The following is a 72,089-nucleotide window of genomic DNA, read 5'->3' on the forward strand; positions in this document are numbered from 1 at the left end:
GGCTGAGATGGGGGGGAGGAGATGCATACTTCACCTGGCTGAGATGGGGGGGGGAGATGCATACTTCACCTGGCTGAGATGGGGGGGGGGAGATGCATACTTCACCTGGCTGAGATGGGGGGGAGATGCATACTTCACCTGGCTGAGATGGGGGGGAGATGCATACTTCACCTGGCTGAGGGGGTGGGGGAGATGCATACTTCACCTGGCTGCGAGTTCCTGAGAGAATGGACCATGCTCATACCCCAAAGCAGGCCAAACCGGACCTGACACCTGACCAAATAATGCAAGAAGAAAGCTGCCCTACCATGTAAATGATGCAGTGTCATAACCATTCCATAGCCATCTACATGTGCACTGTACTCAATCAGACCGTATCCCCCTCAACGCAATGCAGCTACAAGCAATTACTATGGCCGATACACAGCACCAAATACCATCAACTGAAAGGACAGTCCCCCACTACTGCGTACAAAGGAGTCACATGAGGGCCAAATACATTAATACACCACTACACTGACTCAGAGGTCCAACAAAAGAGCATGTCACCATTTGTTGTGCATAGTGAGATCACCATGAGGCTGACATCAATGGTGCCAGGATGAAAGCATACAAATGACTGGACATCAGCCAGATCATGGAAACAACCGGCGTGGACTAACACAGTGCATGAGCACTCACAAGGAACTGGACCCCCCTGCGCCCACTAGTTGATGGCACGCACACCAGTCCATAAGAGGAATACACACATAGCAGTCACATCGTGTGTCTCCATTCATGCATGGGAATGTGGTTGCAATCAGGAAATCAATGCATGCTATGGTGTCATTGATACAGGTCCCATATGATGTGATGACTTACACATATACATTGTTGCCCACATGCAGGTGATGCAGGCTATCCCTTGAAGAGGTGGCTCCTTACCCCAGTCCGGAACCCACAGAATAGACACGAGGAGGACTACAATCGTGCACATACATGTACCCGTGTGGTGATTGAGCAGACATTTGGCCTCTTGAAGGCACGGTTTCGCTGCCTCAGCAGGTCTGGTGGGGCACTCCTGTACCGCCATGAGAAGGTGGCCAAGATCGTCATGGCATGTGTCATGCTACACAATATGTGCATCAGACGGAATGTGCCCCTGCCCCCTGACGCTGAACTGCAACCACCTGACGATGAGGATGAGGAGGGTGGGGATGGGGCAGCACCTCAGGGAGGCAGCGATGCACAGGAGGGATGTGCCATGTGTCAGACTCTGATCAACCAATGTTTCTAGCACACATGGACGGGGAGTGTGACATGGAGGTGGCACTCAGGGCACTCACTGGGTGTGTCAGGGACATGGACGCTGTAGACTGTTCACCAATAAAGCACACGTACGCAATAAGAAATGTCCACACATGTGAATCAAGATTTACCAAAAGGTGTATTAAAGAAATATAACAAAGTGCACAAGCCCTCCACCCCACACACCCTCTACCCCCTCCCCCCTCAACTCCCCCACACACCCTCTCCCCCCTCCCCCCTCAACTCCCCCACACACCCTCTCCCCTCTCCCCCTCAACTCCCCCACACACCCTCTCCCCCACCCCCTCAACTCCCCCACACACCCTCTCCACCCTCCCCCTTGACTTCCCCAAACATGGTGTGCACTGGCATGCGCAAAACAAAAGAGGTGATGGCTGGAAGGTTTAGAATTAATCTTAACCTCTGGCATCGCTCTGGGCAACCCTCCATACCATCGTTCTTTGCCTGCCAAGCCATTACAAAAGGTGAAAGACCATATGCAAATCAGGCTTGGTCCCACCCCCAAAGGGGTAGTCCAGCCCGAACTGCTAGGTCACATCCCTTCTGCACGAGACCGCAAGCATCCCCAGACATGTTTCAGCCTTGTTGGGCGTCATCAGTGAGGAGTAGCTTGGGTCTCTAGGCCCAGCAGGCACGGGACCCACGTCTGGGCATACCCGTCCCACTCGGGGTGACAATAGCAAAACAAAAGAGGTGATGGCTGGAAGGTTTAGAATGAATCTTATCCTCTGGCATCGCTCTGGGCAACCCTCCAGACCATCGTTCTTCGCCTGCCAAGCCATTACAAAAGGGGAAAGACCATATGCAAATCAGGCTTGATCCCACCCCCAAAGGGGTAGTCCAGCCCGAACTGCTAGGTCACATCCCTTCTGCACGAGACCACAAGCATCCCCAGACATGTTATGTTTCAGCCTTGTTGGGCGTCATCAGTGAGGAGTAGCTTGGGTCTCTAGGCCCAGCAGGCACGGGACCCACGTCTGGGCATACCCGTTCCTCTCGGGGTGACTATAGCAAAACAAAAGAGGTGATGGCTGGAAGGTTTAGAATGAATCTTAACCTCTGGCATTGCTCTGGGCAACCCTCCAGACCATCGTTCTTTGCCTGCTAAGCCATTACAAAAGGGGAAAGACCATATGCAAATCAGGCTTGGTCCCACCCCCAAGGGGTAGTCCAGCCCAAACTGCTAGGTCACATCCCTTCTGCACGAGACCACAAGCATCCCCAGATGTTTCAGCCTTGTTGGGCGTCTACAGTAAGGAGTAGCTTGGGTCTCTAGGCCCAGCAGGCACGGGACCCACGTCTGGGCATACCTGTCCCACTCGGGTGACAATAGCAAAACAAAAGAGGTGATGGCTGGAAGGTTTAGAATGAATCTTAACCTCTGGCATCGGTCTCGGCAACCCTCCTGACCATCGTTCTTCGGCTGCCAAGCCATTACAAAAGGGAAAAGACCATATGCAAATCAGGCTTGGTCCCACCCCCAAAGGGGTAGTCCAGCCAGAACTGCTAGGTCACATCCCTTCTGCACGAGACCACAAGCATCCCCAGACATGTTTCCGCCTTGTGCACAGGGGACCTGGCCTAGCAGTTTGGGCTGGGCTGCTACCTTCGGTGGCGGCAGCTGCTGACTGATTTGCACATGGCTGGTCCCCTTTTGCAATGGCGCAGACAGGCTAAACAACGGTGGTGTGGAAGGTTGCCCAGAGCAATTGCCAGTGGTTTAGATTCATTTGAAACCTTCCACCCATCACTTTTGTGGTCAGTGCACTGGCATGCACCATTAGTCCACATGGGACCAGTATGGCTGGCTGTACCTACAGCCCTCCCCCTCTGCCAGCACCAGGTGCGCCCCTGTCCAATCTGCGCAGGTTCCTGCCAGACCTATGCACGGGGCTGGTCCTAGTTGAGCTGGCATTAGATGATGTTCCAGATTGTCCTGGCAAATGTGGTGGATGCTGTCGTGATACACAAAAGTGACAATTTGCCAATCAGGGCTTTAGATGACAGCATTAGCCGCTGAAAGCCAATAGTTTATTCAAAGTATGTGCTAAATGCTGAAAGTAATGCTGACAGTAATCTGTTGTAGCATCTCCATTACGCAGTAGTGAGCTACAAGGAATATGCAGGCCTAGTAGGGGTGGCAGGTCACATTATGCATTGTAAATGAAAAGGCAGGGCGAAGGCCCCAGTTCTGTAGCTAATAGAGACATTATTGGAGTGTTTGGAGCATTATGGCACCTATATAGCGCTTAGATAGCCAATCTTAAGCGCTACGGACACTAAACTATGAGTGCAGGCCTGGTATAGCTTGCTTACATGGGGTTAATTCATCTTGGCTTCTGTTAGAATATTCTGCCTTTCTGTAGCTCTGCATGGCTATGTAAACAAATCCTCTTTCTCTGGGAAGGCACTGATAAGACATTCCTGAGCTTTCGCGCAGATTGGCTCCAAGCAGGGAGGGGCACAGAAAGGAGCACAGTGGAAATTCACAGAGTTGGGTTTTTCCATGGCAAGCCTATATTTTGCACAGGGAAAGTTCTGGAACTGTGCGTCATGGTGACTGACAGCACGAGATTACAAAAATGCATGCCCACATGGATCAGGTGGGAGATCGATCCGTGGACTTGGTTCGAGCAAGATCGAGTGTCCGGAACCTGATGCTCTGTCAGCACCCTGCAGCGCTGTCATCTGAGCGGGGCTGGCAACAGCTAGCTTATGAGGGCCAGGGTCTCCCAGTGCTGATTGAAGGGGCGTAAGACTGTGTTTCTCTATGTTTCTCGAAGTTCTATGTTTCTCTATATTTTGTATTTCTCTAAGTTTTGTGTTTTGTAATCTTCTCTAACTTGAATCCCAAAGTGCTGCTAAATTTTACTGTTTATGCTTTTTTCTAATAAATGGTAAACATTTTGAAGGTATCATTTGTCACTAGCTCAGCACGATAGAACCTGTATTTTGGGCTGAATTGGGTAATTTTTTGCTCTCAAGGGCTGGTCTCGAGGAAGATTTTCCCCTTTTCAAGACAGATGCATGGCCCGCATTGCTGCCACCATTTCCGAGAGGACATGCCGCACTACTGCCAATTCGGCGCAAATGTCCTTCGAGGTGGACTCGATGGCTGTTTTCAGGGATGCAGCACAATCCCTAATGTCATCCCTTGCCTGGGCACATTCCGTAATATGCTGCGTCAACAGCCCTGTGAGTTCCTCCTGGCACCTCTGAATAGCGCTGATCCCCTCTTGGCTGGTTGTCACTGGGGCGGATGTCTGAGGGGTTTCCACCATGCTTTGTTCATCAGGCACAATTGGCGTGGGGCTGAAACTTGCTGGCCATGAATCACCAGGTGACAACCCGTGCATGCTGCCATCCTGCACGCTGCATGGGGATAGTTGTGGTGAGTGCAGGGGGCCTGTGGCGGGTGTTGTGCATGCAGCTGTACGTCTGCCTCATCGTCCGATATGGCTGCTGTGGCAGCTGTCTCACCGACTGTGCTGCTGGCAGCCGATGCTGTGCCCTCTGCCAATGCCTTGTGGGTGATGGTGGCTGGTGTGGGTGCTGTTGTGGGGGCTGTGGTGCACATTGGTGCTGTGGCCTCTGTGGTTTTCTTGGCCTTCCGCAGTGGTGCAGGTTGGCCTCTGCCCCTTGAGGTTGAGGGTCGGTGTTCTCCCTCCTCGGCCCTGGCCTTCTTTTGTGGTGTGGCATCTTTCTCCCTGGTGACCTTGTCACCGCTGTTGGAATGTGTGCCTGTGGGGGACCAATAGAGGGAGAGGGTTAGTGATGGGTCTACAGGCATCGTGCATGCATTGGGGTGGCTGCATTAATGTGGAATGGTAGATGATTAACATTGGGGGAGTGGCATACGGGTTGCTTTACTTTTGGGTGGGTGATGCATGGTGGCATCTGGGTTGGATCACATATGGGGTGCATTATGCATGTGGACAAGATGATGCTGTGCACTGCCTGTTGGCAGTCTTGTACATATGTGTCTGGTGGACCCTGCTCTACATCATTGCACTGTCATTTCAGGTGGACATCATCATGGTGGTATTAGCATTGTTTCATTTGGGACACCTACCTGCATCGGCTGATGACGGGGCTCCTCGCTCCATGTCCCCCACTCCCTCAATGGCCTCCGTCCCTATGGTGCTGGCGCATATCTCCTCCCATGGTTGCAACTTGATGGGGAGTCCGCACCTCCGCCTGTCGCCATCCCCAGGTTGCAGTTGGTGGAGAGGATGCTCCGCACGCACAAACGCAGATCATCCCAGCGCTTACGGCTATCTTTGGGAGTGCGGGGTGTGGTGCCAACGGCAGTTACTTTCTGGGTGACCTCCGCCCATATTTGTTTCTTGCGCTGCACTGCAGGGCGGGACATGTCAGAGGAGAACATGACATCAGCGTGTTTCTGCAGCGTCTCTGCCAGCATTGTCAATTCCTCTCGGGAGAAGCGCTCCTTGCGCAGGCGATCAGTGGATTTTTAACAACTTTTGGCATGGTGAGATGCAGCAGGTGGTGTTGGAGGTGTGAGAGAGTTCTGGGGGTCAAATGGCTCCTTGTTGTGGTGGATAGCAATGGATTGTGTTTTTAAAGATGGCCGCAGTGCTCTTTCCCGTTCCTGTGCAATGACACTACTTCCGTTTGCACTTATTAGCGGTGACCGCTAATAGCGGTTACTGCTATTAGAGGTGACCGCTATTGGCGGTCACTGCTAATGCCGATGGCTTGGATGCCGGAGGAGCTATTTGCACTACGTACGGTGCCAGAAAGGGGTGTTGTTTGCACTTTTACGGCTTGGCGGTGGGGTCATTACCGGCATGGCGCAAAGCTTGTGCCTGCGTTCTCGTAATAGGCTGCTTTTAGTGGTCTATTGCCAGCGCGGACACGGTACTTGCGCCATGCCGGTAATGACCGGTACTTACCGCCTGGGTCGTAATGAGAGCCATAGTAACTTACGCTCTCTGATCATTTTATTTGCAAAATACACATCTCCTATTAAGCAACCTTGCAATATGTAAATTCTTAGACAAACAGGCTAATCATGCGATTATTGGTTTAGCTTTATTTTTCATTAATGAATGGAATATATTTTCTTTTTACACTACTTTATTTTATCAATTTTGAGAATTGCTAATGAAAAATGTGTAGTAAAGTAACTTGGATAAAGAATGGTTGCTACTGTGAAATACAAAACAATCCCTTTTGTGCATGTCAGTGTAACTGTATGGAGCACCTACTGGGGCCTTCCAGATGCGAATGTCCCATCATTGCCAAATGCCCAAGCATAGGTCCAGTGCTGCGGAATGAGGTGGCACCCCCATGGAGCTCAAGGGCAGCGTCTTAAACTTAGGGAGCCGCCCACAGGGTACAGTGGAGGGGAGGGTGGGGGGAAAGGCGACCATAAATCAGGCCATCCCCCATTTTTCCCCTGTCCTCTCCTGCTGAAGGACTCACAAAAAGAGCCTGACAGGGAGGGGACCCAGGACCCAACAAAAGGTGCTAATAGTTGGCTGGTGCCATCACTGAAAAAAACCCAGTGTCTCTCCACCTCTTGAAAGGGGGAGAAAACACTCTAACAATAGGAGAGGGGAGAGGCAGGAAGCCACACACATAGGTTCAAAGTGGATGTCGGCACAGGCCGGCCAGTTGTGTGGCCAGTAGCCATACGCATGGCATGGCCCCAGGGCATATTTGCCCTATATAGGCAGGACTGCTGGGGCAACCGTGCAGAAAGAACACTCCGCTCTGAGTGCACCTGGATTCTGCGCTCACAGATCCTTCTTTTCGTCTGCCAGGATCCCATACATCCCTCGAAAAGGTACATTTGGGCAAGCACAGGACAGCGCTTGTTGTCTGAGAGTCGTGGAACAGAAGAACAGGGAATACGGCATAGGCCTGGAAGGAAACTGCCATCAGGCACAAGAGTGCTCACCAGCCAATTTAAAGGTCTCAAACACACAGGCCTGGGAGCTCACGTTGGGGGCACCCTGTGAAAAGAAAAGGACAACTTCCAGTTCCTGGCCAAAGTGCCCAAAAGTACAGAACTAAGAAAACACTGCACACCTTGTTTGTTGGGGAATACGCAGAATACACAATTATGTTGTATTAGTATTATGTTTAATAAAAAGTTTCAGCTTTTTTTATTGCCAAAACAAAACAAGTTTCTGCATATTGATTTTTTTTCGATGTATAGAGTGTATGTCCCATAGGGTAGCGTTTCCACAGCTTAGGCAAAAGGATGGAGCACCCTGGAGCAAGACCAAAGTAGTCAATTGCAGGTCATAGAGGGCTGCGAGCAGCCTAGTGCAGGACACTTGGTGGAGCCACGTGTAATCGGCTAAGCTCCAATGTAAACAAGCCCAATGTCACATGCACATATGGCATATGATGTGACAACCAATCTCCAAATATTGTAAGCAACTTTGGGCAAAAACAAGCCCAGAGTCCCTTAAAAGAAGCAGACTTGGCAAAACTGCCTCACCAGCCTTCGCAGCAGAGGCCCCTGTAGATATGCTCATTCACCTGGCCAATTACAGGGGGGGGTGGCAAACAGTCCAGGAGGCAATTTCCCCCTCCAGGTTGGCCCACCCCCCAAACACCCAAAAATGGCACCCTTTTTCTTGCAAATCAAGAAAGCACATGTCCTCGATTGCAAGTGAAACAAGCATCGTCAGTGCCAATAGTTTGGGAATTTACTGAAGTTATTCGCATTTTGCATTTATAGGTACGAGGGCGCAAGGAGGAGAGTGCAAAGTTTTAAAGGAGGATGCGATAAGGGGTGTGAGAGTGCAAGAGAATAGAGCAGGGGGGGAAATGATCAAGAGATGGGGCTAACGACGATGAGCAAGATAAAATACGAGCGGGAAAGCTTCAGTGAGAGGCTGAGAAATAAAGCAAGTGTGTGAGTGGAAGGATGAGAGGGGTTAGAGAGTGGGGGGTGAGGGGGTTGTAGAGAGTTTGGTGGGTGTTGGTAGTGTGGGTGGGTGTGGAGAGAGTGGGGGTAGTGTGGGTGGGTGTAGAGAGTGGAGGACGTTGGGTGGGGTACAGAGAGTGGAGGTGGTTTAGTATTGTTAGAGAGAGTGGGGGTGGGTTTAGTGGGGGTAGAGTGGGGTACACACCAGTATAAAACCGGGATTAATCCTCTGCCAACATAAATACTTACTATTTGCGCCACCCACTAAGTATGTTCCGGTACCCACCTGGCACACAGCAATTATCACCCCCCCCCCACCCCTATTAGCCTTCCATTGTCATGTCAGTCCTCCCCATTACCCTATAAATGCCAACCTCCTGGTGCACTGCAGTGTTTTGGAGCAACTGCCATGCCAACCATTATCTTCATTTCTGTATGTAATTTTCAGAGTGTAACACCCCAGTCCCACCCCCCTTTTTGAGACACCAACATTTCTCAAAGGCCCTGGCTGCCCTCCTGCGAATGTTCTAGAAGCAAATGCTTGCATAGGTCGCTTCCACAAACCCTGGGATTATTGAACCGCCCTCCCCCCCTTGACTTTAAACGACCTCGTCCTATGTGAGGCGTGCTCACCTGAATTAGTAGCCGTCGTCCCTTTTGCATGGAGGACTGTGCGCTCTCCCTAATGACGGACCACACCCTGCTTACTTTCCCGCGGCAGCTGAGAGCGGCGAGCCTTTCCCGGCAGTGTGGCCGCTCGCCAATACACCCTGTAGACTGTAGTCACCCTCACATCGTTCCTTAGTTATCCACTGCAGACGTGTGTTTTGTTAGACCCCTTTTTGGGAAGCAAAGCATTCTCCACCCATACTTTAGGGGAGTCTAATGATACAGCCACCAGCTGCCTCGTGCCTGCAACTCACGCCTTATTTTCCCCATGATTCTAAGTATGCACGTAATGGGTAATTGTCCCAATAGCTCACTGGGAACCTACCCGTATCAATAACGAGCTTCAGTAATTAATGTGTAGCCCACAGTCACTTTCCTCGCCCCGGATAACATCGCCTTCATTCTTAAATGCTGCACTGAACTGGCACGCTTTCACGAAAACGCTGCGTAAGGAAACGTTTGCTTGCCACGTACAATTTAATCCCATTACCCGCCAACTCTCACCTACTCCAAGCCTTTTACTGCCCCCATAGCATGGACGTCCTCACCCCGAAACCGAACTGTTCCCCCTGTCCGTGCATTTCAGTTACACACCCAGGAGATGTTCCCAAATAACCACGCAGGCACCTTCAGGAAATTCCACATGTATCAATACGACCCTTTCACTGCACTTTCCCTTACCCAGACCCATCCGCCGCGTCACACTTGTTTTCCCCAGTGCCCTCCTCTTGCCCCTTCCAGCGCAGCCTTTGAATGCCCAGTGGGGTGACGCCAGCGCGTCCTAAGTGGATTACGTGCAGAGTTTACACGGTGTCCCCTGGTGCACCGGCTCACCAAGCGAACCCCCCAGCCCAGATACCTGCAATGGACGAAACTGCTTCAAAGCATAACTTGGGCACCTTGCCCGGATGCCGTGGTCATGTGCAAATCGCAGGATCTAAGCAACAGGTTGCCACGCTGCATGAGGTGCTAACTGCACTATGCTGAGGACAAGCCAGCAGCATTTTACATAAGCTGGACAATGCAATGGTAACAGGCACATTTGGACTAGCCAGAGCAGGAAACACCCGCACTATAGCCAAACAAAGGTAGCGCTTTCCCCAGGTGTGCTTCGAACTTTAGGTCCATCGTGTTTGAATAGATTGCATTAAACCAACTGGCCGCGGCGCCCTGAAATGGCTCTGCTCCGACCATCGGGTGTTTAGTACAGTGGCGCTTCATACGGCGCTTTTATGTAAGCGCACGTAAAGAAACACGACCGAGTTCCAAAACGTGCTTTCGAGTTTAAAAGCAGGCACTGCTACAGACGATTACCGCTGTATTCCTTGCCTCTCAAACGCGAACACATCTATGAAAAACTAAATGGAGGCCGCACGAGTTACCTTTCGATTTCACCTGGATGCCGCTTCTCCAGATAAGGCACCCATACCCCAGACACCACCGCGGCCAGCAGTGCACTGCCTACGATGGTTCTACTGGGTGCCTCGGGTCTGGTATTCCGCCCGTCCAGTCATTGCCCAGCACTGTCTGCAGCGGAACCTCGGACGCAGTGAGCGGCCGCGTCCCACGGGAGTTCAACTGGAATAAAAAGCACTGGAGCATACACATGGACATCTAGTTACGGTCAGTCACTTTGCTCCTACTTCGGTAGCGCACAGCTCCCCAGCGACAGCAGCAAGGCCAGCAGACGTGAGCCAGAGGGTCTTGGCCATTTCATCCCCACGCACTGCAACTTGGCGCGCCAATGACATACACTGCTCCCGAACTCCTGTTTCTCCTTTTTTTTTTACATTTACACTACAATATTTTAGCGATTAAGTGGCTTATGTCGCCCAAGCGTCAAAACCCAAAAGCACCCTTTTCCTCGTTTTTGGCGGGGAGGATGCTTACCATAAAACTGTGTGAGTGAGAACTAACCCTTCACCCTCAACCGCACTGCCACGCACCAGATACTGTTTACCTCACTTTCCTACCACTCAGCACTGCGTGATGCTCTGCCGCTCCACCTGCTTCCCATGAAGCATGCGTGGCGACCAGAAACAGCCCCACTCGCATCTCATGGGCGCAGCCTCCCTTCGGCCAACCGGCTTCACCCTCCGTGGAATCGCTTAGCTGGGCACGTGCATGTTGCGCCACCACCGCACATTCCGTGATCGGCATCGTGGCACACACAGCTCCCTCAAGGGGAGCCAGAAACAGACCCACTCTAATGTCATGAGCACCTCGGCTCAGCATCCCTTCAGCTTTATGTCGCCACGGCCCCCTCCCCCGCTCAGCCTCACTTACCGAGCCGTGCACACGTCCCCTCACCACGCCGCACTCCAGTGTCGGCATCGTGGCAGTGGCAATCGCCGATGGAGCGCTCCCAGGGCCAGCTGAAGGCGAGTGGGCGCTCATTTCAAAGGTCTTCTTGCCAACCCGGAGTTTCAAAGTGTTCTCTTGTCACCTTGATACAAGTAAACCTATTAATTACGGATGAGAAATCTAATGACTTTGGAATATTTGTTTCTATTGAGATCAATGCCGAATGACACAGCCTCTCTTCTCTTCTGACAGTGGGCTCTGGGGTCCTTCCTCACGTGGCGGAGTTTTCTGAAGGATGGCCCACACAGGAATGGTTAGCACACTTTGGAGTCAAGTACCGAGATTTAGAAATATAGAAAAGTGGCGGAGACCGAGTCAAATGGAGGGTTAATGTTAAAAACTGAAATGTAAATTCGTGCAGCCCAGTTCAGCAGTATACAATTTAAAAAGCAGCGAAAAACACAAGTTCCTTTGTTTCCGGAGCAAAATGCAACCCATGCTGTGAAAGGAAATAACTTGATAATAATTTTTAAAAAATGAAATAGAAACAGGTTCCAATGACGAATCCCTTCTGAAAAGAAGAAAGGGGCACAGTTGGATGCACGAGGATTCAAAAAGGAACAGTGCCCAGCGGTCTCCACTACCCTGGCATTTCTTACCCATCTATGCACAGCACATGGTGCGGTCCCACCACACATTCCACGGTCCACACCGTGGCACCCACGACTGCACTGAGGGGAGCAGGAAACAGAGCCACTCTAATCTCATGGGCACCTGAGCCCAGCATCCCCTCGTGTCTCCACTGCCCTGACGCGTTTTACCCAGCCATACAGGAACATCGCCACGCTCATCTCATGCGCCTGTCAGCTCAGCAGCCGCCCAGCTCCATGGCTCGGCTGTCTCTCCTGCCCTGCCATGCCTGCCCAGCCATGCACACGTTCCGTCACACCCCCACATTCCACAGTCGGCATCGTGCCACACACATGGCTCAACTGAGGGGCACCGAAACAGCCTCACTAATCCCACGAGCACCTGCTGACCTTCCCCGGGGCTACATGGGGCAGGGGCAGCTGTCTTCCCTTCCGTTGTACCACTTTCCCAGGAATCCACATGTTCACACATTCCAGGGTCAGCAGCATCGTAGCACACACTACGCCACGCAAGGGGGCCAGTAACTCCGGCTTCACCCCGCCTCCCGGAGTGCCCACCTTCTCTCCACCACCCCCCCCCCCCCCATGCCTTGGGCTGTCGGTATGGCCTGTGCGATGGGGTGAGGGAGGGCTCGGTGACGGGCTACCAGAGCTAGCCTGATCGATCCAGATCAGAACGGTGTGAAGATGCGCCCTGGGGCGGGCCCGGGAGGCGGGCAGGTGTATATAAGTCCTGGCAGCGCTGAGCCAGGCATCACCTGTCCCGAGCAGCTGCCGGAAGCACTACTGGACTGCGCTGCCTGGCGAACATCCTCCCGTCCTCCAATCTCCAGCCCGTGTCTCCTGGGGGACATGGCCCTGCAGGTAAGGAGCCCCTACACCGGAATCCCTTGTCCAGCCGCCTATACTTGCCATCTTTTCTGGGCACACTGCGCACGGCTTTCCAGCCAAACCTGGCCACTAACACATCAACGCCTCCATTCACCTAAGTCTCGGGAGGCTAGCTCAGCAACAAAGACGACACCGAGCACCAGGGTTCGATCCCCGGGTCCGCGCTTAGAAACCTCTAGATATTAAGCACGTTATAAATAACCTATCAAAGTACTAATAGGCGCCGAGTACACGGGTGGGGGAAAAAGGGGCCGGTGCACCCATTCTCATGGAACACCGGGGGCAGGAGTGTCATGTTGCCCCTGTGGAGATTATTCAAGTATTTGCAAAGCAGGTCAGTGCGAGAATAACACATCTGTACTGAGCGAAGGCAGTCTTTAACGGCAAGCGACCTCTGACTGTAGACTCTACACCCTCGCTGGGCATTGCAGGGCTTCTAGCCCCCCTCCTGCAGGCTTAGGTTTGGTGAAGTGTTCGCATGCATCTTGCAAACTTAGCAAAAGCTGCTCCCTTCAAATTGGCCGCCTCCTCATCACCTCAGCCTTGATTGTGGGAACAGTGGACACGCCATGCTTGTTGTTTTTGTTGCTATTTCTTAATTTTTACTCTTTCATTTGTTTTATTTTTCTAGCCTTTGACATCTTTCATTTCACTTTATTTCCATTCTCTTTACAGACTTTTTCATTCTGAATCTTTTTTCCAGCCATCTCACCTGTCAAACTTCAATGTGATGTCTCTTTCATCTTCCCCCACCACCCCACCCCCATGATCTTGCTGCTGTCTCTGTCTTCCTTTCTCTCTTAAGTGGTGAGTCAGACACAACCCTTTCCCAGATCACGTCCCTGGGTGTGTTAAACCAGAGGCCACTGATTAAATCTGCATTGAGGTAGCTTTGCATGTTAATGCACCTGTCGTTGAATGCTGTGTGTAACCAGAAGGTCCAGCTGCTTAAGACTGGCAGAGAGTGAAATAAAGAGAGAGGTAGAGGAAGAAATAAAAGACAGAAAGGTAGGTTAAGACATGGAGAGGAAGGGAGAGAAAGGCAGCGAGTGTGCTAGAGAGAGACATGTAGAGAGTAGAGGAGGGAGGGCAGGGTGGGAGAGCAAGCAACATAATGGGCACCTGGATTTGGGAAGGTGTAAGGAAGAAAGAGTGATAAAGGCATCAGGGAGTTATGTATGTATGTCCTTTATGTAGCGCCTTTATCCCATTAGTTTGGCCTCAATGCTTTTGGGGGGGAACACCTTTGGGGGACCGAAGTCCAAGGTATGGGAAAATTGTCAGAAGGATTATAATGCGTCTGTGCATTAGGCCATATAGGAAATTGGGCGGGATGGCCGAGCCTCAGTAAGCTACCCCTGATGGTCAGGGGTGTGGATGGGTGCTGAGAGGTGATCAGGAGAGTGCACAACACCACATTTTGTTGTTGTTGGACACAGCTGAATTCCGATGGCAAGGATGTTGTGCTTTGTGTTTTATTTTGGAGTATGGAGGCACACAGCCACGCAAAATCTCATCCAACCACAAGCTAACCCATCCACTTAGACAAAAACACGACACAACCGTGAACAGGTGGATGTCCATTGCAAACAACATTCAGGAAGAAATGGACACTGCATCTGGTTGCCTATCTTTAAGTCCGACCCGTGTCAAGAAAGCGGCAATAGATTTCTCGAAGCCTTGCACACTCGTTCGTCATACCCCTCTCCCACTCAATGTAGGCTTTGCGTACTTCATCAAACTCCCGAATGGAAAGGATGGACTCATTTTTTACGATTAAGGTTGAATTTTCATCCCACTTGGGAGGAATTCGGCGCCTGCCAGCGCGCATGTGCAGGTTTCGTGAGGTCCAGAACAGCCTGGAATGTTTAGAACATCTATCCACGACGTGCCCTTACACTCCATTCGCAGTGTATACTTTTCCCATTTTGTATGTAATACATCTGAGATTTTATGAAAAAGACTTCTGGTTTCGCATACTAAGTAGTAGACATACTCCACTATTGCAGCTCTAAGATATATTCACAGCATTTTAGGAATTTGGAAGATACATTTTCTGGGCTTAGTGTTATTATCTGTATGTTCTTGATCTTGTTTAATGTTGAATGTTATTTTGTTTTATTGTTTAGTTTTCTGCTGGTATTCTTTTTTAATATATACTGATTTGAAAACTGAATGTTTTGTATATTATTAAAGGTTTAATTGTTTAAACCATAACATCATTTTTTTAAAAAAAAGCACAACACCCATCGCAAAGCAGGCCAGCACTTTCACCCATGCAGTAGTCGGGCCTATTGATTTGGCCGGAGATTGCTTTTTACATTCTGTTCTTGTAGTGTTACTTGTATTAAAAATGCAGGCCTGGAAGTCGAGTTTGCAATTTAAAAACGGGATACGATGAGCTACTCCGTCTGATATGGGACGGCTTGAGAGGTCTAGGAGTGAGAGGGGCGTTTTTGAGGACATCTAGAATTCGGCCTCCTCCTGCAGCGCCACATGGGCCATCTCCCTGAAGTAGCAGGCATGGGTGTGATGGCGACCCACTATGCTTTGGAATTGTAAACCACATCGCAGAAGCCTCGGGGTGTCTTTAAGCATGATTGTGATCCCAAGTAGATGGAACCTTGATGAGTTCGGTTGTTTTTGGCACGGAGACCACCACTTCCGAGTGAATAATTCGCTCATACATTCCTCAGAGCCACCAAAGCCACCGTCAGTCCCAGCCTTTCAGCCCCAAAAAGTGCACATTTGTTGTCCCATTATAACTGCTCCTACAAGTCCCAGCATGCAAAGCACTGGAGTGTGAAAAAACAGGTCACCCATGACTTGGCAGCCGTGACCAATTATGTAGTGCTGCTTCATGGTGCTTGTGCTGTGGCTCATGTCTGGAGCACATCTCTGCTGCCTGTACCGGAAGCAAAAGGCAAGAGGCGAGATTATTAGAAACCTCCATTGCAGGGCTGGGAGAAGATGGGCAAAGGTGGGGGGAGGCGGGCATTTGAAAAGCATGTTTTTGGTCACCCTTTCCTATGGCTGGGGAAAGCTGCCTGCGTATGTTAACAGAATGCATTGATCTGGTATATATTAAGGTTTTTCATATGCAAACAGGCAGTGGGGAATGGTAAATATGTGGTTGGGGGCACGAGCAAGACAATAATGTACAGAATGGGAAGATTGCATTCCAATGCAATTTAGGTAAAGAACTTCCTTTGTGAAGGCAGCCGTATAGTGTATATATTATAATGCAGAATATGTTTGCCAAACGCAGATTCCCATGAGCGGTTTCCTGTTTTGGTTGCATAACATGACATCAACCCTGAACTTCACTCATCTCCAACCATATTCGCTGCCTCACACGAAAGAGCTGGAAGCAGGCTAAAACCTGTCTGTGATAGTTGGATGCCTTTTGGTGAGGTCTGCCTTCGGCCAGCAAACGCACATGTAAAGTGGCACAGTCATTAGTTGGTGAACTCTGATGCCTCTTTAGGGAATATATGCATGCCATCAAAGCCACCCTGGGCCTTCATTATGTGGCAAATTCCTGGGTAAAGCAATTCAGGGAGGGGGTGACTGGCTGCAGATAATCAGGCGCAGGTTAATTGGGAGCGGTGTAATGGAACCCTAAATGGCCACTTAAGAAAATGATTACCATGTCTTTGAGTCACAGCCTAACTCCCAAGGCGCGGAGGCCCATTTCAATTACACAAGTTAAAACGGCCCAGCTGCAGAGCCTCCCTCTCAGATGAGACATTATTGCGCGCACACGTTCAGTAGAATACGCGATGCTACCCCCCAAAGTCCCCCGCGGCAGTATACATACGTGCTCTCCTTGTGTTTTATTCCCACCTGCTAGTAAAGTAGCTCTGTTTAAAATATCGGTCGTGCACTTATGCTCCAGGGAGGAGTGGGCGTGCGTGATGCTACTTATGCGTCCCCGACGTGGTCCCACATGTCATCCCAGTCACCACTAATCACGTTCCGAGCAGACCTTAAACCGAGGGGAAAATCGCATTGCCTGCTCGCTCCCGACCCGGAGAGGGTAGGGATAAAAGGGCTGGGCGCGTCTTGGAACATTTTAGGCCTTGGCGGCATTCCTTTTGATCATTTGAAATGTACCCAATGTCAGTCTCTCGCAAGTGACGCTATGCCACAGGTGCCTGCTTTTTCCCAAGAACTCTTTGCACGCTGTAACTTGTTTCATTCAAATAATGGTGACGTATAAATCCCACAATGCAACGCTCTACTTAACTGGAGAAAAAGACAGGCCCGCGTGTTCTGAAGGAAGTGGGTCAGTCGGGTGCCAGGCAAGTTCACTTGAATTTAAATATAGTTATTCATCACAAAGTAAAACTCTTATCCAGTCATGCACACTGTCCATTCATAAAAAACAGGTTGTCGCCTGTCTTTCCAGGCCCATCGCCAGATAGTCTGCACGAATCCTTGCCCTTATCCCAGGTTACGCCCCCTGGCTTTATCGTCACTGATGGCGCCTCGAAACACATCCATCGTGTCTAGGCGCATTATACATACCCAATAAATAAAATCAATAAAATAATGAGAACTCTGTCGCAGAAGCTGCAAAGCGCCTTTAAACCGACTCTGCACTGTCGAGCAGCAAGAACTTCTACAAGCACAAGGTACATTGTGGCTCTGTCCCCCGGGTCCTTCTCTGAAGGCCGCTAGCGACATTTTACGACCCAGTGCTCCCTTTGCTGAAACCAGGTATCCTTGAACTATTGCGATTAATTACTTTACTGACTACCCTCCTGTCAGTATCCAGAGTGCATCCCTTTGTCCTTCTTGAAACTGCCTCTCCTCTGCATTCCTTTACAGCAGTGGTACTCAAACTGTGGGGCATGCCCCATTGGTGGGCCACAGCCTAATGCCCATGGGGCGTGGGGGGTGGGAGGCGCATCCACAGCCTGAAAAGAAAAGAAACACAACGGGATACATTACAAAAGGATCGGGCTGTTGCTTTATCAACAAGCAGCAGCCCCATCCACAGCCCCTGCAAGACAAAAGAAAAAGCACACACCTTCTTTTGCAGAGAAGATGGTCATCACAGCAAAAGAAGGTGTGTGCTTTTTCTTTTGTCTTCGTGTATAGGCTCCTAATGAAGCCTGAGGTCCCACAAAGGCCCCGCCCCTGTCCCACTAAGTACAGATGCCAGGCCTAATTGGGGCCTCAGGCTCCATTAGGAGCCTATTCATGAAGAATGGAGGCGAATGGCACACATCACTCCCAAACTACACCTCGGTCGTGTGACAAAACCCTCCTCAATATGAATAAATAATTGCTATATAAATTAAGCTGGTTTCATTACATTGTAATTCAAGTACTTTACAGAAGTATTCTAATGTGACAACACAGCTGTTGCTGCCCAAGTAAATGTTTTTTCTGTCACCTGCTCTTTGGAAGGCCTTACCTGAATGCAGTTTGAAACTGTCCATAATGGCACACTGCGGTGTGAACAGCCTACCAGGGTCTGAGGGCCCACCGGCCTGGCCCTGTGTTGCAGATGTTCTGTTCGTACCACCTCACTTGTATTTCGCAAGGGGCTTTACTAAACTAACCATATGAATTATTTTCTGATAGAAGGTTATCATTCCAAGATGGACAGTCTGGTACACTCTTATTGTACTCTTTCAAAATACCTCCCGAAAGTGGGAAAGGGCACAAATAGCACTAATGAGGATTCCTGTATGCTTTGCATTAAATCACAGAGCATTTCAGGACTATACCAGTGATCAGAGATCTCTACGTTGGATAAACAAGTCTGTGCTAAAAGGATTGTACGTGTGAATCTCTAAATACATAACTGATACATGGCTTGGTGCTCAAATCACGGTTCACAATACTCACCCTAACATTAAAATGTTAGGAACAATGAACCATACATGCTCATTTGGACAGCTTACGTTTTTGGAAGCAAGTGTAAAATGTCTGCAACATCAGCCACTCAAATGGGGTACAAGGGCTCTTTTGCTTCTTGTTTCTGAAGAATTTTAGGGGAGGAAGGGCTGGGTCTCAGTGTGGGCGTACCCAGCCCCAATATAGAAACATCTTTAGGGAATGATATCTACAGACAGGGCAGGATACCGCACAAGAGAGACCCAATAAACAATGCATAGAAAGGCTACACAGAAAGGATTGTACCTCATTCAAACTTTAGCCTGACCAGTAATAAGCTGATGAATCGTTTTAAAGAAAACTGCCTTCTAATGCATGGTAGAGGGTCCACAGGTCCTCAGCCACTACCTCCTGAATATTACGCAGGCCTCTGGGGTTATTGCGGCAAAAAAGAGCAGGCCCATGATTTATCTAACTGAGCTGGCATTAGCATCTCTTATTAGTGCTGGCCTGCAGCTAGTGAAAATCATGGTGTGGCAGTGTAGAAAGGGTGTTTGGCCTAGTGGATTTACAATGTGAGCCAACTTCTTTGATTGCTTTATGTCTTTAAGTGTGGGCACAGTATGGCATGCTCGTCAGAGTCACATATACAAAACATTGCAGTGTGCTCTTGTATGGACACCGTGCATTCCGCAGCCATCTCTATACAAAAAAAATTAACACCAACACAGAGGGGCAGGGCAGAGGGGTCCCGAACTATTTATTTTTTGCTCAGGGGGGCCTTGTCATAAAAAATTTGAAGACCAATTCTTTACAAGGTGGGTTGTATTTTGTAGTGTGCTAGAACTGTCTGTTGAATAATAATAAAGTAGATATTTGTATACAACATTGACTGGGCAGTCCCTTTTTATCAGTGGGTAATAGAATTTTTCGCTGTGTTGCAATTAACCAATGATCCACGACCTTGCAGACATGAGCCTGCCGTTCCGTCCACGTTACCAAATTTGGACAAGGAAGTTTATAATTTGCTTGCATTTACAATCTGTTCGGATCCCTTCTGGTGTGCTAGAAGTGTGGGGCTGGTTGACGGTTTAGAAACCGATATTCATCCCTCGACCACTGGTGCCCCGGAAGTTGACTTGTCCGATCTGCCAGGCAAATTACCAAACTTTAGAAAGGGGAGCCACCGCTCTATATATTACTACACAGAACTGCTCCTCGCCGCCATATTACTCATTTAACGAAAATGAGCTTTTTTTTGAATAACAACCCAAAAAGCCTTCAAAGGATACATAACCGTCTCCCCACTCCATGCTATGTGGTACATTTCTATGTCATATTTTTTCCCGCTGGTTGTTTCAGTGAGACAATTTGGATCATGACAGGCATTTAGTACGTGGCCTTCCAGATATTTTGGACTTCAACTCGACTTCTAGTCATTGCACGAGAACAGGGATTCTACACCTACCCCCACCAGGCAGGGGAAAATAAGGTCTAAAGTCCACCTCATCCCATGCTGATAAAACAAGCAGCACCTGACCCGCACATAACTGGCCAGGACAGCAGACGAGGCTTTACTACCAGCATGCGCTAAACAGTCTACACGCGAGAAAATGAAAGGGGCGGGGCATGCTTCTGTGACAATGGCATGTTTGTTAATCTCTTGGAAAAGTGGCATAATGACTAACCTTTTTACCGAATTGAATGTATGGCAATCACCCGATTTGAGGCTTTTCCTCTCAAACAACTCATCAGAGATCCAAAGGCATTTCAGACAATTGCCATTAAAAATACATTTCTTTCAGTCTATTTGTGCTTGACCTCACTGGGTGCGCTGCAGCACTTTCCACTGCCAGGGCAGCCACCTCTGGCGTCACGTGACGGCGGCGCAGAGCTTTCTGGAAGGACCGAGTCTCTGGAGCAATGACGCAGTTCAATAGAATCTCCTACTCTTTCTTTTCAGGATCTGCCCGAGATCTACACAGTGGCGACCGAGGGGAAAGATGAGAGCAAACAAGAAGACAAAGCGAAAGCTGCCCATGTCGCGAAGAAGCAGAAACGGAAAACAAAGAAAGTAGAGAACCTGAAGAAGGAGATAGAGATCGTAAGTCGATGCTGCAATCTTTTACGGTAGCCGTCTGCAAGGCGCCACCTTATGGGTGCCAAGAATGGGCCTGTGCTGTGCAAGGGGAGGCCGAGAACGGAGAGTGGCGAAACCTGGGCTGTGCCTGGAGAAGGTTCATGTGTGCTGTGCTGGAGAAGGTTCATGTGTGCTGTGCATGACGAAGGTTCATGTGTGCTGTGCATGAAGAAGGTTCATGTGTGCTGTGCATGAAGAAGGTTCATGTGTGCTGTGCATGGAGAGGCCAAGACTGGCGAGTGGCCAAACCTGGGCTGTGCCTGGTGAGGGTTCATGTGCTCTTTACAGGGGAAACCAAGACTGGTGAGTTCTACTGTGTGCTGAGAGAGGTCTTGAATGTGACCTGCAAGTAAGGCCAACACTGCAGAGTGACCAAGGTAGGGGAGATGCATGGTGTGCAAGGAAGGACCAAGAATGGGCATGCTGGGATAGGACTGATGTTTGCTGAATGGACAGTAGCCACAACTGGTGTATACTGGAAGAGGCCTTATGTTGTTCCGTGCAAGGAGGGTTCAAGACTTAGGAGTGGTCATGAATGGAATGTGCTGGGAGGGGGCTGATTTGTGCTCTGCAAAGAGAGGCCACGCATGGGCTTAGCTGGAAGAGGCCAAACTGGAATAAGCCTATCTTGGTTTGCGGTAAACTAGAGAGTTGACCTGAGACAGTGCAACCGCAATACTTTACAAGAGGCGAAGATTGTGATGCAGAGGAAAGAGACACTAGTGGTGTGCACTGGCAGCACTGAACTTTGATGATAATGTGTGGAGGCCAACACTGATCTCAGGTGGCAGAGGCCAACACTGGGATCCAGATGGAGAGGGCATATGCAGTATGCTGTGGGAAGGCATCTTGTATATGCTTGTGTTTCAGGGCGTGCACTAGTTCAGTGCATGTCCACACTGTGCTGGTGCAAGGAGATAGGCTTTTGATGTTTTTCTTGAGTTCAGTGTGCTCTTGTGCTTTAACATTTCTTTCTGATTGCAGGATGATCACAAGCTGTCTCCAGAGGAGCTAGAACAGAAGTATGGGGTGAACATTGAGAAGGTAAGCTTACTTAGATGTTGCTCTTTCATGAAAAGGGATACTAGTCCATTGGAGAAGGTGCAAAGTTGACCCAGCGATTGTTCCAGGCAATAGGATACCTTGGTTTTGATGCAATTCAGTGCAAAGTTAGATGGCCACTTAGAGATGCATGACACATGTTGAGTGCTAGACCTCTGATAGAATGGGCTGATGAGCGATTCATCTGCTCCTGGCTTATGAAAGCAAGAAATGATGTTTTTTTCCTCCTTTGCACAGTGTTTCATTGACTTCGTCTATAAAGAGCTGAACTTGAAGGATCGGCTGGTTTCTTTAGTTACACCAACCTGTAGCCACACTACTTTAGCTATGAAACAAGTTGTCTATTGAGAGAAAACATGAGGGGAAATACGAGTGAGAGAGGAATGTTGAGCATTCAGACAAGAGGCACGCACTGGAGGCTATGGAATGGAATGGATGGGCTGTGGGTGAGGATCAAAATACAAAGTGAAGGTAAAGGGTTAATAGAAGCAAAGGCACAAGCAACACAAAAATAATCCTTTCAAAAAGCAATGACAGTAAAATATGGTAAATAACATTAAATGTTTGGGATGGTACTAAGAGGGTGGAAGTGTGTACTGATTGAGAAGAGGGGGGGGGCACTGAGACTGAAGGATGTGATCTATGATGCTTTTGCTATTTCTTTAGGGTCACACCAAAGAGAGGGCCGAGGAGCTCTTTCAAAGGGATGGCCCCAACAAGTTGAAGCCACCCAAGGGGACGCCTGAGATTGTCAAGTTTGCGAAGTTGATGATTGGTGGCTTCTCCATCGTCTTCTGGATAGGCTCTGTCCTGTGTTTCATCGCCTATGGACTTCAGTACGCACAGGATCCCACCACCTCAAAGGACAATGTACGGGTCCTATAACATGAAGTTCACTCCTCGATTATGGAATCTGACCAACCTTCCTCTTCTCCTCCTTCCTTGCTTTCACTGCCTACAGTTTACCACCTTCAAGGGCAACATGCTCTAATATCCATATCCCCAAACCCCGAACTCCAGTCTTGTCTCCTTCATACTGGTCCTACATGATTGGATGGATCGGACCCCAGCCCAACTTCCCACCATCACATGGTTCCTCACCGTTGAATTCCAAAAGGCTCATAATCCCACCTCCAGGAACTGAGTGAGAACAAAATAAATCTTGAAGACCCCTCAACACCCATGTATATTTCTCCCCACACAACTGTTTCCATCTACCAGCACACCAGCCCTTCCAAGTGCAGTGTGTCACTCGCACTTCCTCCTACACCCCTATTCAGTCCTTGCAACTACCCTGCTTTTTCACTGACCCTCTAATCCTGACACTTGATGTTGAAAAGGTGCACCAGAACCTTGCATCGCCCCTTCCAGGAACCCTAAGTGTTTTGGTGCGCTTAGGCCCTCCATTTTGTCTCCCTCCTCTGATCCGCCCACCCTCTTATCTCTTTCCGCCACCACCTAATCCCCTTTGTCTATCCTCGCCTCTTTTAACTTCCCCCCCGCCCACCACTTCTCCCTTTCCCTGTATCCTCTCATCCGTCATCCCCTTTTCCTTTCTATCAGCCTCTCCCTTATTCTCGTGTTCACTATTTGTCTTCTGGCTTGTTTTTCTAGTTGGACATCTTGCACAGAATGGCTTGTTGGCGATTGCTGGTGTGGTCCTTCTTCTTGTACTCTGCTGCCTGCCATTGCCCTTTGCCTGGCTCACTGTTTCTTCTCTTCTTTAGTTGTGGTTGGCTATTGTGCTCATCGGTGTGGTCGTCATGACGGCTCTATTTGCCTACTACCAAGAAGCAAAAAGTACCAACATCATGGCTGGCTTCAAGGACATGGTGCCTCAGGTATGTCTCTCAATTTCCCATACCTCTCTGATCGAGGATGCGGGAGGGAGCGGGTGGCTGAGGCATTTAGGTTTTGGTTCCAGTGGATGCCGGGGTAGACAGTTATGAGGGTTCACAGGGTCACCTCAAGATTATATAATAACATATTGGTAGGTATGATTTGTGAGAGCAGCGTGGGAGCAGTGGTCACTGCATACATGTTATAGTAGATGGTACACTAGGCTAGAAAGTGATGATGGCAGAGGGGGCCCCTTGGATTTATATCAGCAGAGGCTGGTGGGGTAAAATGGCGAGGGCACGGTTTGTTTCTCAGGACTATAACAGAAGAGAGTTTAGCGAGAGCGGCGGGAGGTGTGTTCCCTTATAGTTGTGGTGCCGAGAGTGTGGGGAATCTTAAGGTTGTATGGGTTGATGGTGTGGGACCGACTGTAGGAGTTTTGCTGCATCCTTCCTGGGTTTCCAGTAGACGACATTCTAACATTGCATTACACGAAGACATGACATTGCATGATTGAGTACAGCAACCGTGGCGGAGATCAGTAAAACCAGGTACTGTCCTTTCATCGACTTAAATTACATTATGGGACTTTACTTCGATGAAATTACACTGTGGCGATGTAATATGTATAGATATGTTTAGGGTCACGGGGTATAAGAGGGTCTGAAGGGTAAGGGCGGGTTGCGTGGTATGTGGTTATGGTGTACACTGGGGGACCCCAGCAATTACATCACAAAATTGAAAAAATGCTGCAATGTAATTTCATCAAAGTGCATTACCACAATGTAATGAAATTTGATGAAAGGACATAGCAACCCTTCAAACAGTAACATCCACTTTTCTAAGATGTTACTACGTGGGATGTTGTCCTGTGCTGTGTGATCAGCTAGGCCAGTTGGTTTTGTGAGGCGATGGATTGAAGCATTGTACAGTCACTATCTGTATGATGCAGCGCAATGAGGAGTAGCGCATTCAGGATTGGTTCCTATTGCAATCGTCTACGCTCTTCCTCACTAGTAATATAACTGAACAACTAGTAGTATGTGCAGTATGTTTACAGACACAGGATATTTGTGGATGTTGGAACCTAAGGTTCCCGTCTCTAGACAAAAGATCCCCATGAATTCAACTTCAAGGCAATAGCTTGCATGACATTACATTATTAGATCATAAGAATGAATGGGTTTCTGGTCTAGTTATTGGTAACTATTCAAAACTGAGGTTGATACCCATGACCTAGATGCAGGCAGTCTGTGGCAGAGGAGCCCTGTGCCTGGAGCAGTCGAGCATGCTCATTGGCATTGCAGTCTCTGAAAGAGGAGAAGACGAGTGATTGGTGGGAGCGGACGTTGTCTCTAGCAAAAGAGAGTCGACTTAGCTCCTGCTCTGTGCTTGGCATTGACTCATCATATCTGGTCTCGTTGCAGCAAGCTCTGGTGATTCGGGGTGGGCAGAGGCTGGAGATCCTGGCTGAGAAACTGGTGCTCGGTGACATTGTGCAGATCAAAGGTGGCGACAAGGTGCCCGCTGACATCCGGCTGCTGACGTGTCAAGGTTGCAAGGTGAGTGTGCTGATCCACCCATCCCCCAACCCCGCCGTCCCCTCCTCAGATGACTAATACATATCCCACAACCCTACACCAACTCTTTATGAGCAGAGAGTTGGGGGTGGTTGGGTAACACAACCTTCAAGTCATAATCTTCTACATTTTAACTAAATGCGCAAAGTCAAGCGACAACCGTGAACCCATTTATAGTTAGCAGACAATTGCTTTGAAATGGTTATTGCACCGCAGGCGAGGAAATGTTGCTGGCAAATTGTGTACCCTTTGAGACTTTTTAATCTTCACATCCACCACTGTAAACTTTATGGGTGCATTTCAGGTTTTGACACCTTTTTACATAAATGGGCTTTTATGGAGCACTGTTGCCATCTTTTCGATACAAGTATTAATGCAGGGTACTAATTGCCTTTTTGTGGTCTTGGTTTGTTGTAATTTTTGTACAATATTTTAAACCAACTGAAGAAAAGGTGGAAAGCAAAAAATATTGCCGAATTTAATCTCCCTCTAAATTTGGTGAACTTTCTTTCAGCGGTTTTTGCTTGAGGTAGTGGAGAAACGTCCCCTTAGGCTAGATTTAAACGGAAAAGCATACACGTTGCCTTTCTTTACCTACACATTTCCCCTTTCGACTACTGAATTCAAAACTTGGCCAAAAAAGGGAGAAATATTTTGTCGGAATGTCTGGTCCAGATAGTCCAGAGGTGCCAACAAATGATCCCTCCTGGAAAAGTTACACTAATTGTAGATTGCTCAAACACCCTATAACAGACACACCCAATTTGACACTCACCCCTATTCTAAAACATCTCACTTTCCTACCAGTCTCAAACTCTCAGACGTAGTTAAGAAAAGAAAATGGTGAACATGTCTGAAATGGGACCACATTTCATTTACGGTTCAAAGAATTGGCAGGGATTGAAGATCACAGAGATGAAGGGCGACTGAATCAGAAATAGGGAAACTAGTGGCAGGGCTGATTATACACAAACTCAGTGGAGGCAGAGAGGACTGGTACAGGCCATTCATATATTTAGTGTTAGAGCCAGAGATAGGAGGAGACACAAAGTGTCGGCCACCTGAAATAAGTTTAATTAACTTTGGATATCTTTGGTTCCGTAGGTTGATAATTCTTCACTAACGGGAGAGTCTGAGCCACAGCCACGATCCCACGAGTTTTCCAATGAGAATCCCCTGGAAACAAAGAATCTGGCATTCTATTCTACCACCTGTCTGGAAGGTAAGTGATCATACTGTAACCCGTTCAGAGATGGCTGGTTTGGAGGCTGCATGGCCTCATTATTTGCCTCATGTTAAACGAACACAGGAAGATGTCACTCTTGTCGATAGAGGAGATGGACTGGACAGTGGAGTCCTCAAACTGCTTATGAGGTCAATGCCCTATTCTTCTCCTTATTGAAGGGAATGGGGCGTAGGAATGCATCCTCCACATAGCGATAGAGAAGACTTTTCAGGTAGAAACCCCTTTCTCCAGATCGAGGTCAGGCTGAGGGAAGATGCAACCCATTCCAGATGGGTGGCAGTGTTAATAATATTGTCATAGAGCGGTTCTTCACAATGGGGCGAGTTGAAGGAGAGACTGTCTGTAATGACTTAGGTCCTTTAAGTCAGTAGGCCCTGTTTATGCAGTTGTCCTCCTTTATGTTTATGCACTTTGATGCACTAAGCTCTTCTTCCTACCCCCTTGCAGTTCCCAATCCGGAATATTCCCTGATCACGTCAATGATCAGATTTCCACTTACTCTCCCTTGTGCTCTGGGGTCTGTGATACAACAATGTCCTTGTTTGGCACTTTACCAAAAATCAAATAAATAAATAAGTCACTGCACTTTTAGTGGTCCAGAGCTCCTTTTACTTTGTGTTGAATTGGAGATGGCTAATTCTATCCTGGGTCAACGTCTAAAGGACGACAAGATGCAAAATGTACCATTTCTGCTCAGTAGATGTTCCAACATGAGAGATATAAAAGGTGTGATCAACTGTGCTTGGCTACCATTAGAATACATAACAATACAAAAACACTCTAAATAGCTGACCTCCTAGAGGTTCCCTGGTGGTTGCTGTTACGTCCTACTCTTTTAGTAGGGCATACAACTTTCCTATACAAACTTCCATAAGAATCCTATAAGTCTGGCTATAAGAATCCTAATATAGACTTACTACTGTTCATCTAGTCTCCCTGTGAGTTCCCAATACGATTCCACAGGGATGAGATCACCGGGAAAAATGAGATTGTTGTGCCTCTGTTATTTGTGATCTTCCGAGTGTTTTCATTTTGACAAATAAAATAGACATGCGTGATAAGTTGACCCACTGCTTATCATTCATGGAGCCAGGAGTTATTATTCTGCTTCACTTGTATTGCAGGGATCACTCTATGTGGTGCTTGATCCATTGGTTGTTCCAGGTGCAAAGGCTTTCAATTAAATCCTTGTATGGAACCCACCCGCCATGATCCAAGTGTGATCCGCACGTGATTGGTGTAGATCAGGGTTATAGAGGTGTGAAGGCCTGCTGGTGCCTTACTCGCTGAGACGCCCTGTATGGAAGACAATCCCAGGATGTGTTTGAGGATCAGCTATTCTCTTACATCTAGCACCCTTGGATACCTGGCTGTGGGATAAGGCAGTAGACTGCACAGAGGTTCGTTGCAAAGTAACATCTACCCATGGAAGCACTGTATTAAATAAATGTGAGGATCTACACCACTGTGCTGAGAGACATGCAAATGAAGGGGCAGATATATTTTGCAAAGGATCTTTTCTGACAGGTAATTATTATGACTTTCATGCCCCGGCGATTGGACAGACATGGCCGGCAATAGTACGCTAGCCCAAGCCATTGTAGGCCCGAGTGAAGCGAGGGCCTCAACAAGAGCTGTGAGCCGTTACCGTCCATGTCTGCCCTCCCACCGGGGCATGAAAGCCATTCGCACCCCAGGTACATCTTTTTTTTCCTCCGCAGATTGGCGCCACAAGCGATGCCAATCTCCAAAGGGGAAAAAACAGAAACAAAGATGGCCACCACCTTAGTCCCTTTTCCATTTCTAGAGTGGAAACCGGAGCAGGAGGTGCAGTAGACCGGAGTTCATAGCTCCAGTCCTGCAGGTAAGTGGGGCGGGAGCAGACGAGGACAGGTTTAGTTTAGTTTGGGGAGTAGGGAGGGGGTAGGCAACAGGGAGTTAGTTGCTCCCTGTTGCCTCCCCACATAATAAAATCTTTTATTAAGCGCTTAACGGCAGAGAACAGTCGCTAAGCGCAGGTACAGGATTCAAACCTGTGTTGCTCTGCATGGTCTTGCCTCCAAGACAAACGTGTTGCCCTGAGCTATCCTTCTGGATTTTCTTCTGTATGTAGCAGGCCGATAATGCATGTTTTGGGACTCTGATGTAGGCAACCTTATACCTCTGGTTTTTCGGACAGGGTCAATAGTTTGTGGTAGAGGGCCTCTGTGATACGGGTGTCAATCTGGACTTTCCGTTTTATTTGCTGGTAGAGACGAGACTTGGTTTATTCCCTCAGGTGCTGCGACTGGCATAGTCATTAATATCGCTGATCAGACCCTTATTGGACGGATCGCTTCACTGGCATCGGGAGTGGGTGACCAGAAGACACCCATTGCCTTAGAGATCGAGCACTTTGTGCACGTCATCAGTGGCCTTGCCGTTGCAGTCGGGTTACTCTTCTTCATCATTTCGGTCGCTATGGGTTACAACATCCTGAACTCCATCATCTTCTGCATCGGTATCGTGGTGGCATACGTGCCAGAGGGGCTGCTCGCCACTGTCACTGTGAGTATCCCAGGCACAGACTGTTGATCAAGGTGACCATTGCCCACAAACATGCAAATGCTCATTTCTCCCTCAAGTCTCCATTGTATTTATTTGGACAATCCACCAACCACCTCATTGATATAGCTTGATCATCATGGTAAACTATGCCAGCTGGGAAGACTTCTCCTGGAAAAGTATTGGGGATTTATTATGGTTATGTTGTATTGTTTGTCTTAGCACATTCATTATCCCTGATATACTTTATTTCTCACCAAAGCATTACTCCCCAGCAGTTATCTCCAGTGCGTTTTTAAAAGCCTGCTGTCATATCATGTAATTCCTTGTCTATTTCACTGCTCATGGGGTCATAGCTTGTCATCTCCCATTTATTTTCAGGATGCCATCTCATATGACTTGTTTCCCTATGATGTCACCAAATACGTCAGCAGAAAAGGGCTTGTTTTTGGTAGCCACATACGTATATCCTACACATAGCTGTTGGCCAAGGCCAAAGTGAAAAACCCACACATGTCTTCATGCACAAACATAAACACGCAGGCCCATCCCTATTTTCACCTATGAAAACACTTAGGTACATGTACTCAGTCATTAAGAAAAATACATCCTCAAAAATACACAAACTCATTGAGAATATAGAACACACACTCTCTTCACCCACACCCCGTTGTGTAACTCAACTGCCCCCTTTAAAAAAAAAGCACTGTCTCAATGTTAAGATAAAGACTAGGTCATGTTTTATGCATATGCCTTCTTTGCCCTTGTGGATCTCTAAGATAACAGAGAGTGTAATTCAAGTGCTGTCCATGAGGTTAGGAATTGTGGTTTTAGACAGCTGTCCATGGTGGCATTATAGTTAAGTTGTCCTATTAAAAAACCTTTGCAATTCAATGAAAAACTTTGCTAAAGGGATGTTATGGTTGTAATGCAAAATTGAAAAGCCATAGAAATGTGCCAATTATGGTATGCTACGCAACCATAACTTGCGCCTCTACAATACACTGATTACACTGCTTTATGATATCAATTTTATGCATGGGATTCTCAAACAAACGGACCATCCACCTTGGGATCACAACTGCATTCTACGCAGAAATGGTGTCTGTTCTCAGAGCCCCTACCTAGCCCCGCCACTACACTTGCAGCTTAGCAGTGCCACCATAGCCGCTTTGAAGCACCCATCATCATTTTGGGAATTTTGACACCCCATAAGGTGTATGAGTTGGTTCCAGGTGAATTTGACGATTGGTTAACTTTGAAATCACCCGATATTGAATTTATGATCTTTAAAAGAAAAAATTGTACCTTGCTCCCATTTCTTCCATGATCGCCTGGCCATCTCCAGTGTAGGCTCCCACTAAATCCATTCCTCACCCACTTCCCCCGTTTTCTCTGTCTTTCTTTCCAACTGGCTTTGCACCATATCAACAAAATCAAGCAGTTTCTTTGCTGATTTTATCATTTGCCTCCATTTCCCTGTGAAATTCTACAAGTGAAACAGTATTGTATGTTTATTTTCTTGAAAAATCATCATCTGAGATTCCTTGTATATAGCTTAAGAGCATCCAAACACATTTTACAAACACTAACTTCTCAGCTACTTCCCTGGGACAGATTCCCCTGATAGCACCTGATCCTGGGAACGCATGTTTAGTATCCATTCCCTTTTCTTATGGCAGGTGTGTCTGTCGCTGACAGCCAAGAGAATGGCTAAGAAGAATTGCCTTGTGAAAAACCTGGAAGCAGTGGAGACGCTGGGGTCCACCTCGGTCATCTGCTCAGACAAGACTGGGACCCTGACACAAAACAGAATGACTGTGGCGCACATGTGGTTCGACAATGTGATCCACGCTGCCGACACATCTGAAAACCAGGACGGTAAGCAATAGCTAGAAAGCCCCATTTTGCGTGAATGTACACGGGAGAGAATCATATGTGGGACGAGAACCCTGATGTGAGGCCCAGACACTCCCACTAAATTGGGAGGTTAATGCTTGTGAATTGTAGAAGAGATAACTAGTGTTTGGAGTTGGGTCTTTTTCTGTGCAGTATAAGGGTGCAGAAGTAGGAGACTGACACAGGAGGCATGTTTTTGGTTATAGACCTTTTTTTTAAACCAAACGAAAAGAAAAACCTTACCTATCCCTATTCCTAAGAGGTATTTCCCTGCCTAAAACAAACTACTGATTCTAAGTCAGGAGGTCTTGTGAAAAGCAAATGGTCCACCGTCCAGCCTATTTCCTTCCCTTACACTCTAAATCAACTAAGAAAAAGGGGTAATCTTATTGGTCAGAAGAATGGTTCTCGTCTTCTGGACAATGCTTCAAAGGTCACTTGCAAGAAAGAGGAAGGGTTCTTCTGTGGTATAACTTACAAAGTCTCAAAAAGGATTCCTTGTAATGGCTCTCCACCGAGGCACATAGAAAATAAAGTCGTGTAACTTCAGAGTATGGAGAATAGCTTTTCTCTTCTGCTTTCCTCAGGTTTCTCACAGTGCCAAGAGAATGACTCCCTTCCCTTAGCGTTTCTTTACAATGTGGCTTTTTTTTACAATGTTCACAAACGCCAGGGGCAATGACTCCCTTCCCCTCATTACTCCTGGACCTCTCACTGTGTCAAGGGAATGTCTCCCTTCCCTTGGCTTCTCTCGCAATATTCACAAACACCATGCAGAATGTCTCTCCTAGACTTCTCCCAAGGCCAAGAGACTCTATCAAGGGTACTACCTTCCTTCCCCTTGCTTTCTTACAATGTTCACAAACATCAGTGGGAATGGCTCCCCTCCCCCTGCCTCTCCCGGGCCTCTCGCAATGTTCACAAACACCAAGGGGAATGACTCCCTTATCCTGGTCTTCCCTGGGCTCTGTTTCACCATCAACCTCTCCCACTAATTGGCCAGGTACTGCTATCACGAAGAACAATGTTCACAAGATTGTGTCCAGGGTAACACTTTCCATCTCCTTGCTTTTGGTCTTGGAATTACAGTCACCTGACTCCCTTCTCTGTCAGGTACTGTGACTATGAAGATCATATAATGATGCACTGAGGTGTTGGTATGGGTGTGGGGCCCAAACTCACACTTAATAATTTTTATGCACAGTCCACCTGGTATACCCTCCTATCAGGTATCATGACAACTCAGAACAGTGAGGATCTCTCAATCGGTGCGGGTCCCGGACTCGCTTGCACAATTAACCTGGTATACTCTCCTGCCTGGTATTGTTACTGTGAGTAACAATAAAGAGGCTTTTGTGGGTGCAGGTCCCAGACTCGCATGTATAGTTCACCTGGTTTACTCTCCTACCAGGTACTGTGACTATGAGGAACATCAAAGATGCTTTTATGAGTGCGGCCCTAGACTCGCAATTTCTTTCTTATTTTCTGGGGTCCCAGACCCTATAGTCACAGTGTTCTTGAATTTCTCAATCTCTTAACCATTTGGATGGAGCTCCAGCACTTTCCCCACCACCTGCGTACCTCCTCTCTTGGTCCGCGGTGGTATCATGGCCTTCAGGCTGCCTGCAGTCTTCTGTGGGGCTCGGGTGAGCTCTATTTGGTCTGCGGCGGCTCTGCAGCAATAATCGTCATCCCAGTAGCTGTTCTGTGGCCCAGGATTTTAGGTCACCTGCTGTCCCCTTTTCTCGCTAGAGACTGACTCGGGATCTTTCGGCTTCTTCGGTTGTGTCCTTGTCTCCTCTCTTGTGTACATGGAACCAGCCCTTGCAGTTCCTCCAGGGAGTTCTGACTCCAGATGCCTCTCTCGTGCTGCTTTGCTCCTGGGCTGCCCTGCCTCCAGGACTGGTGTCTACTTCCTGGTTTCCCTCTTCTATTTTGAATGTCATTAGACCAATAGGATTCCGGGAACCACTAGATTGGTCAATAGTGGTTCTAGGAGGGCTCTTCCTGCTTCCGCATTGCCTCCTCCTACCAGTACTTGTTTCAAGTTGTCTAGACTGCTCATGCTGGTTCCGTGGGGCACCCTGCATTGCTCCACGCATCTCATTCATCCCTGTATGGATATGGCCACTCTCTACTGGGTTTTTTGGACATTCCTTCATCTCAATATATAAGGTATATGGGTCCCTTGAGGAGTCAACATGCTTCCTTGTCCCAGTACTTCTGACCTTACTGGTTTTAAGGAAACAGATATGAACACTAGGGTTAGTGTTGTAGGGGGTTAGTGAGGAAGGTGGGTTAAGGTAAGGTGGGCCATGGGGATACTGTGTTCTCTTCAGGTCATCACTAATCCTGCAGGGGGTTTTCCTCCCCATGAGATCCACCCACTGAGTACCATCCCCAGGGGGACTATTGAGTAGTGGCTTCACCTTACTGGCCTCATGGGAAGGGGCTCCCATCAGGCGAGAAGGGATGACATCCGAGGATTCGCCACAGATGAAAGATATTTCTAGATGGGGTGTAAAGTCCTGGTGCATAAATGGGAAGACACAGTCTAAAAATAGTGTATAGGAGAGGTCACAAATTTGGAGCGGGTACATGGGGACACGTACAAAAAAGATGGACATGGCTTTGGTGCGGTACAACGATCTGAGGGAGGACACCATGCACTCAGCACAGTGAACAAGCAAGACTCATACTAAAACCAAACACACTGCTGTATGATTTTAAAATAGATTAACTCTAAGCATAACTATCCTTTAAAACATGTTTCTGTCTGGACCCTCTAACCAGCATAATGTTACCTTTGATGTATTCTTTTAATAAACGGCTGGGTATTTCTGTGCATAATAGTTTCTTTTTAATTTTAATAGACTGGCTGCTTATTTCGCTTTGAATAGACTACCTCTACGATCTGTTGTTCTGTAAGGTGCACGCCTTTGCAACTCATGAATATGATTGCGTCTCAGCGAAACTTGAACTAACCCTATCACCATCTGAAAAGCTGCACCTTCATGTAGAACCTACACAAGGGTTCCCTGTACTCCATACAGTTTGAGGGAATTATGTTAACACCAAACACACCGCTGAATGGATTCAAAGTAGATGAACTGTAAACATAACTATACTTTAAAACAATTTACCAAAGGGACCCTCTCACAGGGTGTCTCACTGTTATTCATCATACCCCAGCGAAAAAGGCTCCTATGTTGGTGTGCACCCTTAAACATATACAATTCCCCAAAACAAATTGCAAATATTACTGTAATATTGATATCAAGAGCATACATAAAATAGGTACTCCAAAAATTCATAAGACATCATAATATTCAAAAACCCATCACTGAAAACATATACAAAATTCTTATACATGGGCAATTCCTCCTAAACAACAATAGATAAAGTCAGTATAGAAATATTGAACAGGTGGAGCCAAAAATACTAAATACAAAAACGTGTGTTTTCACTGCCTAGTGCATGACGTTTACCCAAGTTACTCCCTTGTAGTGGCGATTGGCGACTGCACCGGTAGACTAGCAAGTGCTAATGTGCTCAACTGATTCAAGCCAAAAAGTGCTGAATGTTGCGACTAAACCAAGACAATACTGCCTACTAGCTAATAGACTTGTAAAGCACTGAAATATAATTTTAACTAGACACTGGCCTCTAATGTCAACCAGGACTGTGGCTAGTTTTGCCGAACGTCCTTGTCTTCTTCAGGGCAGTGAATGCATACATTCTAAATGCAAAAGTACAAATATCATTACATTTAAAATTAAGAGTGCACATAAATACTTATTTTTCACTACACAGGACACATGATTCTGTGGGAGGATACCATGGCCTCAGTGGGCCTCATTACGAGGAAGGAGGTAGCCATGCCGCAATTTGCTGCATTGCTACCCCCATTCGGGGTACCGGGTCCGGGTTCCCTGAATAGGGAAATACCGAGCCATTCCGACCTTGGAGGGCCCGGTATTTCCCCATTCAGGGAACCCAGACCCTGTGCATCCCCATTCCCATTCGAGCCCCCACAGGGCTCAATGGGAATGGGGAGCCTGTTAACACCGGGCCCGTTAATGACAGGCTCGTTGTTAGCAAGCTGGACCGCTCGTGGGACCCGCTAAGGACGCCTGAGCAGACTTCGTAATGAGGTAGTAGGGGGTTAACGGGGCCAGCAGCTCTACTAGCCCTTTTAATGTCCTAGCGCCTTCTTCCTAATGCGGCCCAGTGTGTGTGTTGCTTGTTCACTGTGTGCCGTTGCATGTGAAATATGATGCCTCTCTGACTCAATGGAGCTCTATGAAAGGTGACCTCTGACTCAGCAACAGGGCCTGTCCATCTCTTGGGACCTCTGAATCTCTTGACTGGGAAGTATAGATTGTTGAGCTGTCTGACAGCAATACTGGCTGTCACTCACCATTAGGTATGAGCAGGGGCTGTTTCTAAGGAGTTATGCCCCGGCAGTGTTTCCCCACGGTAGGAGTTGTGATGTGTGGCGGATGTGTCACAGACTTGACTGCTTGACTGCAAGTTCATGGCCCACTTATAATTTTTTCTGTGTCCTTTTTGCAGGTGAAGAGTTTAACCGCAGCTCTCCCACCTGGCAATCTCTCTCAAGAATTGCTGCCTTGTGCAACCGAGCAGAGTTCATTGGTGGCCAAGAGGAACTACCAGTCAGTAAGGTGTGTCTCACTCTCATGACGGTATCAGGGAGGTTGTTAGTTGAAGTAGGCCGTTGGGAGCGAAAAAGACCGGTGGGCTTGGGGTGACATTGTTTTCGCAGGTGGGGAATCCATAGGGGAAGGAAGTTCTTTTTTTTTGGGGTGCTTTTGATACTCGAGAGGGTCACATTTCGTGGAGTGGTCTTGAATAGGCAGAGTGGATCCACTGTGGGAGGGGTCTTGATGGAGGACTTCTTTCCTTGAAGTGCTCATTATGAGTACAAGGGTGTCCTTACTCTGATGGGGCTGGGTTTAAATTCGTGGAGTTGTTCTGTGGAAGAAGAAGTCCTTTCTGGGGGAACCACTGATGAGGTTGGGTTTACTTACTTTTCTGAGTCCTAACTGAGGTATACATTTTTGAAAGTGTTCCTGATTGGGTAAGGTGGAGTTGCCTTTATTGGAGTGCTGGTGGCGAGAGGGCAGTGATTCCTTCATTGGAATCTAATTAATTGTTGGGTGGAAGAGATTTCCTTTGTAATGCTGCTGTTTGGGCAGGCTCATCCCTGTTAGAGAGTGTTATAGGATGGATTGATCCTTGCGGAATGGGTCAAACATTGTTTTTGGTCACTTATCGATTTTCTTTTTGTCTTTCAGAGGCAAGTGGTCGGCGATGCATCGGAAACAGCCCTGTTGAAGTTTACAGAGCTGAACCTTGGCGGAGTGATAGAGCTGCGGAAGCGTAACCTGAAAGTGTCTGAGATCCCCTTTAATTCCTCCAACAAGTTCCAGGTGAGTCTACCTGTTTTCTGTTTCTTGGAATTAACTTGTGTCCCTCAGGGCGAGGCAGAGATCTGAGTCATTGAGATTTTAAAATTGGCCACAGCTTCGGGTTTTCAACCCTAGCGCTCTTAGAAATGAAATCGTAATGATGCATTTTTGTTTGTCACCTTACGTATGTGAATCAGAAGAAATGTTCTATGTATTATTTTACCTTTACTGTATGTAGTCCGCTCAGGGGGTTTGGGGGTGGGGCTGTGGTTTGAATTGTTGACATATTTTTATTAAACTGAAGGCTACCCGAAATTTTAAAAATGTAATATTGCCTCTTAGCAAATGTTACTGGAAACACTGCCCTTCCTTTCGGGTAACTTCTGAAGGCTTGTAATTATAAATGAACGGATAATGGTTTATCACAAAAAGTTTCCATTTAATTATTTAGCACATTTTTGAGATGCCCATGTTATGTTGCCATGAGTGAGGTAGTATTTAAAATGTGTAGATAGTCTTATAAACCTAGTCACCCCCAATACATCAAAAAGTAATTGATAAATCAAAGCCATAAACTAAAATGCAGATGACATTGGATTATACCATGAGCCTAATACAGCCATCCGCTCCCATAAAGGGCCTGTACATAAAACATGAGCCTGTGGCAATTGCTATTAATTGTCAACAATAAACGTTCTGAAAAATGGTATCACTTAGGCACAATGTAACGGCCTTGGTTACCTAGATAAATTGCTTATGGCGAGGATAACAATATCTCATCGTCCCAAGAACACGCTCAAGGCTACCACAAGTTTACATCCTGGTCAAATCTAGGCACCAGATGAGTGCTTAAGCAGGCTGGCTTACTCCCTGAAAACCAGGCCAACATGCATAACAAAATACAACCGATATTTAGGTGTCTGGCCCCAGATGACAGCTATACAGGTCAGTTGAAGTGATCAGACCAGTGACATCAGGAGCGCGTGCCACCAACAGGAGTGATATGGTGTGGCCTGATTTGAAGAGATAACATTGATTATAAAAATGCATCTTTCCATTTATGAGAAAAATCATCTACCAGGAAAGCGTGGATTGCAACAAAAATAACCGTGCCTTAAAAGGAAAGTATAGTTTTGCTTGCCCTAAAAAGTCTTTCTGCTCTCAACTTCTAAATGCAGTTGATAAAATACTCAGTATTATCCACTAAAATCAGAATACTGTTTTCCGCACACACATTAATGTTTCGGCACTTTAAAATGTCTTGTGAGCCTTTGATGTAGGAAACAAGACTTTCCCAATAAGGTAGCAAATGAAATGTTTGCAGAAACATGGAATCGCTATCAGGAATCAAAAACATGCAACCATTGGTCATTCTAGTGTCTTTCGTCCATTTTTATGTGTTTCAGAACATAGAATGTCAGAGTTTCTTGATTTATATTTTAAACTTCTTCACTAATCAATTCACGAAAATGCCATTGATTACTTAATATTCACTTTTCATTTCCTTTAACTAGGATTCAAAATAGGTAATCACACTGATGTTACACGTACAGTTCACAAATATATCTGTCCTCGAACCAAACATAACTATTTGGAGTTCACTTCTTTCCATTACAATACAAGGCCCTGTATCCAAAACATTATACACAACTACATCATGAATTCCAAAACTGGAAAGGTAGAATTCCAGATCCCGTATATAATCGTAGTTTTGTCATTAATAAATATTAATTAGGTTGAAATCGTTGTCTATTGTTAATTTGCCCCTTGTGCTGTGTATGTGATTTGGTCTCAGTTGAGAAAAGACAGCTCAGGTTAGGTGAGTAACTACCCTTTCGAAGATACAGCACTGCTGTGGGATCAACCTCCAGTGCAAACATTTTGGAGATTCTGGGGAGTGAACAGCACGTGCTCGGAGTCCAAAACATTCATCCTACTAGGTAATCAGGGCACTCACGGCCCTCTTCAAGGGCAGTCAAATTAGGCAGGGGATGTATTTTCCACAAAGGGGAATATTTCGAATTTGGAAAAATGTATCCACTTTTCCTTTTCTTGGTCAGCAAATAAGCTGTGATATATTGCAAAATTCTTAACATCAATTAAGCCAGTTTCTTGCCAGGTTACGGTGGGAGTTTTTGCTTGCTGCTTGCACTCGGAACAAGAAACTTCATTATCATCAATATTTCCCTCTGCGGGAATGCAATCTCATCAGGTTGATTAATGCAGGTTCAACAAGGGAATGCCTAAGATGTTTTCCTTCGGCTTTCGTGCACAGCCACACACTATATAAGTGATGCTGCCACACTGTATGTGGTGGATGCAGGAAATCACCCAACAGGTCAAGAGTGAGTGTGTTGAGGTTGGATCGGCTGGATCTTCAGCGGTGGAGGGCTGTTACGAAAGGTCTGGGGCAATTGATAATCTAGGTGAGGCTTAGTGTCCATAGCTGTGCTGCTTTGCAAGGAGAGTCCCCTCACGCAGCTGGATATGAGTCGTGAGCACCATTTGTCACAGGGCACTGCATGTGGTTGGAGACTCATCCAAATGAATGATCAATCCACAGAGGAGGTTTCTGGGGCCCATTTCTGAGCTACGGGTAAAGTTCCAATAGCACAAAATGTGTCTGTTTAACTATAGTATTCTGCACAATTGTATGGCAATGTGATGGCTGCCCTCTTTTGAAAGATCACCAAAGTACTACTCCTCCACCTCCCTTTTCCTTAGCTCTCCATTCACCGCGTGGAAGACCCCAGTGAGAAGCGTTTCCTGATGGTGATGAAGGGTGCACCCGAGCGTATTCTGGACCGATGCACTACAATTATGATAGCGGGACAGGAATGGCCCCTAGACGAGGAGATGAAGCAATCCTTCCAAACGGCTTACATGGATTTGGGAGGCCTCGGGGAGCGGGTCCTTGGTAAGTTGGGCTCTTTCATTAGCACAATTGTAAATTCTGTACCTGCTGGGGATAAAGATTGGAATATCCGTACATTGGAGGTGGCCTGTATAGAGAGTTTGCTATTAGGACACACTCAGTTGAAATATGAAAAAAGTATCTTCTCACAAGACCGATCATGACCAAATCACCTTTTTCCCAGTGCACAACAATGACAAAAATACAGTGCAGTATTTTTACAATAAGGACATTTACAGCAAAAATGGCAGTAAAACAGCATTACATTATCTTCCCTATTCTTCTTTGCATGTCACACACCTCTTCTTCTCACTCTTTTTTCTTCTCTCCACATGTTACATTTCTCTTGTCCACACCCTTGTTTTCCTCTCTGCCCATCTCTTCTCTCCCTATTGTTCGTTTCTAACACCATTTATTTTCCTGCCATCCCAATGTCCCCTACTCCCTGATCACTCCTCTTGTTACTGCCTCGCTTTCATTGAGCTTTCCTCCTAGACAATGACTTACTGAAGTTCCCTCTTCCAGGTTTTTGCCAGTACTTCTTGCCGGAGTCTGATTTTCCTGAAGGCTATCCCTTTGACACCGACAATCTGAACTTCCCCATTGAAGAGCTGTGCTTCGTTGGCCTCATATCCATGATTGATCCACCGCGATCAAGTGTCCCGGATGCCGTTCTCAAGTGCCGCTGTTCTGGAATTAAGGTAAAGGCCAGCACTACCTCAACAGCACTCATAACCGAAATGATTAACAATGTTCATAAACAACTCCAGTGAAATCAGTATTTGTTGAAAATTAACAATATTCTGTTTCCAGGTTATTATGGTGACTGGTGATCACCCAATCACAGCTAAGGCCATTGCCAAGTGTGTGGGCATCATTTCAGCTGGTAGTGAGTCAGTGGAAGACATTGCTGAGCGACTCAATATTCCTGTGGACAAAGTCAATCCCAGGTAAAGTTGGAAAGCGGCTTAGTATCTGTTGTATCTTATTTCTTCCGATCTTCCAGGTGGGTCTATGAGTCCTGTTTTTTTAAACGGTCTCAAACCATCTCTACTCCTTGTGTGATCCTTTGGTTTCTGGAGGGTAGGTGCCTTGCAAGGGTGTGGGTTTTTGAGGGCTTTCGAGTTTCCAGTCTGAATGACACTGGGCTTCTGGATTTACACACTGGTGTTTCTAGTTCTGGAATTCATGGGGGATCTTGGTCTGCAGAGAATATGTTTGTGTAGTATACTGAGAAATTATATATTACTGATTGTTTATGTGTGAAGATTTGCAGTTTCTGCCTGCAACTTATTTTCTGGCTTTTGGGTATAATGTTTTTTTTAGATGAAAGGAGTCATCAAGGGGAGCATGAAGAGGTGGTCATTAGTGTAAGGTTTGGGTTCTGGAGGGTGTAACATTGCAAAATCTGGTTGCTTGTATTTCAGGTCAAAGTTGTTTTCCCTTTTTTATTTCCTCGGATTCTCATGCTCTGCGCACTTTTTTACAGAGATGCTAAAACCATTGTTGTCAATGGAGCGGAAATTAAGGACATGGAACCAAGTGAATTAGATGACATTCTCAGATACCACACAGAAATTGTCTTTGCAAGAACCTCGCCGCAGCAGAAACTGCTCATTGTAGAGGGTTGCCAGAGACTGGTAAGTAGATTAGGAATTCAAAACCTGAATGATCTGATTGCATGAATAATAGGATCAAAGACTGGTAGCGTAAACCGATTGTATTGCCAGAAATTAAAAGATGCAGTGGCCTTTCTGGGTCAGAGACTGTTGCGCTCTTTGGGTGTGCATGGCCAGTGGAATTACACGGACAGTGATTGAGTGGTGAGGTGTGTTTGCAGAGACTGATGTCCTAGGTGAGGAAGTTGGGTCAGAGTGGCATGTGCAGTGTGACTGTATTGGCTCAAACTGGGTGTTGTGGGAAAGCAAGACCAGAGACTGGTTAGCTCTTTGCTATTGTAGAGCTAGAACTGTGTGGATGAGGGTTGGGGGGGGTTCATTGCCAGGGACTTGTGGGTGGATTGTGGTTCTGTGGTTGCCATGAGAATGCTTAGACAGAAATGAGCTGCTGACTCTTTAGATGCAAGACTGGTGGATGCAGTGGGATTGCATGGCCACAGGATGGTGTGATCTTGTGGGCATTACGGCCACAGACATGTCGGCAAAATAGTACTGCACGGCCATACAGCTTGGAAATGCGCTGGCAGAGAACTATGGACTTGCAGTAAAATCTGTTTCATCCTCACCTCCCCACAATATGGTCCCTGTTGTGCGGAAAGGAAATGAATTAAGCGATTTCTGCACTGAACTCTTACTTGAATCTCTTCCTAGGGTGCCATTGTTGCTGTCACCGGTGATGGGGTGAATGACTCCCCAGCCCTTAAAAAAGCAAACATTGGAGTGGCAATGGGAATAGCAGGCTCAGATGCTGCAAAGCACTCTGCCGACATGATCCTGCTCGATGACAATTTTGCCTCCATCGTCACTGGAGTAGAAGAAGGTGAGTTGGTGTCCAAGTCCTGGCCGCTCTGGAGGTTCAGTAGTTTTTTCTAAACCAAGATTGCAAGATAACGGTTATTTGGACTTCGGCAGGAGTTTCTTCCAAACTTTACTCCTGTACAACAGTGGGTGTATAAGTGGTGCACACACAAGCAAGTCCTTATTTTTGTTTTTCTGTTGACAGGACGCTTAATTTTTGATAACCTGAAGAAGTCGATCTCTTATACACTGACGAAGAACATTCCAGAAATGATCCCGTTCATGGTTTACATTATCCTGAACTGCCCGCTGCCCCTCGGTACCATCACAATTCTCTTCATCGAGCTGGGCACAGACATTGTAAGTTTAAGTGAAATGAAAGTCCTTGTGTGATGTTTATTAGACAACAGCAGTACGGCCACAAGTCAGTAACATTTTCTTCACCACCCGGCTTATTTTTCATCTATCGCATTCGCAAAGGCTATGCAATGGTTGTGCATCAGCCAGAACTACAGGGAAGGTTCCCTTTGCCGTAAAATCCCATGCACCTCCTCACACACACACAATACCAGGGCACAAGTCGAGGGTACACGCGGGGAGACGGTGTCCACCCACTTCCTTCAGTGGGTGGACTCAGACCCTCCCTGCTGCAACAGGAACATTGGATGTCCTCTTTGAATTTATGAATTAAAACCAACCTCATGGATCAAACCGCAGTCGTCAAGTTTGTAGGCCAGACAATGCACCACTGCACTATATAACCTGCTGAAAAATAACAAACAACTAAAGGTGAAATATCCCATTTCGGGACTTCATGTTCCAGGGAAAACATTTGGATTGGTTCTTGTAGTTTAAAACATGCACACCTTTCAACTTTTTCAAAAACACTATTAGAAGAAAATATCCTATCTTGGTTTTGTGTGTGTATTGATTTTATGAAAGGCAAATGCCATTCGTCCTGTGAAATTTGGGTGATTATGCGAAGGTAATTTAATGAAATGTGCATATTTTGCCTTGATATGCTAATTTCTGGTGACGTCACATCCCATTGCGTTTGTTGATGAATCCCCCCACTTTAATTTTTAGGACTTGACCCCCTGCACAACACCAGCACAACCCACAACAAATCTCTCGTACAAAGCTGAAACATAATAGAAAGACAATGGGGTATTGCTATTGGAAACTGCGGCACATCTACTGGCGTTCCATACTTGTCCATGCTTAATGCCCACCACGTTCTTCATATACTGTGCCACTTGCACAGGGTCAGAAAAGTGCAGTTTTCCCTTGACAACGCATGCTTGTCATCTCACTGTGACCCAGTGTCCCAGATTTGTTATTATTTTTCTTATTATTAGTATTATTATTATTAGGTTATTTATTGATTGTGAACCTAGCTCCGGGAAGCAGAGGCGCACTTTACAAGTCAGAGAGGGAAGTACATGGCGAGGGAAACAGATAACAAGGGAGCAATACAAGAGAGCAGGGAGCGAACAACGGGGCGATAAGGAGGAGGAGGTTGTCAGTTTGGCAGCAAGACATACACAAGCAAACAGCGAAAGCAAGGGGGAGCAGTCTTGGGCTGCACTTTCGCCATTACCATGCAGGCAGCCTTCCTCACATCACTCCTTCCTCATGCTGGTGCTGTTTACTTACCACTCTCTGCTTTAACCTGTCTCCCTCACAGACCACTCTTTGTGCACTTTCCCTCCACGCAGGACTCGCCTGCATATTCGCCTTGTGCTCGCTCAACACCTGAACAGATCTGTTGTTACATGTTGAGGAATGGATGGCAAAATGCACTTTCCAGGCTTCTTGCAACCGTCCTCATAGGTATACGATTTTTATAATGTTCATTCATCCAGCTGCTTACTCGGGTATTTAGCTATTGGGCTTTTCCTCCAGCCATAAATAGATCCATTCATGCATTTGTATTTATGAATGTATCCGCCTACACATCTGCCTTTCCATCCAATGAAGCCTTACAGCGATGCATTCATTTCCTCAGATTCCGTCCATTGCTTTGGCCTATGAAAAGTCAGAGAATGACATCATGACCCGGAAACCCAGGCATCCTACCAGAGACCGTCTGGTGAACCAGCAGCTCCTTTGCTACTCTTACTTCCACATTGGTGAGTAAGTGTAGACCATATCTCGGACCTGAACCAAAAAAAGGCTAAGGCGCCGAAAATAGTGCCCTACATTTGCAAATCTCAGTTTGTGCCTTTTCATGTCAAACTCTTTGCATAGTAGTTGGGATAAAATTAAGGGAACCTTTGCTGCAAATGCTGCCTTTCAAAGCGAGTTGCCTCAGTGAAAACGACTAACTGTGCAGTGCACTAAGTCATCAAGAGGTCCACAAGGGCTGACAAGACCAGCTCAACTGGCCTTTTGGGGCGGGTCTTCGTGCAAGCCCTTGTTGGCCTATAAAGCAGTCCAAACCTGGCTTGGGCCAGGCCCTGCCCACGATGCTCCTGCAGCCCTAGCCCTACTGTTTTGTTGTACTCGCCTCTGCCGCCTCTCTCTTCGCCAGCATCTTTGCACTCTCCTGCTTCATTCTTTCAGATCTGCGCCCTCTCCCTCGGCTGCACTGTGGGTCGGCCTCCCATCGTCGTTTTTGTGTCTTCAGGTGAATTTTCACTGAAACTGTTCTTGTTACAACATCTCTTTCTTTCTCTCCCATTGTAGCTGCCATGGAATCGTTTGCCGGCTTTGCCAATTATTTCACCATTATGGCACAAAATGGCTTCATGCCAGGGGATCTCATTGATTTAAGACCAACATGGGAAAGTAAAACTGTGGTAGACTTGGAGGACAGCTACGGCAATGAATGGGTAAGAGAACTTTAACGAAGCATACAGAATTCATTGGCAAATCATGGGCTTTTTCGAGAAGAGTGTGCTCTGTGTACTTATGTTATGTATTTTATTTATAAATCGGTTTTAAGTTGTTAGAGAATATTAAGAAAAGAGACATAATAATTAAAGTTATTATATACAGGCGGGTGATCTACACATATATTAATTAGATTTTCCTTATCTCCTGCTTAAAGATATATTGCTTTATAACTTGTAGTTGTACAATGACTAGATATTTCACACATGAAAAATAGTGCAACACATCAAAAAGTAGAATGAGAAAGGCCATTGAATGTGAATGCGAAGTCTCTCTCATTGATGTTTTGCCTTAGTCTTTTTTCCCAAGTCATCTTGCATCACCTGCAATCTCTAGAGATGTTTGTCAGGGTTGGTAGCGTCTAATCACCATTAATGATAGGAGTCTGTTTGTCTTTGCCTGTTCACTTTTTCATAATTTAAATATGTGTGCATTCGATCTTCTAAAGATGCCTCCACCTTATATTGGCTCTTGGTCACCATTGGCTTTTTCTTTGTCTCTCTTCAGTCTTCATCCAGAGTGTATCCCATCATTTTCTGAATCTGATGAGGCTGGCTGTTTTGTGGTTGTGTCTTGTTTGGTAGTCTCTTTACTTTTGGCCTAATAAGCAAGACTTTTCTCCGTGCTGGTTTTACTTATGGTGTTATTTTTTGGTATGATCCATAATAGCCATGTGCTAGCTACCCTCGAATTCTAGGTTTCTCTTTCTCTCACTTTTGCTCTTCCTGGCCTGCTCTCCCTTTGTCATCTGTTTACCAATGGTTATCCTCTCTTTGCTCTCACAAATAGTGAATTTGTGTGCTTGTTGATTGTGTTGCTTATGACTTGTTCTGTCTGTGATGTCACTCTCATTTTGGTTTGACATCTTGCAAAGATTCTCATTGGTTGTGCCTAGTGGAGACTGTCCTGTCTCTTTTCTCTATTTGGTTCTTGGTTACCACAAGTGCTCCAAAGAGGATGAGTTTCTTTCTCGAATCTCAGGTATCCTTTGATTAATTCTCAAGCCAGCAGGGTAGCTCAAAGGCAACATGCTCGCTTTGAGATCAGAAGTATGCCTTGCAGCATGGAATTGAACCCCAGGCGAGTGCCTAGAACTGGATGAGTCTGGCCTAAAGCACTATATAAATCACTAATAAAAATTGTAATAATGCCAAATGATCTTTCTGTTTGTTTCTTCTCTCTTTGGCATGATCATCACACCCTGTCGCTGATATAGCCTGTCTCTCAAGTGGATGTTCATCACTCCTTTGTTTGAGTCTTACTACCATTGGTTTTCTGATGGATGATTGTGAACATGTTTACTTCTCTCTGTGGTTCTTCTCCCATTGCTGATTCTGTCTGCTCGTTGACTGTTTCTTATTATTTGTTCTGCGTACAGCAGTGGAGTCTCCTAGAAACTATTTGACATGTTGAGGCACAGCTTATTGCATGTGATTTATTGTAAGGGTGTGTCTATGTGTTGGTTGTGTTTGAGTTTGCGTTGATTCTCTACTCTCTTGTGAGGTAGACTCTCTCTCAATTCAGGCACTTTTGTATTCACTGGCATCTACAGTGCTTTCTCAGCACATACTGTCTTTGGGTGAATCTATTCCTGCAAGTATGTTTCTTGATATAGTTGAATCCTATCACCCCTGGTCATCTAATGGACCAGTCCCTCTGTCCTTGTTCTTGCTTCGGTGCTCAGAGTCTCTCTCATCAAAAGCTGCCTTTTGTTGACTCAGTTTCTTGATGAGATATTTTCTGACTGCTAAGTCTCAGCATCACTGGCTCCTTGAAAGATGAGTCTGTCTCCCTGATGAATTACCATTTTAGTTGTCTCATATTGCATACTTTTTCAAGCTGAACCCATCTTGTGTAGAGAGTTTATTCTTTCTGTTGGTATAATCTTATTGCTGTTGGTTGTCTTTTGTTGGCAAGTCTCCCATTTGGCTTTCCATTTGGACTGTTATCTCATGGTCTGGGTGTATTATCAATGTCTATCACACTGGCACTATCTTGGTCTAGGTGTATCATTAATGTCTATCACACTGGCACTATCTTGGGTCAGGGTCCTCAAATCAACCTCCTTCTCTTTGACCGGCACCTGCCGTCCCTCATCAACTTCCTTCCCACACCTGCTATTCCGACCTCCAGTCTCTCTGTCCCGCTCCTCCGACTGGTGTACCACTCCCCTGTTCTCCTCCTCGGAAAACCTTCAAAAGTGGAGACCTCTTGCATCTAGCCACAGTTAATGCTCGTTTGGCCATCAAATATTCTGCCGATGTCTGCCTCCTTCTTGAAGACATTGGGCCTCATTACAAGTTTGCCATTCTGGAAACAACGGTACCGATAAGCTTGCCGGTACCGTTGTTTCTGGATCGGCAAACTACAAGTTCTGCGAGCGGGAGCCTTTCAGCCTGCCAGGTCTTACCTGGCAAGCGGTACGGCACCCGCTCGCAGAGCTCGACGGATGCACCGGCACCATTCATGAATCCGTGCAGCCGTCCCCCCCATTCCCATTGAGTCCAATTGGACTCAAATGGGAATGAGGAGTAATATTTTCCGGTGCCCAGGAATGGGCAATTACCAGGTCCGCCGGGGCTGTAATGCCCGGTAATTGGCTATTGCCGGGGGCCCGGAAAATTCATGACTCCGGTATTTACCAGCACGGCTACCGACATCCTCATAATGACCCCCAATAACCTCAATATCCTTGCTCTTACCGAGATGTGGTTCAATGCCAGCTCAGTCACTGCTTTTGACTCCCTTCTCCCTGATGACTATAAGATCACCTCCAAGCCTCACCCTAACCATGGGGTTGCTCTGATTTTCCCTAAGTGGGTCCCTTCCTCCCTCATACCCACCCAGCCATACTCCTCCTTAAGAGCCTGGTTTGCAAGCTGGTCATCTCTCCCACCTCCTCTTTGACCATTGCCACTATCTTCAGGCCACCCGGCTCTACCACCTTGTTCCTCTCTGAATGGGCCGATTTCGCCTCCTCTCTCCTCACTACCACCTCTAAACTTCTTTTCATGGGCGATTTCAACATCCATCTGGATTCCTCAATCACGGCTCCACTCTCTTCTGTGACCTTTGCACCTCGCTCTCCCTGTCCATTCTCCCTTCTGGCCCGACCCACTCGGCTGGACACACTCTTGATGCCTTCATCCACTCCGATCTTTCACTCTCCGCCCCACTCTGGTCAGACCACTCCCTTCTCTCCTCTCACCTGGGCCCTCTTGGCCCTCTGACTGCAACTCCTCCAGCCCTGCCAACCTCATTCATGAACACCCATCCGATGAAACGAGTATCAGCTGCTGCCTTTGCATTCACATTTATCTTCCCCTTTACCCCCACCACAGACTCTACCTCTGACTCTGCTCTCCGCAACCTCCATCTTGCCATTGCTAACAGTCTGGACATTCTTGCCCCAGTCATGTGGATCAACCAGTAACCTGCCTATAAGTGTAACACCTGGTATGACTCTGAACTTGCAGCCCTGAAAAGCAAGTGTAGCGCTGCAGAACTGAAGTGGCACACCTCAGGATCACCCTCTGACAAACTAGCCTGTCATCTGCTCCAAAGGCAATACAGACTCTCGATCTGCGCCAAGAAAAGGGTCCACTTCCAGGCTTGCGTCTCTGGTGCATCCAATAACATGGCTGAACTCTTTAAAACCTGCAGGGAACTAGCCAACCCTTCCGCAGTCTCCTCCTTACCTCTTCCGTCCTAGGCCCTCTGCAACGCATTGACCACACACTTTACTACAAAAACTCAGGACATCCTGAGCACCCTTGTTTCCCGCCCCCCCTCCACCACCCTCCTGCCTTCTATGGCCTCTCCCCCTCCCTCTGCCTTTCCCTCCTCCTTCTCCCCTAACACACCCTATGAGATCACATATGTTGACCGCCCCATGAAAGTCTCCTCCAAACAGGTTTCCCCCTGTTCCTCCAGAACCATTAAGGACAACATTGGCTCTCTTGCCCCTGCACTCCTCCCTCAAGCACTCCCTAGTGTGCCCCCTCCTGAAGAAACCTTCAGCACGCCCCACTTGTCCAGCCAACTGCCACCACATATCTATCACTCCCTTCCTCAGGAAACTCCTTGTGAAGCTGGCCTCCCCCAATTTACCCAGTACACTGAACTTGTTGGTTGCCTCCACGACCATCAATTTGTATTCCGAGCATCCAGAGGCCTGGAAACTGCTCTTCTGAACACCTGATAGGAACTGCTCGAATCTCTTCATTCCAACTCTCCAGCTGCCCTCATTCTACTTGATCTCTCCTCCGCTTTTGATGCGGTCAACCACTCCATCTTTATAAAACGGCTCCATGATACCCTGGGTATCCTGGACTGGCTGACCTCAGTGATCGTCTATCCCAGGTTATTCACCTCCTCCTTCCCTTCCTCCCTCCTCTGCTAATCCCACAGTTGCTAAGATTGTTGACTAGGGCCTTTATGTGTCCTTTTGGGCCCTGGCCTCCCACACCCAATCGCCTTCAGCCTCTGCCGCTCACAGCACTTGCCTCGGCTCCCACTGGCCTTTGCCATCACGTGCCTGCACTTATTTATTTATTGGCAGCTGACCACTGCCTAGCATTACCGCCACTTGGCACTTACAGCTGCTCACTCCAGAGCATTTCCCTCTGGGCACAACTAGCACTCCTCCTCCCCCCACTTGCTCTTCCCCTCTCCTCTCTCTGCACTTGCACGTTCTGAATGCTCACAAGGCCTAGTAGGTCCGCCTCTATCCTTCATTGGTTTGATTTTCATTCCCTTGTTCCCTCCCTGTTGCCCTATGGGTGCTTTGAAACACAATTTACTTACTGTATAAGCGCCTTACAAATGCACAATAAATAAATAAAATAAAATCAAAAATAAATGGTTCGTTCTAGCTCTTGGTTGCAAATGCGTGACACTGTCTGTGGTGATAGAGTTTATTTTTCACACTGTGATTCGTTTTGATATTTTTGTCCTGACCTATTAATCGTAGTTAGATACGTTGGTCTTATTTGTAAATGGTTCTGTGTGCTGCTTGTTTCTTGGTTAAAGCAGTGTCTCACATTTTGATCTCTCATCATTCACATCATCTCTCATTAAACCGGTCCCTTGTATAGATCACTCTCTCTGTTGGATGGTTCTCCTACACCATTGGTTCTCTGTTGCAGGCAAGTCTTTCTCACTGTTTGGAATCTTCACTCCATGTACTGCCTCTGCCGAGTCCTCTTATTCTAGACACATGGCACCCTCTTGGTTGTGTCCAGGTCGCTTTGGTTCTCTGGTACCTAGGGTCATTATTAGGAATTCAATATACCTTGTAGAGTCTTGTATGAGTTTTCTCTGTTGGCTGGATTTGGTCACCATTGCTCCCCTGGTAACAGGTTTGATAATGTACCTTCTCCAACAGACATACTATCAGCGATTGCGACAGGAGTGGTATTGCTACTCAGCCGTCTTCATCAGCATTGTCGTATGCCAGATGGCTGACGCTTTCATTCGAAAAACGAGAAAGAACACCATTTATAACAGAAACTTCTTCACGTAAGTCCTAGCATGACAGATATGTGGAAAAGATTACAACCTTAAAGCACCTGGCGTTCTCTCTCTATTTGCTGCCCAAACTGCACCGTGAACCATAGCACCCGATGACACCGTGTCTGGCAGGTCCTAGACTAACTCATCTCAAGACTAACCCATGCGTGACCAGATATTAAGTCTTCCCATTTCCATCATTTCTCTGAGCACGCTTAACCCTTTAGCTTGCTCTGAGGATGCATGTATACACCTGGAAAAATAGTCACTTTTTGCCTATGGGCATTGATATACTGCCTGGATGCTTGCCTTTTTTGTTCCTGTTACTTAAAGTGACACCTCCTCCTCTTTGCAGCGTAGCCTCAAGAACTTTATATTTAGAGGCTACGGCAAAGGCACTACAAATCTACTTATGAGCTCAAGCAAGCTTTTGCGCATATCTCCCGAGCAAATCACACATGTGCAGCGTGCCACTATACAACCATAAAGCCTTTATCCTACTCTAGGCTGCACATTTGCTTCCAACTCTGAGTTAGTGTATCAACTAAGCGCCCACCAGATTTAAAACAAATCTGCATTATACAAACACTTTCTGCTTTTAGTGCAGTCATACTTCAGTTTCATGAAGCACCAATATTCCAGCCTTCTGGCTAACTGCACAGGCTGATCTTCACACAGCAAAGGCAATCGGGATAGCGACTCTCCAAACGGGTGCATTCTTTGAAGCAAGAACATCATTTTTCTTGGGGTGACTCTAAACTGTATTGATCATCAAACTGGCCATACCATAGTGCATAAAGCATCCTCTATTCGCTACTGGGCTGGAAGCTAACTCCGGGAATGACTCTGGAGAGCTCTCCTTCCAGAGGAGTGTATTTATATTTCATTGGAGATTGTATGTTAGGGTGAATGCTGCATGCTCTTGCCCACTTCCGAGTATGCCCAGACAGATGTTGGAGCATCCGTGCAACGCGAGGAGCTACGAGATCTGGTTTCTGCAGTGGAATGGAATGCTAATGTGAGTGTTGTGATTATACAGGAACAAGGTCGTCTTTCTGGGAGTGCTGTCACAAATCGGCATTGCGGCCTTCCTGTGTTACTGTCCCGGCATGGACGAGGCCCTCCACTTCATGCCACTGAGGTGAGTGCTTCACCTGGGATTCGTTGCCTGGTACATTATGGTTTGGTGATTGGCGAGGGACCTTCATCTCCACTCTGCTAATTAAATATAGTGTAAAGTTAATTCATGGGGATCTTGGGGTTCTCAGTGAGGGGAGGGGGTTGTAATGTGTCTATCACAAGTGAATATCTCGCCCAGTCCCAAATGGCCATGCAGTTGATTCAGTTCCATTGCATTTGCTCAGAGTGAAAAGAACCTTTACAAGCATTTCAGAAAATATGAATTTCTTCACAACTATTAATATGCTTAAATTATCAAGTATTGTTATTAAGATGCATATGTAGTCATGGCACGTTCTCTTATTAACCACTGTAAGTTATCACACAACAGAATTGCAAATGTCATGATCTGCAGTACTGTGTAGAAAATACATCACGTCACATACATTGATTGAATTATGTTGTGTAATCGTATTACAATGTCCTAAAATCTAAGGTCTAAGGATGCATAAGCCTCGGGAGGATAGCACAGGGGCAACGTGCTCGCCTTGAAAGCAAGACGACACGGAGCAACAGAGGTTCGATCCCCCAGAAACCTCTGGGTACTAAGCGCGTAATAAATAACCTATCATATCATATCATAAGCAGCCAAAGTGATGCAGCATCTTCTACATTAGATTCATGTGTTCTTTCCAGCTATGTATGTGGGTTTCTTGTATAGCACTTACCAACGCTTTTAGGGTGCTTCAAAGTGTCACTTCCACCACTAGCCTAAGCATCTAGGAAAACCTTAATTTTAAAAATTCTCTTCTGGATTTGGGACAGAGGAGTTCTAGCTAATAAACAGCCTACCTAGAACTCAGGCTTTTAGGTTCATAACACCTTTCGGAAGGATTTGTCCAGTCACTAGTATAAGGAAGGCATGATATCAAAGTAAGACAGACTTAAGTGGTCACAGTTCAAGGGTGTTTATTGAACTTTATCAGGGAAGTGAAAATTCCTATCTAAACCTAAATCTAAGATGGGAGCAAGCTACGACCATCAAAAAATGATAATACAGCCCTAGAGTCTAGTCGAATAAAAAGGGCCTATACTAAAACAAACGATTGCCAATCCTTAACGCTATGCTACAAATAGTGTGGAATAATGTCCACGAAAAAAAGAAAGAAGTGTTCACAAAATGACAAGTGAGGATTTTCAGGCCCTTGGCCTCCCTTCCCCACATTTTCAGCATGGGACAAGGGTCACTCGACCACAGCACACTCTTGGGCTTCTTCGGCACGAGGTCAAGGTTCCTTTTACCAACAATAGGGTCTTCTGTGCCCAAGTCTCTTACGTTCAAAGTCTCTTGCCTGATGTACCAGGAACAATGAAGAAAGTTCCTTTTTAAATATTACAGTTGGGTGATTCACTCTTCACCCTAGATCCCCTCAGCCGGGATCAGATCCTTTTTCCTATCATTTGTTTCCCTAAGTCGGGTTCAGACCAGCTTTAGTTCACAGGCATCCCTCAGCCGGGTTCATACTTGCCACAGCAATATCTTCTCGGGTGACTTACTGTTCACCCAGGATCCCCCTCTACCGGGCTCAGATCCGCTTTTATACAATTAGTCCCCCACAGCCAGGCTCAGACAAATTTCAGTTCACAGGCAATTGAAGACTTTCGAATGTGCATGGAATTCAACTTAACCCGCTGCAGGACCACTTCCATTTCACAGTTCAATAAATTTTACATGCTCAGTTGGATACCAAACAGAGACCTTTGAGTGAGCACCCACGCGGCGCCGGACCACTCTGTATCTAGTACCTATTTTGGTTTCATAAATTTCAATCCAATACAAGTTCTCTTTCTTGATGCAAAGTTGCTGCTTGCAACCTGGAGCGCAACACAGTACAGTCTGCTATCAGTTTCTCCAACTCACGGCTGTACTGAACTCACTGGCGTTGCTTTGCTGTCGGTGTTGAGGACACTACCACAGTGGCAATCGCTTCTCCCCACCTTGGCTATCAATGCGGGAGGGACCCGTGTCCTTCTGACATGCACTGCATCGTTTGTCCTCTGAAATTCCCGGTCTTATGTTTTTTTTCCTCGAGGCCTATTGAAAGTCACAGTCCTTCCCCAAAAAGGGCAAGGGTAGCTCCCTCCTTGTCGCCCTCTCTGGTCTCGCCACCTTTCTCCTCGGTTGAAACTGCCATCTCAGAATTGCTGCTTCCTCGTGCGTTTTGCCTTGCTCAGAGTTTGCTTTTATGCTTTCTCCACATGGAGAAGTGTGATGAAAGCCAGGTGTGTGTAATTATCAGTTATTGCCTGACTCTGCCTGACCCTTGTGTTGGACATGTCAGGTATATGGCTCTGATGTTAGTCCTTTGTCGCTCATGATGAACTGTCCATGAGAAAGTGTTTGTGTGGGAAAAGGGGGAGAGGGGTGGAGCTTCTAGGTACCCTACCTGGTAGGATGGGGAAAAGGTGTTATAAGGAAAGGGATACCGCATCTCACCCTTTGGTGTCCCACTTCCACTCCCTGAAGACCCCTCATCCAGGTGATCCTCGCGCACTGGTCCACCCCCAGTAACTGGATCCAATAGCGATGGCCATGTCCTGGCCACATGGATGACAGATCCCCAGAGACTAGTGGGTAGGATCCCTTCTGGAAGCAGCAGAGGCTCTTTCATCACTCCAAGGTGAGACCAAAAATTGGTTGGGCATGCTGAATTGATTAATCTCCCCTTAAACATGATTGCTCATTATGGGTGATTCACATGATGTTTAATGACCTGGGCACCATACTTGATGCACAGAAAACAGGTTCCCCACCCCATCCCTCGAACATTATGCCCAATCAAGAGCATGGAGATGGGATTAAGACTATAGGCTGGTCCCCCGTGAAGTTTAAATTGAGTTTGTGAAACATAACTTAGCAGGTAGAGGGGAGGAGCTATGAAATGTCAGACCTGCAAATGTTTCCAAACTTCCTAACTATTTGGTAATTTATATAGCAGTTCATGTCAGATTCCTCCAGCTTTAAAAAATAATGTAATCATTATTATTTCAGACTCTTGTTACCCAACCTATTGACCGCTGGAGGATGAAGGGCTGAGTCGGCCTAACCAGAGTATAGAATCAATTTTATATCACATCGTCCTTTCACACAGCAAGCATTTGGCACCTGAGCTAGCCACCTAGCATCTAACTGATCTCAGAGGTTGAAATTGTGGATGCTACAATCCAGAACCGTGTAATGGTCCTGTAGGTCCTCAGTGGGTTGGGATGCTCAACCGTTAATTTGTGTTTTATTGAGCCCTCTTTATTTGTGAATATTTTAACTAACAGTTGAGCGTATCTGAAGGATTTACAAGCTAAACACTCCCCCGTGATGTGAAATCTTGAGCAAAAGGTGATTGGATGGCACTGCAACTCAAGTTGTCTGTGGACTCATTGTATCGTATGGCTTTGCCTTTTTTTCTATTTGTGCACCACGAATATCCTGTTAGTCCTCATTTCTCATAGTTTTCCATTTCTTTCTTTAGGGTCCAGTACTGGTTTGTTTCCATTCACTATGCCATCCTGATTCTGGCCTATGATGAGCTCAGAAAGTATCTGATCCGCAAATTCCCTGGATGTAAGTCCTTTCTCTCTCTTTGCTTTATTTGGAGGTGGGTAACCATTAGAAAAGAAAAATGTCCATTAGAGTCATCACCATTAACAGGAAACCTTTGCTATTTGGCTTATATAAGATATGCTTAGAAATAGCTGGATGTAGGGGTGATGCTTGTTCTGCACAGTAGTCAAATGCTGTACCTAGAGCAGTGGTCTTCAAACTGTGGGACTGGCCCTCCTACGGAGGCCGAAGGATGTTCAGGGAGGCCGAAGGATGTTCAGGGAGGGTGTAAGGCTCTTCAAAAGGGATTGCAATGACTGCTTTTAAAAGAAAATATATGAATTTCATAGAAAATATAATCAGTTACAGCTTGTGCAGGGGCCCAGAAACAATATTTGTACTGAAGGGGGACACAGCATAAAAAAGATTGAATACCACTGGCCTAGAGAATGAATGCTCACTAAGGGCTCTGAGATCATTTCAGTTTAATAGTGCTTGTAACGGTCACCATACTCTTCTAAAGAAAGAAAATGTGAGCTAATTTCCCCTACCTAAAGTGTAGGATTTGTCTATCAAATGCTCAGTTATTTGGAGTCAGGAATATATCTTTTAAGCGAATTCTGACTGGCTGAATGTTTTGTTACCATTTACTTTTACTGCATAGAGTGAGATGATGGGTTGGGGTCAGGCAATATAGAATGGGGAGGTTGTGGTATACTAGGAACGCCTCTTGCCGCTTCTAGAAGTAAAGAAAATGTAAAAAAATATTTCAGCAGTCTGAATTTGCTAAAAATACCTAGATCAGTGGAGTCAGTGTTTGAATGTTAGGCTTCAGTAACTCTGTTATTTCAAGACTAATTGAAAGCTAGGCTTTGGTGACCGACCCTTGTGTGTGCGGGGTCATTGGTTGAGTGTTGAGCTTTAGTTAGTAATGCGTATACGTGACCCCATTGCTTGGATTGGTTGGCAGCACTGATTGGATTTATTTTCTTGCTAATGGTCCTTATGCATTTGAAGATTGGCTCTAGGACTGTAATATGGTGTCCTAGTGCTTCAGGTCTTTGTGACACTGGTAGAGTTAGATAACGTTCTTTGACTTATCTTTGATTTTAATCCCAAACCTTTACTTTCTCTTTCAGCCTGGTTCGACCGAGAGCTATATTATTAACATTCAGGAGACGCATCAAGCGGGTGTGAGGTGCTGTAGGTGAAAACTCTAGGCATAATACATCATCTGTGCAGTCAAGGCTGGTCCTGCATCTAAACTAAAGTGTTAAAGGCCGCTGAGCGGTTGAGGCATTCTGTACTTCTTAATGGTCTATTTTCTTGTCTGATTCCTGTGGATATCGGACATAATAGCGACAACGTTTCCTCTGTCTTTTGTATGTATCTATAGTAATAAAGATTTTTGTTTTTTAAATGAGGTTACTCCTTTTTGTGACTAATTTATCGACTTTTGAGTACTAGTTCGTATAATTTCCACATCTGACAGGCCAGTATCATTTTTCATTTTATTTGGGAATAAAACATTAAAATAAATATCAATGTAAGTCCCTCTGCTACTGCAAATATTTCCACCAAATACCTGCAGCCCCATAGTTCAAAATCTACTGGCCTTATCCTTTGATGTGAACAGTATTATGATATGCACTATCTGATTCGCCTGTTGAGTGACATCTGAACATGAAAACAGTGGAGAGGAACATGACTGCGCTGTGCACAACATGTATCAGTAACCAGCCGTAGATATAACGGACAAAATTGGAAGTACGAACATCCCCTGTAAAAAAGGAAATGATGGGCATAGCAGCATCCGACCTACTTGCACCCACAAAGTTCCATCGATTTTTCCGTATCCATGGTATTAGCAGAACAGTATCACAGTAAGGAGATTTAATGTTATTACTTGCTGGTCTGAAGAGGAACTTTAAAGGAAAAACCTCTTGTAATAAGCATGAATTAGTTTTGAGATTACAAAATGATTACTGTACTAGAGTTCAAATTGATTTCCACTTGCCTAAAAAGAATGGCCATTGGCAATTGCAAATCAGCTTTTTACTCCCTTAAAGATCATTTCTCCAAAGATACACAAATATGGCATAACATCTTATCCGAGTCTTACTTGTAACCCTGTCATAGGAAGTGAAATGACGGTGCAGAATCTATCCCGTTTTTCTTCACATACTTCTTTGCCCCAAACAAAACAACATTTATCGAATAAGCACCTCATTAAGTTTCCTCGGGGAGCTTAATAGCAGCGTTGCTCAGGAGCATGACAGATGGAGTGGCTTGTTCTATATCTAGGGACCTCATTTCGGCAGTTAAACAAGATGGAGTGGACAGCAGGGACTGTATACACAGAATGCTTTCAGCAGCTGAGCACCGAAAAGAATATGTAGTTTCCTAGACTGTTACTAGAGGCTGCTGTTCTTCAAATGCAAACAAACAGTGGGCCTCATTCCGAGTACGGCGCTAACCAATGGCGCTATTAACGCCTTGGTTGACGCCGTACCCGGACCGGCAGCGCCTTGGTGGATGGCGGAATCACCGCCCCATTCCAAGGTTGGCGGGGCGGTGATTCCCCATTCACCAAGGCTCTTCCCCATTCCCAAATGAGCCCCCGTAGGGCTCAATGGGAATGGGGAAGATGCAAATAACGGTGACCGTTCATTACGGTCACCGTTATTGGCTTGCAGGCCCCTTTGCGCCCTCGACTTTAACACCTGCTCAAAGCAGGCGTTAAGGGCGAGGGCGCAGAGGGAACTCGGAGTATGGCGGTAAGGGAATACCGCCACCGGTCTCGTTACCGGTGGCCGCTATCCCTTACCGCCATATTCGGAATGAGGCCCAGTATGTCTCCTTCAATGTATTGTTCTGCCACAAACATCTGTCTTGGATTTTGAGTGTCCCCTGTGTCCTTCATCCCAAATGAATGTGCTCCTGTTTCTTCCTTTCACCTCAACAGGCTCCTGCCAGGTGCTGGCATCCAATACTAGTTGACAGTGCTTGATAAAAAGGGAGGTAAGAACCTGTAGGGATTGCAGCAGTAAACCCTGTCCACTGAAACAATGGTAAACAGTGCATTTATCAGATATTTTAGATAGCAAACACTAATATTGACCAATTACATGCACACCATAATTTTTCTAATGTTCTTCTATCCCCCAGGTCAAAGGTGCATCACAGATGCGCTGAAAGAACATTAAAAGAGACAAAACTAAGCTGAAAGGCTGAAAAAAGCACTATAATTATTTTAAACACTTAGCTGATGCAAGCACTATAAACAATATTTCTAAGCATGCATGTGCAGATATGTACCCGGTGCATTCTTAAAACTATGGAGGTAATTTCTAAAATAAAATGCAAATTGCATGAAGTGGACTGCCAACGTTAGAACTTGCATGCTGAAGGGTCCCCCACATTCAATTTTAAACATTTACAAGGCAGAGTGGAAAACGGAACAGTAAAACCAAGTGAAATCTGCTTTACTCTTCAGTTTTACTCTCTGTTTTACCAGAAATTATGAAAGTAGGTCTATTGTTCGGGTTTTGTTTTTGGTCAAATACAATTTTTTTTGTACCCCAAAAAAGTAGATGGTGGGTTGGGTTAAGGCAATATTGATGATGATGGGGATGAAGCATGGGCAGGAGTGGTGGAGGACCATGGGGGGTCCTGGCAACTTTTTATTTGCAAACATTTGACCAAAAAACACAACCTAAATAAATTCAACCAAAAAAAATGAATCGAGCATTAGATATATATTCCAAATGCTTTGCAGATGGCGTTTACTATTGGATTCCTATGTAATCTGCCTGCTGTTAAGCAGGTGCTAATCGAGGCAGATTCCATAGGAATCTGTTCATTTTACGCTTGCATGAAAATCTCATGCAGCGTAAAATTAAGTGTAAACACCAGATGCTCCTCTATTTTCTTCAACAAAGATAGATTTCTTTGTATACTTTGTTAAAAACCTGTGAGAGCCAAACAGACAAATAGTGTTTCTCCCTCAGCATATAAGTAGTGAATCCAAAAGCTCGGAAAGAAAATTGAAAAAAGGGGGCTCCAGTAGACAGTATAAATAAGGATACTCATTCTAAAGTTGGGAAAACAAAGTTGTCAAAATAAATGAGCAGCCTCTCCTGCAAAGTAGTAGTGCACCTTTTAATAGGGAAAAAAGCAAAATACAGTGTGCTTGGGGGATACTTAGAAACACAGACATGCTTGCAGAATTGTTTCCACAGATGGGTTAGCACCGGAATGATCCAAGGGCTTAGGAGACACCCATAAGGCAGGTGAATATACCAGAGGGTGAAGATAAGCACCAGATGTTGAAGATGAAAGTCCATTACTAAGAGAGGCGAGGCAGCACACGTAGATTGTGATGGAGGGCTACAAGGCTGTGACCAAAGGCTGTATCATGAATATCCTTAATGGTCTCTTATCAGACTCTGGTGGGAGGTTTAGTAACTACACAAATGGCATGTGAGGCCCATACCTTAAATGACACCGAGAAAGAGAACATTGAGCCTACACATATATCAATGTTGAACACTATTACCAATCATTAGTAGTGCTTCCCATATTAGCTCAGTCACATAAGATGTAGTCTGTAGTTGTTTTTACACTCTGTGGGTGTGGATTATGACAAATCCAGGGTATTCGTCCCCTCTCCCCAAAGGGGAACCACTACCTTTCGGACTAGGGAGGTGAGCCTGCCAAGCTTTACACCATCTAGGGAACAGGACAAGTGGAAACCCTCTGAGAGTGACCCCCCTTAGAGGACAAGAGATCCCTAGAAAATAATATAAATTGTCCTCCTTATGCCCAAGATCTCAATATCTTTTTTGACTACATGGGAGTTAAATTAATTTCTTCTGTAAGAATGGCTGGAGTGGTTTCTGACCCTCACTATGCACAGTACTCGGGAGTGACAGAACGGTGGGAAGTCCCACCCACTAACCGAGGGAATGCTAAAAAGTAAATCAGGATACCAACAGAAGAGAGGCTCCAGCTACAGAGCTGGAGAGGTGTGGTACTCTCCTCCTAGGAGGTGTGGGAGGAGATGAAGAGTGTACGCCAGCCATTGCAGACCCAACCACAGCCGAGCCTGCAGGACTCTCACAACCCTGCCAGTAGATGAACTGCATGGAGCACAAGGGACACAACAGCTGGCTTGCAGAGAGACCAGCACCCGAGGCCTAGAGGAAAAGGAGGCAATCTCCGCCCAGAGCAGAGTGCACCCGCTCGAAGCACAACTTCCCGACCGCAGGCGTGCTGAGAAAATGGCACCGGAGTCCTGAATGAAGTCCACCAGGAAAGGAGGCAAGCTCCAACCAGAGAAGAGCACTGAGAAGAAGCCAAAGAATTGGAGAGGCATTGACCAAGCTCCCAGAGTCTCCTGAGGAGCCCCACCACAATACCAGAGGTACGTGGTTGCTCCAGGGAAATGGGAGAGAGGAAGTAGACCTATCAAGACCCCAAGGTGGGGTGAGAGACATAAGACCCTAAGACTGGGTACCAGAAGTGAAACCCTAAGGATGGGTAAGAGAGAACAGATCCTAAGATGGAACGAGAGAAGCAAGACTCCAAGGCAGCATAGGGGAATTTAGACCCCAAGGTGGGGTGGGAGGAACCAGACCCCTAGGTGAGGTGACCGAAGCAAAGTATAGAGGCAGGGTAAGAGAAGTGAGACCCCTAGGTGTGGTGAGAGAAACCAGGCCTTAAGGGGGGTGGGGGAGGGTGAGAGAACAAATCCCGAAGACTGGGTGAGAGAAGTGAGACACCAAGGTGTGGTGAGAGAAACCAGGCCTCAGGGTGGGTTAGAGAGAACAAAGCTGTCTTAGACTGTGCATCCAGGGCGATGAGCTGTATTAATCAAGACATACCATGGTGGGTTTCAGAAACCAGCCACCATTAATTTACTTAGATCAAGGGCCTAAGTGTATCTGTGCTTCATTTCTATGTATCTTTTATAGTGGTAGGGACAGAACCCAGGTTAGGATAGGTTTCCGAACAGAGGACTTTCTTGTTTTGTAACTACCTTCCTGATGAGCACCCTTTTATAGTACCTTTAGTCTAGGGTCAAGAGTCTTAGACCTTGGGACAGCATAGGTTTGTGAGTGATAATAAAGGAACATCAGATACAATGCTACCTTGTCCATCTCCTGATTTTGACCCACTGCAGGATGCTTTTGTCAGCTTAGCTGCAGATAATCTGGGCCCTCTAAAAACTTTGCTGATGGCTTCACCTAGGTCGGAGAGTTATCAGATACGACAGAAAAGCTCCACCCAATTCATGAACCAAGGTCACGAGGAACAAGCCTGGTTGGCTGGATTTAAAGATGTTGAATGCAATAGTGAGGAAAGGGTCTGCCAAGCACTGGCCAAAGGGGATTTCGATACCTACCACTGAAACTAAAAACACAACCCCATGAAACTGAGCCCCCTACTTCAGTCCCATCAGCTTCTAAGGAGGAAGTGACATAACATAGGCTTACCTATCCGATTCTTAGGGGTGGGTCTAGCTTAGTTCTGCCCCACAATAAATCCTGTGATGTCATCTGCCTTATAAAAGGTAGAGGCTCACAGAGACAAAGAGCACACTCTTCTGAATTTTCCAGCTCCTGCACATACCGACATTTCATATTTACCCTGCAAGATTCCAGATCCACTGCCAGGCCAGAGCATAGCTGACCTTATCCAGGCAGAACCACCCTCCAGAACTAAACCCCATAACAAAATCCCGCTAACTCAGGGAGAAAGAGGGGAAAGCTGTGGTACCCTGTTGAGAGTATCCTGTGACCAGACCGGATTTTTGCCCCACTACCTGCATGACGCTGTGCCGTGACCAGACAGGCCCAGCTGTTTTCTGCTAGGAGAGCCCCACCGTGGTGCCATGACCAGTTCCTTTGAGTCCAGAAACCCAGTTGGCGGTTCCAAATCCCAAACTCCAGCGCTGATTGTGAGTATCTCCCCATGCAAGAGCAAAACATAGTATACCCTAATTTGATACCTTGTCTTGGTTCCACCTTCTAAGTACTCCCATCTATACCCTGATAACTTCTTTAAGATAGTCCGAATCCTCTGCATATTCTGATCCTCGATTTTCTAGTGTTAGCGCAATTCTTTCACTCATCTCTGTCAATAGGAAGTCCTTAGTACTGAAGGGTTACAACTGCAGCATAACTTTTCTACTTCACGGGTGACATTTCTCTTTTCTAGCTACTAAATCTAGTTTAAGTGAAACCTTTCCTTTTTAAACCGATTTCTCTGTTAACTGCTTTTATTTTTAAAACCAAATTTTCTTTTCACATTGAAAATCTCATCCAGTTATTCAGCTAGAGTCACTCTTTCACTTTCATATTATCCCTGCGATGTGCATCTATCAACCAGCCTAAAAACCGCATTCCGATTTTGCCTATTTCACCCGTTTGTCAACCGTTTTGACATTTAAACCTGTAAAAAGAAGAAAATCCTATTTTCCAGCGTGTGATTTGGCTGCACTTTGTTCTTACTTCCAAGTTGATTTCTGAACTGTATGCCCTTTGTTGATACCTTGCCTTGTAGCTGCTAGTGTTCTTACGTTCCTGATACTGATAAAACTCATATTTACCACAATTCTTCTACCACACATGTACATTAATTATTTACCAATTATCAGTGTTATTTATGCAATTGCAAAGGTGGTCCATGGTGACCCGGGGTATTTGTAAAAGGGTGTGTGAGAGGGGTTGGGTGCCAGCTCAATCCGAATTCTAGGAAAGAAAGAAAATGTATTTTAATTGTGCGCCACCTCCTAGGCTAAGGGCAAGAGTCCTGGTCTGGTGTGTCACGCCTGCTTGCAATCCTTAACAGCTTGGGAGCTCGTCCGGGATTGAGATTGTGTTGCCGTCCGTGGTAGTTTAACACAGCAGGCTAACTTTCAAGGTAGTGATACTTTGTGTGGCTAGAAAGCTCTGTTACGCTGTAGAAAGCGCCTCCCCAAAACATAAACCCTAAGTACCAGGCCTGTGTATAAAATTAAAGCTAAATCAATCCCAAACTAGATAAAAAGCAACAAAATACAGGTTACCCTTTTAGAAATAAATTAATAAAGACACAACACTTTCCAAAATGACCACAGTAGATATCAACATGCCTAGACAGCACCTTCTGCACAAGTTATTTGTCAGGAGGGAATGGGCAGAGCAAGATGAGGAAGTATGGCTAGAAGAAATGATACAACAGGTCACCGCCATGGACATGGATATGTGGCAGGACGGTGGCCTATTACATTAAGCTTTGAGCGAGTTGTACATGACTCTGAAAATTAAAGAGGAGCAGATTTAAATTGTCAGAATCACAGCCTACACGTATCTTCATATGGGAGTGATGCAGGCAAAACATGAAGAAAACTGAACCCTTGCGCAAAACCAGTCCGGGCTCCTAAACCAAATCCAGACTGAATTAAAATTAGTGGAAGAAAAATTGAAAAAGAGCCAAGATTCTGAGGTAGAATCTGGAAATCACATTAAACAGCTAAAAGAGGACTTGGCTCTACAACAACAAAATAATTCAGAATAAGAGACTCAATTAGATGCACTAAAAGAGGAGTGCCAGGAAAAGGTTGACTTTCTACAAGAGAGTCAACAGAAACTAAATCAACAACTAAAATATAATAATGTTTGCTCAGAGCAAATAACCGTGTTACAAAAGCAGATTGAGAAAGTGGAAGAGGAAAGTAATAAATTAATTATTAAAGAACTCCACTCGTAAACAGAATTTGATCAAGAATGCCAGAAATTAAATGCTATCAAGCAATAAAGGGATGACCTGGCTGAACAGAGGGGCACCCTAAATCAGGAGAAAGAGGCCCTATGTCAGGAAGTGTGCAAGCTAAAAACACAACTACAGAAAATAGAGTTAAGCCTCCAGAAACAAAATGAACTAAAAGTAGAATATGAGAAGTTATTGGAGCACACCAGACGAGTAGAAGGTGCTCTGGAAGAGAACACCCAAACTAAAAATACACAAACTCAGAAGATGAATCTCCTGCAACAAAAATTGTCTAAGTGTTCCCAAACCATACAGGCAGCACAAACAGACAATGAGGCTCTCTGTGAGGACAACAATGGACTCCATAAGCAGGTGGCAGCTCAAGACAAGGTAATAGAGTCCAGTCAAGCCCTGATAGCGGAGCAAAAAGATCAGACCTTTGCCTACTATCAAGAGGTAGGGGCTGAGAAGGAGAAACAAGGGCGGTTAGAAAAAGAGTGTGCTAGATTAAATCCAAACTGGAGGGGCCCTGAACAAGTAGAGAAGGACAGGGCAACCCCTGATCACAGTGTGATGCCCTTTGTACTAAGGGCCTCAAACCCACTTACCAATGTGTATCCCCAAGGCACTGCTGACTTCATGTCTACCGGTTCACATGAGCCAGAAAACAGGAGGCAGTCAGAATTAAATAGGCCTAGCATGATGGAGCCGACAGGTCAGCGCCCCTCAGAAATGGATGGGCAGGCGCCCCTGTATAGATTCAAAAATATCATGTCTGACGTCTCTGACCAGGAAGCCTCCTATGAGGAGAAAGTCGGGGAATTAGACCTACAAAAGCACTATCTCCAAAGGGACCATTTGGTTCAAATTGCAGAAAAACAGCATGAAATGAGCCCCCAAAAGAGCATTCTGAAGACCTCCACCCAATCAGGTCAGTGGAGGGATCCTCCGCCAACCCTGGAAGATGGGAGGAGTCAGAAGACTACTCTCCTGTGAGCCACAGGGGAGAAGAAACTAGGCCTCACCAGTCTGCGAGCCCCTCACAAGCTCAAAGAATCAGGGAGCACCTAGAAGATCATGCAGGGACCTCAAACAGTAGCACCTCTGAGGGCAAGTGGACTCAGGTGATGCGGCAAAAGAAGGCAAATAAACAGAGGAGAGTTCTGGTGAAAGACCCCATTAAGCAGATCAAGGCTATTGGTAATTTCATCACACTATACCATAAAAAGGCAAAATATTCTGTCTGGGAGCATCTGGAACTCTATGAACAAATGGTGGACACTTTTCACATCAAAGCTAGCCAGAACTGCATAGATTATGCCAAATTGGCATTCTCTCCAGAGTATTCCAGCTTCTTTGCTGGACTGGAAGACCAAAACCATTCAAGATGGTCCACCTACAAGGCGGCCATCTTGAAGCACTTTTCCACCCACAGAAACCCCCAAAAGGCTAGCAAAGTGGCCTACAATTTGCAATACGGAGAAGATCAGGCCTCACGAGAATTTGTACAGCAGCTAAAACGCGCATTTGCACAAACTACCAGGAAGGTGCGCACGGATAGTAGAGATTTTATAACTACCTATTTTCATGCGCTCCCAAAATACATAATGATCCAGCTGGTGAGGGATTTTCATAATAAAAGATCCCTGGACTGGGTAATAGAGCAGGCTACTCGGAACTATGAGGTGCAAAAACCTCCAGAATATAAAAAGAACAGGTAAAAAAAAAAAAACAACCAACACCCCCGCTGCTGCTAAGGTGGCAGAGGTGAAGGTTGCCCCCATTTTAGACCTAGAAATGGGGGGGGCCTAAAAACACCCCTTCCCAAAACCAGCGAAATCAGAGACAAAGAAGGCCTTCTAGCCAATCAGCAGCAGGTGGCAGTCAGGGAGGTAATCCCACCAATGGGACCCCTAACTCTCCTGATTACATAAGTCCCAGATACAAGGGCAACCGACCTATCTTGGGTATGTATGGACTCCCCCAGCCCAAGGGGGGATCCAACCGGGTAAGTACTGCCCCGGGAAGCTTCTCTCCTAACTTCCCTCAGGAGGGCAGTAATCCCCCAAATCCTGGGTTACGTTTCTTTTCCCGGTATCTACAAAACCCCAACCTGCAGGACAACCCTCCTTTCTTTCCCCGCTTTCAGGAACCCAGACTACCCAATCCGGGAGAGAGGAGGCCAAGGGTGGAGGGTTACCAAAATACCCAATACCCACGGTACTCCAGGAGAAGAGATAGTTACCCTTCCCATGAACCACCAAGGTATGAACAAAGAGCCCCGTACCAGCCGGATTGGGTGTCCCAACTGGAACGCCAGGTCGAGAGCCTCACTCCAGATCTGAGTTGAGGTTGAGGACTCAGCAGAACCCTGAGATGAACATGGCGGCTCAGAACCCCACACACCAAGGGTCTGACACCCCAAAACAATGCAGAGGAGAGGACCCCGGCAACTCAACGGTTCCAGAGGAGGAGGCATGGGAAAAAGGAGGGTGTAAAGCCCTAGAGGAAGCTTCCTTCCTCACCTGTGAAAAGCCCCTGGACACCCCGGAACCGGAACTAAAATCTCTTGCCCCTGAAAATCTGCAACTAAGGGTAGAGAGGGTGGGTAGGAGAAATAAAGACATCAAAAAGGCCCATTTTGTGGAGGAAGTTAGTGTCCTCCAATTTGAAGGGGAAGGCTCCTTAGAGGATTCTGGAAAGAGAATTTTCTCCTTCAAGGATGGGGGAATTCCTCCCAAAGAAAAATGGGTCCCAAGAGATCTGAATGAAGACTGGGTGGTGTGGGGACTGATTCAGAGTCACCCATCAATGAACCCCAGAATTGTCATTGTGAGAAAAAAATATTAATGGAGGGATCCTCCCCACAAATTGGTTCTAGTGACTGCCACCAGGTAAGAGGGGGCAGCACAGAGCTAAGGGAAAAAGGGGATTCCAAATTCCCATCTATTTCAAGATGCCTAATATTTATTACAGATTCCCAGACTCCAGCACAGAAGATTGTCCAAAACTCCACCATATCGGAGTACAAAATAAATAAATTGACCACCCACCTTGCCCAAAATGCCCATTACCTTTGCCCACTTAAGGAGAAGGAGGGGGGATTCTATGCCCCTGTCCAAGTGCAGGGGCAATGTGCATTTTCAGCACTGGTGGATACTGGATCTCAAGCCACTCTTCTGTCAAAAAAGGGCCTTTGAGCAGCTAAATTCAGGAAGAGGGAGAGACACCAGATCCCTCTCACCCCTCTTCCTGGACAACTCCAGAACTTTGACAGGAATGACATTACTGTCGAGGGGACTGCGGATTTGGAAATAAAAATTGGGTGATATAAGGTAACACACCCGGTCATAGTCGTGAATCCAGAGGGAACCCCCTGTCTATTAGGAAATTACATCTTTCAGAGGTTGTCTTCCCTGTGTGAACAAGGTCATCTGGACTCAGACTAACCGGCCAATAAAATTAAAAAGTGTCAACCATGTAAGATTAAATGCACATGCCACATGGTTGAGCAAAAGTCTGATCATATTGAGTTTCATTTCCAAAATAATCAAATACCTGACATTACAGTAATTGCTTTAGCACAACAAACTGATGATGGGAACTCCTCTCCATTCCTGAAAATCAACCTTCCTTCCAGTTTCAAGTGGCATTCCACACTAGAAGGAAATACTTTGAAATCTTATACCAATTCACAATCTGAAAATCCAGACTCTATAGTCAAAAGTGATGAGAAACCAGTTCAAAATTTAGATGACATTCAGAAAATTAGAGAACAGCTGTTCCTCCCTATTCAGATAAAAGAGGGAAAGGAGTCTGTTCTCGCCCGAGTGTGCGTGAACAATGGAAAGACCTTCATCAGCGAAGCCATTTTCAGAAAGCTCCCAAAAGATCCAACCATTCCCACATTTAAATTGAACAATAAGTAGGAAATGGGCCTGCAAACTCCCAATTCCAAATATCTCCAAGCGTAGCAGGTGTATGCTCAAAATTTCTATAGTGATAGAAGCATAGAGCATAATTGTTGAGTCGTGCGAGATGTCCCTGCTGCATTCTATTTAGGCAGTGACATTCTCAATCGGTTTGCAATAAATTTGGACCTTATAAATTACAGGGTCTGGTCCTGACTAGGGGGCAATCCCATGAACTTTGATGATTCTGAAAAAGCATTTTGGTCAGCCCAATTGCTGCCGTATGCGGTTTAAGTTCAAATTGGAGAGGAGGTCACCATCCCAGGATGGACCTGACAATTCTGACTTGAATAAAAAATTAAAAGAGGACAGAAACGGCAAAATCCTGATACCTATGTACATCTCAATGCCCATCTCCAACAGCAGGGGTTGAGGTTAAACCCAACACCATTAGTCAGGGTAGAACACAACACCATTCCAATATTGATGGATAACAGTGACCCTAGGATTATCACTCTGGGCGCAGGCACCATTATTGGAAGGGCGGTTGATGACCTACATTTTTTCCATGGATCTGGGAAATTAACTGATAGGACCAATCCCCAATGATTGCGTTGACAATGGCAGTGACAATGACATACCACCAGACAGGATCTTTACCCGGCCAGGGGGGAATTTCCTGGTGTAATCTTCAAGCCCTTAAGGGGAGGAAGAGGTGACCTGTGACATCAGGCAGGATGAGTTGATATTCCATGTCCACAATGATTGCCTACACTACCTGAAACCCTCTTTCCAGGTCAATACTCTAACCAGAGACCTCTCCATACAATTGAAGGAGGCCGCAGAGATAGCAAAACCCAAAGTCTTTCCAGGCTTCAGGTAAATGGGTTGAAAAGCAGGTCAACCTCGCTGATGCCTGTGAGACTGAGGAGCAAAAGCAAAAGTTGAAACAGGTGTTCTTAGATTTCCAAGATATCTTTGCCGTGGACTCGTACGACTGTGGTCGCACCAGATACATACTACCACAATTCCCACGGACCCTGGAATGACTCCAGTATTTGTGAGGAAATATCGCTTGCCTCTCGCATCTATGGAGTCCCTGACAGAAATGATTAAAAACCTTGAGTCCCGTGGGATAATTCGTCCAGTCCACAGCACCTTTAATAATCCGGTGCTGGGGATTTTAAAACCAAATGGCCAATGGAGACTTTGCACAGACCTTAGAGAGCTAAATAAACAGGTCAACATGTCCCGATGGCCTCTACCCTTCATTGACCAAGGGCTGGCCCAGATCCAGAAGTCAAAGGTATACACCGCTATTGACCTGACAAATGGATACTGGACCGTGCCCGTCAGTAGGAAGGACCAATACAAGCTGGCCTTTACCTTCAGGGGGCAGCAGTACACGTGGACCCAGACTCCCTTTGGATACATAAACTCCAGCAATGAATTCAACATCTTCTTAAATAAGGGCATGCCCGACTTGGGTAAAAGGGGTAACGTGGCTTATGTGGATTATGTCCTGATAAAAAGCTCAACTGCAGAGGAACACATAGCGGAAATCCATTATATTCTGACCCAGTTGATGGTTGCCGGAGTAAAACTGTCCTTCCAGAAGGCACAGTGGTGCAGGACCCATGTCAACTTCTTGGGACATGAAATAACTCCTGAGGGTCTCTGTCCCCAGGAGAAGAAAGTGGAAGCACTCCTAAAACTAAAAGACCCCACAACTCTGCCCACAACTATGCATGAGCTAGAAGCCTCCTTGGACTGACTAATTAGAGTAGGAAGTTCATTGAGGATTACGCAGCGGTCACAAGACCCCTGATCCATCTGTTGAAGGGGGGGTCAAGTGGTAGTGGGGTCCAGAACAAGCAGAGGCAGTAAAGCAACTGAAAAGAAGTCTCTCACAAGCGCCTTGTGTAGCTTACTGTGTCAAAAACAGGGAGTTCTTCTTGGAGACAGGGTTCTCAAATACATGCTTGATAGCAGTATTATATCAAAAGCATTACAAGGTCAATACAGTCATCTACTATGCAAGCAAGACTGTATACTCTGTGGAGAAAATTCAATGATTGGAGAAGGCATTCCCGGCGACGGCATGGGCATTGAAAAATTACCACCCGTTCATCCAGGAGGAACACATCATAGTGGAGACTCCACACCAGCGTTGCAATACCTCCAAAGCAACAGAATTCATGCCGGAAATGTGAGTAATTCCAGAATTACTTCCTGGATTCTGTCAATGCAAGGCTTTCCTGTGGAGGTCAGATATGGCCAAAACAAGAAGAGGCCCCTCACGCAAGATCTGGCTGACTTGCATGATTGTGCCAGAGAAAACAGTCTTGAGGACGAAAGTCTTAAAACCCAGGAAAACATGGAGTCGTACCCGAATTCCCCGCACAAAGTCTATGAAGAAGACACGTGCCAGGGAATGCCCACAGTGTATGTGGATGGGTGCTCCTTCCATGTTGACAACAACGGTGAAAAGGAACTGGTGGCCGGCGTTCGGAATGCCTGGGTGAATGATGCCCCGGAAACCTCCGCCGGGTACAAAATCGGTCCCTGCAGTAGTCAGGTGGCAGAGTTGATGGCAGTTCACCAGGCCATCCTAACTGCTGTCCAACACCAACTCCACAAACGGGTCATAATCACTGATTCAGATTATGTCCGGAACGGGTTCGGGGAGCATCTGGTTAATTGGAAAACCAGAGGCATGCTGTGTTCTAATAAGAAACCACTTAAACATGGCAAGCTAATACAAAATATTGATGGTCTGGTCACCTCTAATGGGATGACCATCTATTGGAAAAAGATCAAGGGTCATTCCATAATAGAGGGGCCAGACAAAACTTGAAATGACCTAGCCAATCAGCTGGCCAAAACCGGAGTCATCCAAGGGGATCTCCTTGAGATCGAGTCCCTGTTGAGGGAAATCCAGGTCACCTTTGTCACTAGGTCCCAGACAAATGCTCACAGTGAACTCTTAACTGCTCAGTGAAGTAAGGAGACCCCAGATGCTGATTTAATAACGGCACAAAAAGGGGATACAATTATTGGGAAATTTTATCACCACATTGAGGACCCTGAGAACTTTCCTCTGACGGATACCAATTACATTGGGAAAGAGGACCTCAGGGTGTTGATGAAGTGTCCCAAAATGTTCTAAATCCAAGACAGTTTGTTGGAAAGGAGATTCATCTGTGGTTGTGACCAGTGGGTGGTACCTACCTCATTCCGAAGCCTGATGCTAAGTCATGCCCGTGACGCGGCCACAGCCATTCATCAGAGGTTTCACACTACTCTAGAAATCTTGCGGGAGGTTGCATACTGGCCACACATGGGGCAGGACCTCGACCAATATTTGAAGGGGTGTCTTGTGTGTGCACAATTTCAGCCAACTTCACTCACACACTGAGCTCCCTTCCAGAAGAGGGGGATGACACTGCCTTGGTCAGATTTACAAGTAGATTCCATCGGGCCTGTGATTATCTCCTCTCAGTGGAACAAGCACATGTTAACAGTAACATGCTTGTTTACCAAATAGGTGGAATGTCTCCCAGCCCCAAATTGCAAGGCTGAAACAGCAGCTGCCCTGATGATCAACCACATCTTCTCGCGTTTTGGCCTACCCCAAAGGATTGAGCCAGACTGAGGTAGTCACTTCATCAGCGAAGTGATGACAAAGATGTGGGAGATACTTAGGGTAAAAAGGAAACTTCACATTGCATACCGGCGGTCCTCTAGTGGGGAAGTTGAGAGGTACAATAAAACAATTGTGAGCATTCTCAAAAAGATTGTGGAAGATTCTGGGCCAAGTTGGGACATCCAATTGTCGCTTGTCCTGATGGACAGCAGCAGATCAACACCATTGTCTGTGACCAAGATGTCTCCATTTGAGCTAATGACTGGACGAAGGATGGTGCTACCTCAGCATCTGCTCTATAGAACACAAGAGCAGACACTGATAAATGCCTCCACAACACATGAGTATGTTGAGAATCTAAGAAAACACCTTCAACATGCTTTTGCGTACACTCAGAGGAACCTGGAAAAGTCAGCAGAGGGGATGAAGACTCAATATGACTTAGAAACAACCAAAAAGGAATACCAAGTAGGAGACAGGGTGTACTTGTACAATTTTCAAAGGAACCAGACCAAGGAGCAGAAATGTCTCCCTAGCTGGCACGGTCCTTTTGAAACTGTAGATAAAATGTCACCTATCGTCTACAGAATCCGCATCCGCAAAGGAGAGTTGGCAGAAGAGAAATGGGTCCATATTAATCAGATAAAGAGTTGTCACCCCAGACACACTTTGCAGCTAATTGAGGAGCCAAGAGAAAGTCAAATAGAGGAGACATCTGGAGAATGAGAACCAGGAAAAAAGAAACAGAAGGGAACAGGTAGGTCCATAGGTATATCTATCTAACAGGGAGTACTTTTCCTCATTGTCAGTGCAAAGGGTATCACCAAAAACCCTAGTAAAAATATCAATAGTTAACTGTGTCTTGTAAGGAATTATTTGTTGTTATTGTCTGAGGGCTTGTATGACTGTAAAGTATGTGTGTCCCACTGTTGTCAACCTTCCG

General features: G+C 46.3%; 1 protein-coding gene across 1 annotated transcript; it reads left to right on the forward strand.

Moving 5' to 3' along the window:
- Positions 1 to 12,586: 12,586 nt before the first annotated feature.
- LOC138531718 (potassium-transporting ATPase alpha chain 2-like) lies at positions 12,587 to 56,255 on the forward strand. Its single transcript, XM_069641006.1, has 23 exons — positions 12,587 to 12,702; positions 20,543 to 20,683; positions 21,704 to 21,763; positions 22,448 to 22,651; positions 23,509 to 23,622; positions 25,048 to 25,182; positions 26,305 to 26,422; positions 28,725 to 28,993; positions 30,673 to 30,871; positions 35,465 to 35,574; positions 36,208 to 36,342; positions 39,046 to 39,238; positions 39,761 to 39,936; positions 40,049 to 40,185; positions 40,725 to 40,875; positions 41,566 to 41,734; positions 41,918 to 42,072; positions 43,721 to 43,844; positions 44,401 to 44,546; positions 49,994 to 50,127; positions 51,158 to 51,259; positions 54,765 to 54,856; positions 55,975 to 56,255. The coding sequence occupies exons 1-23, from the start codon at positions 12,691 to 12,693 to the stop codon at positions 56,001 to 56,003; spliced, it is 3,105 nt and encodes a 1,034-aa protein (XP_069497107.1). The 5' UTR covers positions 12,587 to 12,690; the 3' UTR covers positions 56,004 to 56,255.
- Positions 56,256 to 72,089: the final 15,834 nt, after the last annotated feature.

This window comes from Ambystoma mexicanum, chromosome 1q (assembly GCF_040938575.1).
Source record: "Ambystoma mexicanum isolate Mex_15411 chromosome 1q, UKY_AmexF1_1, whole genome shotgun sequence".
NCBI lineage: Eukaryota > Metazoa > Chordata > Amphibia > Caudata > Ambystomatidae > Ambystoma > Ambystoma mexicanum.

Excerpts from the sequence above, each read along its gene's own strand:
- LOC138531718 (XM_069641006.1), top strand. Across the intron at positions 25,183-26,304 it reads TGACGTGTCAAGGTTGCAAG|GTTGATAATTCTTCACTAAC; the intron begins GTGAGTGTGCTG and ends TTGGTTCCGTAG. Across the intron at positions 51,260-54,764 it reads CTCCACTTCATGCCACTGAG|GGTCCAGTACTGGTTTGTTT; the intron begins GTGAGTGCTTCA and ends TTCTTTCTTTAG.